The sequence below is a fragment of the Camellia sinensis genome, chromosome 3, assembly GCF_055761805.1.
Source record: "Camellia sinensis isolate YWXY chromosome 3, ASM5576180v1, whole genome shotgun sequence".
Classification (NCBI taxonomy): Eukaryota; Viridiplantae; Streptophyta; class Magnoliopsida; order Ericales; family Theaceae; genus Camellia; species Camellia sinensis.
Window position 1 is genome coordinate 104,198,054 of NC_138963.1, and position 72,089 is coordinate 104,270,142.

Below are 72,089 nucleotides of genomic sequence, written 5' to 3' on the forward strand. Positions count from 1 at the left end.
CTTCTCACCGTTTGAAACCAGTTCGAAAGTTGTGAACATCTTCTTCTCAGCACAGATATGGCGAGTGGCCCCAATGTCCACCTATCATTCCTTTAGATTGGACCCCACCATGTTCACCTTAGAGACGATAGTTGACAGATGCTTGTCATCCATATCTTGTGACAAATCCTCCTTCTCACTCATGTGAGCTTGACTTTTGTTCTATGGATGGTTCTTTTTGTAAACTTTTTCTTCTTGCGGCAATCAATCACCCGATGCCCATTACTTCCACAATTGAACCACTTTATATTGAAGCTAAAAGTAGGTTCCTGTGGCTTGTAGATTGGCCTTTTGGAGACACCACCTCTAGCCTCAGCTTTGAGCTTTTGTCTGTTGGTGGCTTCTTCTTGACCCTCGAGGACTGACGATGCTCTACCATATTTGCTTTCATAGTGGAGGTACTCTCCTTTTTCTTCCTGTTGTCCTCCTCAATGTGAAGCCTGACAACGAGCTCTTAGACTGTCATTTCCTTTTGTTTGTGCGTCAAATAATTCTTGAAGTCTTTCCAGCTATTAGGCAGCTTCTTAATCAAAGCAGCTGCTTGGAATGATTCACTCAGCAACATTTCCTCTGCACAAATCTCGTGCAGAATAACTTGGAACTCTTGGACTTGACTAATGACGGTTTTAGAGTCCACCATTTTGAAGTTCAGAAACCGACCAACGACAAATTTCTTTGCCCTAGCATCCTAGGTCTTATACTTCTTGTCCAAAGCATCCTATAGCTCCTTTACCTACTTCTTAGCATAAAACATGTTAAACAGTGTATCTGCCAAGCCATTCAGAATATAGTTCCAGCAAAGGAAGTCTGATTGCTTCCAAACATCTAGAGCCATGTAAATAATTGTAGAAATAAAATCATGCAAATAATTCTAGAAATAAACTCATACAAATAATTCTAGAAAATGATAAATCTAGAACATGTAGAACATTCAAATTATCCTACAAATCTTGGATCTAATAAACATGTGAATTAACTAGGATCTAGAAAATAATGAACATGTATATTAGACTAGAAAAGTAGAAAATAACTAGCATGTCAATTTTAACTAAACAATTTAAAACCTCATGAGCATGCAAATTATATTATAACACTATACAATAAGGAAGCATGCAAATCATGGTAGGAAATTAGGAATCATGCTCATATAATAAAATTATACTAGAAACAAATAAGCATGCAAATTATGCCAAATCTAGAAATAAAAAGCATTCTTATTAAATTGAAAAAGTAGAACATAACATTGCATATATTGATTTACTAAACTAAATATGAATTTCTAATCACGAATTCCAAGGGGTGAAACAGTGGGCTATTCAGAAACTGTTTCAATTATATTTAATATTATTAACAGACAGTGCCGTATTTTACAATAATAAACAACTAGCATGCTAATTAAACAAACTTGCACATAATACAATGAGCAGTAGACTATTTCTTTATATAAATAAATTCAAATTATTAATCCTTATACACACACAGTAATAGTGAACTATCCTAGGGAAAAACTATAAGTAATACGGTACTATTTGAAGCAAAACATAGAACTAGTGTTGTCACGCCCCAAACTTGCCCCTAAAAGTTTGGGCATGACCTACACAGAAACGGACGCATAACCTGGTATACATATCATATGGGGCCTGAACGGAAGCATTTACCAATAAAAATTAACATAAATAAAAGAACTGCATCCATTGAGCGACCACTATCATGCCAGGATCACAGACAGAACATTAGGCAAATAAACATACAGTGACGTGAACCAGAGAGTTAGTTATGTACATATATATATATACAGACCCAACCCTTAGAATTGGGCGTAAAACAACATGGACAGGCAAAGGAATTATATATACATCAACCTTAAGGAAACAATCAGAGTGTAAAATCAAAAGTTTAGCAAAAAGGCTGCCTTCACTTAAGTGCCTGGATACTCTGAGGTTGACAAAAGAGGCACGGATGCCATGGGTTAAAACTGACCTCCAGGTGGAGTGCCTACAGAAACAGACATAAGACAAAGTGAGTCAAGCTCAGTGAACAGTAGTACATAAAAAATTTAAAGATTAACTTAATTTACTTACAATGTACACATTTCTCTAATTAGATAAGTAAATGCAAAAATCCTGTGGTTAGTCTGATTCTGTACACATTTCAGAACAGTCTTCTCGGTTCATAACTTCATAGGTTGGCCCTTGGCCTGATGGGTTCACACATTCACAAATTAGCCCTTGGCTTAACTTAGATGCATAACTTCACAAATTGGCCCTCGGCCTTTGAGATTCATAGCTTCACAAGTTACAGATTCATACTTCATAAGTTGGCCCTCGGCCTCATAATTTCAGAATTCACAAGTTGGCCCTCGGCCTCATAAGTTCACAAATTCACAAAGTGGCCCTCGGCCTCATAAGTTCACAAATTCACAAAGTGGCCTTCGGCCTCCTAAGTTCACAAATTATACCTTTCATATCTTCACAAATTATATCTTTCATAAGTTCACAAGTTATTCCTTTCATATCATCACAAATTATATCTTTCATAAGTTCACAAGTTATTCCTTCCATATCTTCACAAATTATATCTTTCATAAGTTCACAAGTTATTCCTTTCATATCATCACAAATTATATCTTTCATAAGTTCACATAACCGGGTGACCCATAAAGGGACCAAATTGGCTTTAAGCCCAGTTCTTGTATGTATGGACTCAAGAGGTGGTTCGCATTGCAGCACTTAGTTTCGTACTAGGAATCAATAGTTCTTGAAGACTGAACAATTCATATTATGTCATAGCATAAACAAAGTGAATAAACATAACATAATAATGCCAGGTTCATACAAATACCGTTCACAATGATGCACATAAATTTCCCTTTATGATTCATTACATGTAGCCATAGTCATCTTACATATAACAAAGTATTAATAATAATTATTTACAGAAACACATGTGTCGTTACAGTACTATTCATGGGGATAGAACAATTCGCACCATAACGTGAGTCATATAACAATGTTATTGATATTCAATTCTTTGACGTATAAGGAAACCCATGGTTCTGTTCGATTTTCATTTCGTTAATCCATTTTAGGCAAATGTCTATGTCATAAAACATGTATCGAACTAAATAAGGCTGTAGGAGTCCAGGATAGGACGTTCAAAATATCATGTTCCCATTAAGTGGGGTTTATATTCATTATCCCTTCTTGCCAACCAGTTGCATAATATTAATAATTCTTGTGCGGAGTTATAGGTAATTTACAGGTTATTATACATTAAGGATAACCATTAACCATAACCAGAATGTAGAGTAGTTTCAGCGTCATACCGAAGTGGACATAATCTTCCAATGTTCTCACCGATCCCTAAACAACATAAATGCTTACAAAGAACAGTGCGTTAACAATAAGAATTATTTACGGTAAGTAAATGTACGATTGCAAAACTACTACTCACAGTGATCGGTTCCCGGTGGTAATAGGACGATATCCTCGTCTCGACCTACAAGTACAGTGCACAACACATAATATGAGATTATACTCGCTCATTTACTTATTCTCTTTGATCATTCAATCAATTAGCCATGGTGGTACCAAGCTCATTATTTCTTAATAAGTTATACTCCATGTCACAGAAACAGGAGAAATCAATGGAAAATGGTTTAGGTGAAGAAATGGTATAAAATTAGTTGACAGAAAGTGAACAGTCGTCACTAATTTGGGCATAACTATTTTTGTATTTAGAATTTGGGAGTGAGACCACTTCCATTGGAAACTAGATTTCCGGGGCTTGATTTTAGGCTCAAGAATCACTCAAAACGGAGCCCCGAGGCAAAAGATATGCTTATTCAAAGATGGCTGGACAAAGCTGTCTCCTGCACGTGCGGGAAACAGGGCCGCACGTGCGGCTCTGGGCAGTGTGTAGTCCGAAAATGGCTCTTTTTGCTCCAACACTTGGTTTTTCCATTTTTAAGCTTGGTTCTTAACATAAATCACTCAAAAACATGTAGAATTGCCCTATAACATGATAAACTAACATCAACCAAGTGTAATTTCATTTCAAACAATTCAATCTTTGTCTCAAAGTTCAAGATTAATGCTTAATCTTTCATGATCTTCAAGGTTCTTAAAAACACAACCCACAACCCACAAATTCACATGATTCTTGCATAATCTAAAGTTTATTTCATGATATCCATGAGCTTGAGCTCCACTCATAAACAAAATTAAAGAACTCAATTTCTAATTCCTCAAATTAGCTCAAGTAAATACATAGATAAACCTTAACCCAAAATGGGTTTAAATCTTCCAAGATCTCTATGATTTTACCAAATTGATACTTTAAACACAAGATTTCAAGATAGATTTTCATACCTAACTCAATCTTTGTCTATCTCTTAGCTCTCTTCAATTCCTCCAAGTCCCATGGGTGATCTTCTTTCTTTCCTTCAATTCTCTTCCATCATCTTCAAAGCTTCCATGGATGTTGAGAAAATTGACACTCTTCCCTCTCTCCCTTTCACGGTTTCCTCTCTCTCTCTTTAGATATTTTGTTTTTTTGACTCCAAAAGTATGAGTTCACCACTTATATAACTCATACACACCTATATATTTAATTATACAAGCTTTATCACAAATAAGGAGGGCCAAACACGCCCTTACGAATCGCGAAAAATTAAATTTCAATTAAACTTTCCAGATGACTCTAAAAATTATGATGATCATAAATATGTCCCCTATTCTGGTTTCTGAAGCCTCTAAGGCCTTCAATTTGCAGTACAAAGTTAACCACCCAAACGCACATTAACAAATTAGACAAATTAGATTTCTAATATGTTTCCCAAATAGTTCTAAAAAGTTTCATTAACACATCCAAGTCCTCAATTGTGATTTCTGAACCCGTAAAGGTCGGTAATTTCAATTTTACAGTCGTGGCTCAACAAATAATTCCTCAATTTGAACACATATCAATAAATCAAAATTCCTCAATTTGAACACATATCAATAAATCAAAATGCATTAACCCAATAGGCCGTAAAGGTAATCTCTAATACGGATTTTGGGGTCGTTACATCCTCCCCACCTTAAAAAGTTTGGTCCTCCAAACTTGATTCACCCTGCCACAAGTCCAGTTTCGTCTTGGGTACACAACATTTCTCAATTATTTAACAATTCACAATCCTATATTGTCAATTTCAATGGAGTTTGCTCCAAGAGTCACAAGTAATTCATCTTTACTAGCTAATTGGTAATCCAATTAATAAAAATACTCAATATCATCAAAACATCATCTCATTATTCATGAATCTTGTACATTTCAATTTATTACTCACAGAAATGAATTCATTCGAGTATTCGATTGCATGCAACTCATAAGCTATTAAACATAATTCAAATTCTTTAGGTTCACAACAATCCCCATTATCGTAATTCCTCAAAGGTTAAGGAGACATTTACTACATACTCACGTTTCAAAGGCATATGCTTCTTACAACAATTAAATTTAGAATAACACATATGTTCTAAATCAACGACTTCGTGACTTCTATCTTACCTGTTATAAATTATCAGTTCAAATCAAATTTCTAACAGACTCCAAAGAACAGCTCAAATCCCATATCAAGGAATTACATGTTCAGGGTAAATTATTAGTAAAATCAAATACGGCTCAAACCTTTATGGTTAACAGGCATTAATAGTTCGTATACAAATCTCAGCACTTGGTAATTCCTATAATAGAAGTCACTTAGTGATAAGCTGGTAACCCAAGCTATACATCATTTCAACAGACATGAATAAGTCGCGTAGGCATGTAGTCTCTAGCTTCACAATTGTTCTTCATATTTTCCATTTTCGAAAACACAACAAAATCATTTCGTTATATGGATTTAAAACCATATATACTAATTCGTAACAAGATCAGAATGATGGGAAGAAGAATCCCAATCAATATCGTTAATTCTTCACAGTATTACTTCTAAATACAGTAACACAAAGAGAAATCAAGTAGTTATGACTATACCAAAGTAAATAACCTATAGTGTTATAAATTCACGCAAACATACCATTGTAGACACTTGGTCATACCGTCATAAATTCAATCGAACATTAAATACAACTATAACAACCATTATTTTGAGCAAAGGGAGCCACTCAAAACAAAGTCAAAAATCAAATTCAAAATCATGCTTGATTAATCCGTCATAACCGTAAGGTCATAGATTTCCTTAAGTTTACAGTATTCACATCCATCCAGATTCCATATTGGCTTGAAATTCAACAATTTAGCGACGAAATAATTTGACCACTTAATATCAGAGTTAGAACACTTAGCCAGATCAGTTTAATAAAACAATAAATCAATTCGGAATCACGTCGCACATATTATACAAATCAATATAAGTACACCGGAGGAGGTAAATGTCCAGTACATATCGTTAACTCACCATCAATATAGAATATGCCCATGCCCACTCTTCTTCTTCTTCTTCTTCTTCTTCTTCTTCTTCTTTTTTTTTTTTTTTTTTCTAAAGTTCACAGTGTCGTGCAGAACAATTGCAATATCTAACATTTGCACATTTACGCAGAAGTATATCACAGAAATGATTTCTCAATCTTAAGTCATTAGTATACAGAGACAGAATTTTTAATTCTTACAGTAACTTATCCGTTTATCAATCATTTAGTTTGATCTCGAAGTAGTCCATAACTGTCTATCTTGTTACAAGTCTCATGTAAACAGACACGTAATGTGGGTAAGGTCCTTCATGTCGTTCAACCATTCTTTATAAGAAATCCTGATTACGGATTACAGTTTACACATAACAAAATAGATTACGGATAACAGAGTTAGCTTTCAGATTTCAACTTCAAATTTCATATTACAGATTTCAGATCGCAGGTTTCCATAAACAAATTACACAATTCTAACAGGGGTCATCATATGCCTAACTTATTCTTATAGCCAATCGTACTCAACACAATTTCAGTTAGCACACAAACACATTTTATCAAAATACTCATGTGTAGTAATTGCTCGAAATCACAGATCTAAACATTGTTGTGGCAAAGAGGACTATATCATTTTCTTTAGTCTTAGAAATATTCCATACTTAGAGTTTAATCACTTCACCTAAACAGATGGTAAGTAACTTCCAATCCACAAATAACAACCGATACCTTACATCTTATTTAATCATTGACAAATGGATTGTCTTACCGATCAGCTCGAACCCTTACCACGCTTCTGCAGTGTAATTCTGTTGATTTAATCGCATCTGCATGTCTTATCATGTTCTACATAACAATCATTCACAATATACACAAAGAATATATAATGGACATGGGTTATAATCGTTAGTGTTAACAGAGTACATTTAACGTTGCTATCAATTTTTCCATTTTCATTCAAAATGTCATGCATGATGCCTAAGTCTTTTCTAGACACCATAAGGCTCAATGGACTCGTGTATAAGATAGCAACTCGTGCTCTGATACCACTTGTCACGCCCCAAACTTGCCCCTAAAAGTTTGGGCATGACCTACACAGAAACGGACGCATAACCTGGTATACATATCATATGGGGCCTGAACGGAAGCATTTACCAATAAAAATTAACATAAATAAAAGAACTGCATCCATTGAGCGACCACTATCATGCCAGGATCACAGACAGAACAAAAGGAAAATAAACATACAATGACGTGCACCAGAGAGTTAGTTATGTACATATATATATATACAGACCCAGCCCTTAGAATTGGGCGTAAAACAACATGGACAGGCAAAGGAATTATATATACATCAACCTTAAGCAAACAATCAGAGTGTAAAATCAAAAGTTTAGCAAAAAGGCTGCCTTCACTTAAGTGCCTGGATACTCTGAGGTTGACAAAAGAGGCACAGATGCCATGGGTTAAAACTGACCTCCAGGTGGAGTGCCTACAGAAACAGACATAAGACAAAGTGAGTCAAGCTCAGTGAACAGTAGTACATAAACAATTTAAAGATTAACTTAATTTACTTACAATGTACACATTTCTCTAATTAGATAAGTAAATGCAAAAATCCTGTGGTTAGTCTGATTCTGTACACATTTCAGAACAGTCTTCTCGGTTCATAACTTCATAGGTTGGCCCTTGGCCTGATGGGTTCACACATTCACAAATTAGCCCTTGGCTTAACTTAGATGCATAACTTCACAAATTGGCCCTCGGCCTTTGAGATTCATAGTTTCACAAGTTACAGATTCATACTTCATAAGTTGGCCATCGGCCTCTTAATTTCAGAATTCACAAGTTGGCCCTCGGCCTCATAAGTTCACAAATTCACAAAGTGGCCCACGGCCTCATAAGTTCACAAATTCACAAAGTGGCCCTCGGCCTCATAAGTTCACAAATTATACCTTTCATGTCTTCACAAATTATATCTTTCATAAGTTCACAAGTTATTCCTTTCATATCATCACAAATTATATCTTTCATAAGTTCACAAGTTATTCCTTTCATATCTTCACAAATTATATCTTTCATAAGTTCACAAGTCATTCCTTTCATATCATCACAAATTATATCTTTCATAAGTTCACATAACCGGGTGACCCATAAAGGGACCAAATTGGCTTTAAGCCCAGTTCTTGTATGTATGGACTCAAGAGGTGGTTCGCATTGCAGCACTTAGTTTCGTACTAGGAATCAATAGTTCTTGAAGACTGAACAATTCATATTATGTCATAGCATAAACGAAGTGAATAAACATAACATAATAATGCCAGGTTCATACAAATACCGTTCACAATGATGCACATAAATTTCCCTTTATGATTCATTACATGTAGCCATAGTCATCTTACATATAACAAAGTATTCATAATAATTATTTACAGAAACACATGTGTCGTTACAGTACTATTCATAGGGATAGAACAATTCGCACCATAACGTGAGTCATATAACAATGTTATTGATATTCAATTCTTTGACGTATAAGGAAACCCATGGTTCTGTTCGATTTTCATTTCGTTAATCCATTTTAAGCAGATGTCTATGTCATAAAACATGTATCGAACTAAATAAGGCTGTAGGAGTCCAGGATAGGACGTTCAAAATATCATGTTCCCATTAAGCGAGGTTTATATTCATAATCCCTTCTTGCCAACCAGTTGGATAATATTAATAATTCTTGTGCGGAGTTATAGGTAATTTACAGGTTATTATACATTAAGGATAACCATTAACCATAACCAGAATGTAGAGTAGTTTCAGCGTCATACCGAAGTACACATAATCTTTCAATGTTCTCACCGATCCCTAAACAACATAAATGCTTAAAAAGAACAGTGCGTTAACAATAAGAATTATTTACGGTAAGTAAACGTACGATTGCAGAACTACTACTCACAGTGATCGGTTCCCGGTGGTAATAGGACGATATCCTCGTCTCGACCTACAAGTACAGTGCACAACACATAATATGAGATTATACTCGCTCATTTACTTATTCTCTTTGATCATTCAATCAGTTAGCCATGGTGGTACCAAGCTCATTATTTATTAATAAGTTATACTCCATGTCACAGAAACAGGAGAAATCAATGGAAAATGGTTTAGGTGAAGAAATGGTATAAAATTAGTTGACAGAAAGTGAACAGTCGTCACTAATTTGGGCATAACTATTTTTGTATTTAGAATTTGGGAGTGAGACCACTTCCATTGGAAACTAGACTTCCGGGGCTTGATTTTAGGCTCAAGAATCACTCAAAACGGAGCCCCGAGGCAAAAGATATGCTTATTCAAAGATGGCTGGACAAAGCTGTCTCCCGCACGTGCGGGAAACAGGGCCGCACGTGCGGCTCTGGGCAGTGTGTAGTCCGAAAATGGCTCTTTTTGCTCCAACACTTTGTTTTTCCATTTTTAAGCTTGGTCCTTAACATAAATCACTCAAAAACATGTAGAATTGCCCTATAACATGATAAACTAACATCAACCAAGTGTAATTTCATTTCAAACAATTCAATCTTTGTCTCAAAGTTCAAGATTAATGCTTAATCTTTCATGATCTTCAAGGTTCTTAAAAACACAACCCACAACCCACAAATTCACATGATTCTTGCATAATCTAAAGTTTATTTCATGATATCCATGAGCTTGAGCTCCACTCATAAACAAAATTAAAGAACTCAATTTCTAATTCCTCAAATTAGCTCAAGTAAATACATAGATAAACCTTAACCCAAAATGGGTTTAAATCTTCCAAGATCTCTATGATTTTACCAAATTGATACTTTAAACACAAGATTTCAAGATAGATTTTCATACCTAACTCAATCTTTGTCTATCTCTTAGCTCTCTTCAATTCCTCCAAGTCCCATGGGTGATCTTCTTTCTTCCCTTCAATTCTCTTCCATCATCTTCAAAGCCTCCATGGATGTTGAGAAAATTGACACTCTTCCCTCTCTCCCTTTCACGGTTTCCTCTCTCTCTCTTTAGATATTTTGTTTTTTTGACTCCAAAAGTATGAGTTCACCACTTATATAACTCATACACACCTATATATTTAATTATACAAGCTTTATCACAAATAAGGAGGGCCAGACACACCCTTACGAATCGCGAAAAATTAAATTTCAATTAAACTTTCCAGATGACTCTAAAAATTATGATGATCATAAATATGTCCCCTATTCTGGTTTCTGAAGCCTCTAAGGCCTTCAATTTGCGGTACAAAGTTAACCACCAAAACGCACATTAACAAATCAGACAAATTAGATTTCCAATTATGTTTCCCAAATAGTTCTAAAAAGTTTCATTAACACATCCAAGTCCTCAATTGTGATTTCTGAACCCGTAAAGGTCGGTAATTTCAATTTTACAGTCATGGCTCAACAAATAATTCCTCAATTTGAACACATATCAATAAATCAAAATGCATTAACCCAATAGGCCGTAAAGGTAATCTCTACTACGGATTTTGGGGTCGTTACAAGTGTAATACATTAATCTATTACATATTACATATGAATCTATTTAGTTTCATGAGAAACATATAATCTGTTTTAAGATTGTTGTACAAATTGTGTATTTAGATTAAAATAAACATTTTCATATTTAACAATTTAAATCACAAAATAAGAAATCATGAAACTAAATCATACTAGAGATTACAACATGATGAACATAAATATATATCAAACTAAAATATTGAAATAAGACAAGGAAGTAAACCGAAACCTATGTGATACCGCAGTCTCCTTAAAATAGATTTGTCGCCTCACTGTGGATGCTAAAGGTATGTCAGCGTCTGTTTCTCAGGATACGATGGTTTAGAATCCGCTAACACAGAATCACCTTCTGTTTAGCTCCAACAAACTGACAATGGCAACACTTTCTCACAAAGGAAGAATAATAATATAGGAGCAAATTGACTATAATATGGAGCAAAGAATTTCTGTGTAGAAAACCAAAGAGATTAGTCTCCTTTTATACACAATGGTGAAAAGATGAGGAGCCTCCCAGCCATGAAGGGCGGCAACAAATGCAGTCAAACCTGACCAATTAATACACACAATATAAACATATGTGTATGTCCATATCAGCAACCACCTAACAAGCTTAGCCCAAAAAGATTAGGTTGATGGGCTACCAATGGCCCAGCCCAAACCTAAGCCAACCCATTGCCTCAAGTCCCAAGATCTAAGACCCACGGACCCTGACCCGGACTTGGACCTGGCCTGGGTGGGCAGGCCGCGCTCCTGTGCGTGCGGCAATTTTTGCATCGCCAACTTGGACTATAATTTGGACCCAAGCCCATCTGTGAAACATACATAACTCCATTCCTTCGAAAAATTTAAATGCCGTAAAGGGCTCATGTCCTTATCAAAAACTTGTGATTTAAATATCTATCAATGATTTCCTCTACAATCAATGTGGGATAGGTAGTTATATACTATTCCCAATACCTCATTTATGATGCCAACTTTATAAGACAATTTCTCATTCAATTCCTAATGGTTTTTGTTCATTCTTTTTATGGTATAAATATTTTGTTACAAATAATCTAAACCCATTTGATTCCACATCAACCGATGGTTGGGACCTACTTTAATTTCACATTAAAGCCACCATAAAGCCATTTTTTCCAACATATTCATCCAGAAAAACTAGGAGCAAAATATATTAGCAACACATTATGTTCACATCTTTATGTACATCTCCCCTCTATCTTAGAGGAGGTGGAGTAGTAAATTGTTTAGATTGTAACAATAGCCTGGAGTATACCTCTTGTAAACTTGTATATTTCATTATTTTATTTTATGACACCCACCCAAAAAAATATATATATAGTCACATCTTCACTTTTTACTTGCTAAAATATAAAAGAAATGCTTTCTTTATTTTGTCTAATTCTTTTTTTTAATCTGTATATTCCAATGCTATTCTTTATTTTACTTATTTATAGACACAAATTGTTTAAAGTGCCTTCTAAGGCTCTTCAAATATAGCTAGTCTTGAAGAATTTTGTTAATAACTATTGTAATAACTAACTCGTTGGAGTAATTAAAATATGATGAGGCTAGCTATAATAACTAATGTGTCTCATTTAAAGAGTCCCTTAGAGATGCTCTAAGCAAGTAGTATAATAATTTTATAACAATGTAGTTCGTTTAAAACTAGGGCAAACACAATAGTTGTGTTTAGTTTCATTCGTTGGTTCTATGTATGTGGGGCTTACAACACCAACAAAACATAATCAAATACATATATATTTTGTGTTGGGTTTGACTTTTTTTTTTTTATTTTTTGATGAGAAAAATGAAACTTTATTGATGAAGAGAGCAATACATGCAAGAAACTTACATCAACAAACTAGGAAGTGCAAAAAGCATCAAACGTTGCCCTTAACAATCCCAACTAGGTTGGCACCACTAAGAAAGCACAATCATTTGCAAGAACTTGACCTAAGATTGGTGAGAAATGAATCAAGAGGAACCAAAAGAAAGATAGAAAAAAACAAAAAATAGAACAACAAAACCAACAACAGCAGAGCAACCAACCAGTAGCAACATACAACATCGGACTTGATTGCTTGTAGAAGGAAACAAAGGTGGTGATAATAGTAATGTATCCTTGTGTTGTCGACAAGGGCTTCTTCAAGTGATAATGTAGCATTATTTGCCTCATCAATCCAGTAGTAAGATACCATTATCAGCAACAATACAGTAGCATCATCTCCTTTAAACCAACACCAAACCATACAACAGTGCACCAAAACATATAGCAGCAAGATACCAAAAACCAGAGAAAGAACAAAGAAAATAAAACAACAACCAAGAACATCAAACCAGCAGCAGTGCACCAAGGCATGCCAGCAGCAAAACATACAGTAGCAAGATACCAAAAACTAGAGAAAGAACAAAGAAAACAGAACAACAACCAGAACATGAAACCAGGAGCAGTGCACCAAGACAGCACCATCAACTCCCTTGTGTCATAGTTTCTACAAACAGTAACAGACCTGCTTCAGATTAAAGATAACATCTTGCACTGAGTACTTAAACTCTTTCAAAAAATAAGAAGCCCACATAGTAACTCTAACCTTTACCAACTCATCCAAATAATTCAAATCTGGTTGTGCCTCATTAAATAAACACCCGTTCTTGATTTTCCACATTGACCACATAACTGCTAATGGGATTGTCTTCCAAATCTCCTTCACCTTTTTCTTCATGTTTGTACTTGACCACCAATGTAATAATTCCTCCACTGAACTAGGAATAACCCCACTCAAGTTCCATCAATGCACAATATTAGCCCAAATTCTCTAGACCATAGGACAGTGAAATAGAACATGGTTCAGAGACTCCATCTCAGATTTACTGACATTTGAACTCAACACACCAATCCTTTGCAAAAACTCTGAGGATTTGATCCTACCTCTCCAAGCTAACCAACTCAAAAATTGTACTTTGGGAGGAGCTAAATTATTCCAAATACTTTTAGTAACAGTAATAGCTGGCCCTTTACATGCTTCCAACCACTTCCAGATTGATGCCACAGTAAAAGCTCCAGAGGAGTGAGCTAGCCATGAGCAAGAGTCTTCAACCCCTTCATTTAGCCTAGGTGCATTCTATAATAGATCATTAAGTTTCAGCACCTGCTCCTCTTCCCAAGCAAAAAGAGGCCTTCTAAAGTCAAGATTCCAGTCACTATCCACTCCTCTTCTATGGAAAAAATAAAACAAAATGCCATCTTTTTCAACTGACAAAGTGAACAATCTAAGGAATTTCACACTCAGACTTTGATTGTTAAACCACCTGTCAACCCAGAATTGTAATCTTCTTCCATTACCAACAACTAACTTGAAATTTTGCAAAAAGAAATCATGCAAGGTAGGATTTGCTGAAGCCACTAATAATATGTCCTGCCAGAGATTAGACATCAACGCTGAACCTACTACTAGTGGGTTCCATCTGCCACCGAAACGTCCATACTTACTACAAACTGCTTGTTTGCACAAAGCTGAAACCTTTTTGTCATACCTACACCACCATTTAATTAATAGGCACTCATTAACCTGACTTAGAGTTCTCACACCTAACCTACCTTGAATTTTGCTTAGACAAACCTCCTTCCAACAGACTAAGTGCATTTTTTTCCTAATTTCAGATCCTTCCCACAGAAAATTTGCTTGAATTTTGTCTAAAGATTTTGCAATACCCACTGGCAGCTTAAAGATGGATAGGAAATAGATTTGCAAGCTTAACAAAATGGACTTTATCAGAGTTAATCTTCCTGCAAAAGACAAATACCTCCTCTTCCATGAAGCTAACTTGCTCTTGAACTTATCCACCACTGGTTTTCATGTACTCATCCTCCTTGGATTTGCTCCTAATGATAGCCCCAGATAGTTCATTGGCAACTTTTGGGTAAGGCAGTTAAGTTTTGTTGCAAAAACTTTCACTAAATCATCTTGAACACCTACCCACACATTGTACTTTTATGAAAATTTATTTTGAGACCTGACATCAACTCGAAGCATCTTAATATTCTTTTCACAACAACAATTTCCTCCCAATCACCTTCACAAAATATAATAGTATCATTAGCAAACTGCAATTGTAATAGCATCAATTCATTTGGCCCAACTTTTACTCCTCTAAGAAAGCCCTCTTATTTTCCTCTTTCCATAGGAATATTGAGATCCTCAGCTACAATATTAAAGACGAAAGGTGAAAGTAGGTCACCTTCCCTGAGGCCTTTCATGGGGGAAAACTCCGATGTAGGTGATCCATTGACTAGCACTGATATTCTAGCTGTAGATAAACAAGTCTTCATCCATCCCACCCATTTGTCACCAAAACCAAAATTGGTCATCATCGAATACAAGAACTTCTAATTTATTGAGTCGTATGCATTCTTAAAGTCTAACTTTAGGATGATTCCTTTCTTTTTTGACCTTCTCCACCAATCCACCACTTCATTGGCAATTAGGACTCCACGAAAATAAATCTTCCACTAAGAAATACTGTTTAAACTTCACTAATGATCCTGGATAAAACCTGCTGCAACCTTCTTGATAAGACTTTAGCTATTATTTTGTACATAGAGCTAATCAAACTAATTGGTCTATAATCACACAAGCCCACACGATTTTCCTTCTTAGGAATTAAGGTAATAAATGAACTATTCACTCCTTTGGCCAACTACCATTAGAGTGGAACTCATTTATCATCTGCACAATCTCCCCTTTCATGATGACCCAACATTTTTGAATGCACTACAGGAAATATGGGGTTAGGTGGCATTTTTTTAACGGCGTTTTTTAAAACACCACTGTTTCTAACATTTAACGGCGTTTTATAAACGCCTTATTTTTCTGTAATTGAAGCGGCGCCGTTTCAAAAATCAAAGACGTTTTTTAAACGCCTTGGAATGGCTTTTGTTCAACGCCCTCCTTCTCTCCTGTTTCACCTTTATTTTGAATATGATAAGCAAGTATAAGCAAAAATCTCACTCTCACTCTTGCGCTCTCACTCTCACTTTCGCGCTCTCTCTCTCTCTCTCTCTCTCTCTCTCTCTCTCTCTCTCTCTCTCTCTCTCGCCCTCTCTGCGCTGTCTAACATCTTTCAAAATCGAACTCAGAGCCATTTCAAAGTTCTCTCTCAAAATCGATTCAGATCGGTGATTCATCAGAGCCATTTTGAAGTTCTCTCTCAAAATCGAATCAGATCGGTGAGCTACTCTCTCTCTCTCTCCCCCTCTCTCTCTCTCTCTCTCTGTGTGTTGTCTAAACCCTAGTTATCTCTGTCAGTTCAGCTCTGTGATTCAAAGATTCAGCTTTGTAATTTTACTCACAATTCACTTGAATTTGTTGTTGCTTTGACAAGCTGATTTGTTGTACATTTTGCATGTATAATTTAAATGTTAATGGTTTTGTACAGTCGATCTGGCCTTTTTATCAAATTAGATATGCTTGGTCTAATCAAGTGTGTTTTCTACTTTGAAAAATTAGCAGATTGATAATTTAAATGTTAATGGTTTTGTTTATCATACATTCTCAAACGGTGGAGGCTGGCCATCACTTGCTTGTGCTTTGTGTTTTTAATTAGGATTAAGATGCTATTACGTTGGTTTGAGTTGCCTAGGATTATAACTTATAAGAGCTTGACATTGATACATAGATGGTTATTTTAAAACATAAAAAATTATTTCTACCTTGCAGCATAAAGTTCTTATGGGAAAGAATTTATCGTGGAGGACCTTGCTACTGCTTTTGTACAAAAAAAAATTGTTACAGTTTCATCATATGGTGGTAGTGATATGAAGCAATAGTCCCTCTAGGGAAAGATGTTAAAAGCTAGGGTGGGACTAATAGACTCCCTTCATAGAAAGCATGGAAATTGAGAAACTACCCCCAAAACAAATTCATATTGGTTTTTTGTAGTTCGACTCGAGGTATAATTATTCTCTTCATTCATCCTTTTTGTTAATCATATTATTTAATTTTGATGATGTCTAAAATATATTTGTTAATATACATATTATTTGACACAAATTATTATCTTTTTAAAATATATATATTTGTTAAATATTATTTAAATAAAATAATATTATCTTTTTAAAATATATATGTTAAATATTATTTTAAATATTTTCAAAAACTTTACTATTCACTTTTTGAAAAATAGGGTTAATTACTATTCATCTTTTGACAAATCGATTAATTATATTATTTTGACAAAAATGATTATTTTAAATATTTTCAAAAACTTTACTATTCACTTTTTGAAAAATAGGGTTAGTTACTATTCATCTTTTGACAAATCGATTAATTATATTATTTTGACAAAAATGATTGATTGGTTGTATTATTTTGACAAATTTGATATTTATGGGTTGTCTTATTTTGACAAAATTAATATGGAGTGGTAAAATATTTAGTATAAAATCTTTACAACATATACAATATTTTAAAAGATGACATATATTTTTAGATCCATCATAAATATTATTTATAGAGATTTTTCTGTATGCAAAATTTTGATCAGAACTTATATAACATTATATGCAGAATACATCACGTGCGCTATTAAATTTTTTACACTACATTAATTATATCATATTATAATTAAACAAGAAGAACAAGATGGAGTTATGTATATATATATATATTATAAACTAGATGGAGAAAATTATTTGTTTGTTTGAAAGTTATGAACTTTGTATTAAATTGTCTACAAAAACGGTGGCTCCATGTTTGAAAAAAACAAGAAGAAAAAATCAATCTTATTTTTATCTTTTTAATTCTTATCATTTGCTGACTATTTAAATTTAAGGAGTGTGCTTATGTAAGCAATGACATCAAGAGCCTGCTTATGTAAGCGATGACATCAGGAGCGTGCTTATGTAAGCCATGACGTCAAGAGCGTGCTTATGTAAGCCATGACGTCAGCAAGGAGTGTCCAACGGGTATATTTTTGTGTATAAATAGAGGTGTTGGATGTGGAGAAAAAATCAAGAACTTGAAGAGAAAATATTTCTGTGAGCTCCAAAATTCTGAGTATTCTGCTCTTTCACTTTCAGATCTAAGTCTAGTTTTTGTTCTTACACTTTCATATCTACTCTTTGTGAGAGAATTATTGTAAAAGTGGGTTCAATTACCACTTATTCTTATTCCTTATTTTTGTGAGAGATTTTGTAAGGGTAAGGCATTTATTGTTGAGTGAGGCTCAATAGATAAGAGTAAGCCCTGTGCCAAATCCACAAGCTTGGTGGTGTATTTATTCAATTGATAGTAAAGAAATTCTCAAGGAGGTTCCTTGGGGAGTGGACGTAGGCCTGGCGTGCCGAACCACTATAAATCGCAGTGTTTGATTTTCTCTCTCTATCTCTTCTACTTTTATATTGATAATTATTATTCTGTTTGTTTTTATTTATTCAAATTCTGAATATTGTGTTATATTTAATATTGTGAAATTTTTAATAACCCAATTCACCCCCCCTCTTGGGTTGCCTAACTGGGATAACAATTGGTATCAGAGCCTAGACTCTAGTGTTTGTGACTTAACCGTCTTAGAGTAGATCATGGCAACCCCTAGTTATTCCTTACCCGAGGGACAAGCATCTAATAGGCCACCTCTATTTAGCGGCACAAATTTTAGCTATTGGAAAACTAGGATGACCATACATATTCAATCTAATGATTATGAATGTTGGAAAATTATTTGTAATGGTCCAAAAATTCCTACCAAAACTATAGATGGACTTAGGGTACCAAAACCTGAAGATGAGTGGGATGAATCAGATACTAGAATGGCCCAAATTAATGTCAAAGCTACAAACATGTTGTACTGCGCTTTAGATGCCAACGAGTTCAATAGAATTTCCACATGTAAAACCGCTAAAGAAATTTGGGACAAGCTTATAGTGACTCATGAGGGAACCGAACAAGTTAAAGAATCTAGAGTCAGTTTGCTAGTCCATAATTATGAACTTTTTAAAATGAAGCCTGATGAAACTATTCCTCAAATGTTTACTCGTTTTACTGATATTATTAATGGTTTAACTTCTCTTGGCAAAATATATACTAATGCTGAAATTGTAAGAAAAGTGCTTAGGTCATTGCCAAAAAGTTGGGAGACAAAAGTCATTGCCATTACCGAAGCCAAGGATTTATCAAAGCTAAGTCTAGATGAGTTAATGGGATCTCTCTTAACTCATGAGCTCATAATGCAAGAAGGAAAGGAAGAGGAAGACAACAACAAGAAGAAAGGAATAGCTTTCAAATCCACTTCGAAACATCAAGAGGATAACGAAGATGATTCAGATGAGGATGAGGAAATGGCATTCATCACTAGAAAGTTCCAAAGGTTTGTGAGAAAGAAACAAGGTGTACGAAATTTTTTCAGAAAAGACTTCAACAGCAGGGATTTTCAAAGAGGAGAAAATCACAAAAAATCTGAAGTAACCTGCTATGAATGCAACAAACCTGGACACTACAAATCAGAATGTCCAGAACTTAAGAAAAAATTCAAGAAGGACAAAAAGAAAGCTATGATTGCAGCATGGGGAGAAGATAGTGATGAAAGCGACACAGAAACCGAAGTTTGCAAAAACGAGGTAGCTAACCTATGTTTAATGGCACTTGGAAATGAAAATGAGGTAAATGACGAATCCTTTACATTTGATGAATTACAATTAGCTTTTGATGAATTACATGCAGAATTTAAGAAACTTAGTTTAAAAAATAATTGTCAAAAGAAAGTAATTTCAAGTTTATCAAAAGAAAATGAATCATTGACTTCCAAGATAAATGTTTTAGAAAATGAAGCCATGAAAATGAAAAAGGAAAATGAGATTTTAACTCAAAAAGAGTCTTCAATTTCTGAAAAACATTTAGTTGTATTACAAAAAGAAAACGAGTCTTTAAAAAATGAGCAAATTATTTTGAAAGAAAATATTGAAGACTTGAAAACTACTCTTTCAAAGTTCACTCAAGGTAGAGAGACTTTAGATAAAATTCTTAAAAATCAAAACCGTACTTTTGGTAGAGCCGGAATTGGATATAAACCTTTTTCAAAAGTAAAAACTGCCAAAAATGGTTTTGTATATGCATCTTCTAATCACTCTCATCTCACATGTCATTTTTGTGGAACAAAAGGTCATATTTCACCTTCATGTCCTATTAAAAGAAATCCTTTTGCTAAAATAAAAAAGATGTGGGTTCCTAAGGATATCTCAAGGGTGTCAAATTCTAACTTTTATGGACCCAAGAAAAAATGGGTACCAATAGAGAAATCAAATTTTTGTAGGTATGTTTCAAGACAAAATCTAGTAACGATAGATGGTATCTCGACAGTGCATGTTCGAGGCACATGACTGGAAATAAAGCTATGTTCGCCACACTCCAACCAAAGGATGGCGGATATGTGACTTTTGGCGACAATAGCAAGGGTAAAATCATTGGTGTAGGAAGTATTGGTAAAAATCCCTCTCCTATTATTGAAAATGTTTTATTTGTTGAAGGTTTAAAACATAACTTGCTTAGTATTAGTCAATTATGTGATAAAGGTTATAGAGTTATTTTTGAGAAAACTCATTGCACTATTGAAAATACCTTAGAAAACAAAACTTTATTTGTAGGTTATAGACATGAGAATGTATATGTGTTTGATTTACATGATTTATCTTCTCATTTTAACATTAAATGTTTATCTGCTATAAATGATAATGGTTGGCTTTGGCATAGAAGATTAGGACATGCTCATTTTGATTTAATTTCCAAGCTTTCAAAAAATGAGTTAGTCATAGGTTTACCAAAAATTGTTTTTGAAAAAGATAAACTTTGTGATGCATGTCAATTTGGAAAACAAACTAGAATTTCTTTTAAATCCAAAAATATCGTTTCAACTACTAGACCGCTTCAACTCTTGCATATTGATCTATTCGGACCATCTAGAACATTAAGTTTAGGAGGAAAATCTTATGCCCTTGTTTGTGTTGATGATTACACTAGATATACATGGGTATTATTTTTAGCACACAAAAATGAAGCTTTTTATAATTTCTCAAAACTTTGTAAAAGAATTCAAAATGAGAAAAATCTTAATATTTGTAGTATTAGAAGTGACCATGGTAGAGAATTTGAAAATGATGATTTTATTAAGTTTTGTGATGACTTAGGAATAGATCATAATTTCTCAGCCCCTAGGACTCCTCAACAAAACGGTGTGGTTGAAAGAAAAAATAGAACTCTTGAAGAAATGGCTCGTACTATGCTTTGTGAAAATAATTTGCCTAAATATTTTTGGGCGGAAGCTGTAAACACTGCATGCTATGTTATAAACCGTGCCATGATTAGACCTATTCTTAAGAAAACTCCTTACGAACTTTGGAAAGGTAGAAAACCTAATATTAGTCACTTGCGTGCTTTTGGTTGTAAATGCTTTGTATTAAATAACAATAAAGATAATTTAGGAAAATTTGATGCTAAATCAGATGAAGCTATATTTCTTGGTTATTCTATGTCTAGTAAAGCCTATAGAGTATTTAATAAAAGAACTCTACTTGTTGAAGAATCTGTGCATGTTGTTTTTGATGAATCTAACGATATTATTTCCAAGAATCTTTTAAGTAATGATATTGTAGAAAATCAACCAAGCATGGAGAGCATTTATAAAAAGGAAAATGAAGAAAATCCATTACGCGAACATGACGAAGAAATGACAATGGAGAAACTTCAAGAAATATATGCTCTTCCAGAAAATGACTCAAATCTACCAAAAGAATGGAAGTATGCTCATGGCCACCCCAAAGACCTCATCATAGGTGATGCGGCGGAAGGTATAAAAACTCGTTCCTCTGTTAGAAATATTTGTGGTAACTTGGCATTTGTTTCACAAATTGAACCAAAATCATTTTTAGAAGCTGAAAATGATGAAAACTGGATTTTAGCAATGCAAGAAGAATTAAATCAATTTGAAAGAAATGAAGTTTGGTTTTTGACCCCTCGACCTAAGGATCATCCCGTTATTGGTACAAAATGGGTTTTTCGAAATAAAATGGACGAATCTGGAGTTGTTACTAGAAATAAAGCTAGATTAGTAGCTCAAGGCTATAATCAAGAAGAGGGAATTGATTTTGATGAAACTTTTGCACCAGTTGCTAGACTTGAAGCTATTAGAATGTTACTTGCATTTGCGTGTTTTAAAGATTTTAAATTATATCAAATGGATGTTAAAAGTGCTTTTTTAAATGGGTACATTTCGGAGGAAGTCTATGTTGAACAACCTCCCGGTTTTGAAAATCATAAATACCCGGATCATGTTTTCAAACTTTCAAAAGCCTTATATGGCTTGAAACAAGCTCCTAGAGCATGGTATGAAAGATTGAGTAATTTTCTACTTGACAAAGATTTTTGTAGAGGAAAAATTGATACAACACTTTTTATAAAAATCAAAAAGGAAGATATGCTAATCGTTCAAATTTATGTTGATGATATCATTTTTGGTGCTACTAATGAAAATTTGTGCAAAGAGTTTGCTAAAGACATGCAAGGTGAGTTTGAAATGAGTATGATGGGGGAATTAAATTACTTCCTTGGTCTACAAATTAAACAAGCTAATGATGGAATCCATTTAAATCAAACGAAATATATCAAAGATCTACTCAAAAGGTTTGAAATGGAATCATCAAAGCCTGCAGCAACTCCAATGAGCACATCGATAAAAATCGACAAAGATGAGCAAGGTAAACCCGTAGATGAGAAGAAATATCGAGGTATGATTGGTTCTTTACTTTATCTTACTGCAAGTAGGCCCGACATAATGTTTAGTGTTTGTATGTGTGCACGTTTTCAATCCGCACCGAAAGAGTCACACATCATCGCAGTCAAACGCATTTTCAGATATCTTGTCGGCACTCAAAATTTGGGATTATGGTATCCTAAGGGAACCACCTTTGAACTTTTTGGTTACTCAGATGCCGACTTTGCGGGATGTAGACTTGACCGAAAAAGCACTAGTGGCACTTGTCATTTTCTTGGACACTCACTCACCTCTTGGTTTTGCAAAAAACAAAACTCAGTGGCTTTGTCAACTGCTGAAGCAGAATACATTGCCGCCGCTGGGTGTTGTGCACAATTGCTTTGGATGAAACAACAACTTCAAGATTTTGGACTTCACTATGATCATATTCCTATAAAATGTGACAACACAAGTGCCATTAACCTTTCAAAAAATCCTATTCAGCACTCACGCACTAAACACATTGAAATAAGGCATCATTTTCTGAGAGATCATGTACTCAAAGGTGACATTGAACTCGAATTTGTGCCTACAAATTGTCAATTAGCTGACATATTTACCAAGCCTCTAAATGAAGAACAATTTTGTTATATTAGAACAGAACTTGGTATAATGAATACTCCAATATAATGTTTATATTAAAAATAATTTTTTAATAATTAAATAAAATAAATATTGTAATAATAATTATTATTATAAAAAATAATAACCATAATAATAATATACATATATTTATATATATAATTTTTCTCTCTCTCTCTTCCGTTCCGTCTCTATCTCTCACCCACTCTCTCCCTTACTCTCTCTTTTTCTCCTTCTCTTGCTGTCTCGCTCTCCCCTTCTTCCTCTACCCTTAGCCGACTCCATCTCCACCCTCACCATAGCCTACAACCAACTCCACCATCCACAAAATCATCGATCACTTTCATCACTATCACCATCCATCCAAATCCCTCACTAATCTTCCACACTCCATCACTTCTCCACCCGAAATCTGCATCACCATCTTCACCGATTCATCAAGTTCCATCACCGATCCATCAAGATCCGTGACTGATCCATCAAGATCCATTGCCGATCTACAAAAATTCGTCACCGATCTACCCAATCGTCTCAATTTCTTCCGTTCATCAAGGTTATCACCGATCAACATGTTAAAATTTTTGTTGCACTGTGTTGTATTTTTTTACTTGTTATATGTGCTCCAAATTTTCTTGGATTTAATATTGGTTGCTTCTACCTTGATTGAAGTATTTGTTTTTATTTTTATTTTCTCCTTTTTTGCTAGTGCACTTGGTGTAGTTGTTTATGGCCAGATCTTAAGGGCCTTTGGTGTCATAGATTGGTAATTTATTTCTTCAATTTTATGAAATTTCTAGTGCATTAACTCAGGGGGAGACTCATATTTTGAGATTAACAATCATTATAAATATATATATATATATATATATATATATAAAAAGGCATGTGTATATTCTGTGCATAATTTTAGGGGGAGTATATATATACATTTTTTTTTCTTATCTGCCATACTCCTTATCTGCACCAACAAACAATTTTTTTGTGCAAAGTCAAAATTTAAAAAAAAATAATAATAATAATAATAAATACATAAAGGAAGAAATGCTCACAATTTTATTTCAGAAAAAGAAAATATTACTCGATTACAGGTAAATTTTCAGAAGGTTTCACAGATTTTTTCTTTTTCACTTCTCTCAACAATTTTTCATGAGCCTCTGTTACATGCCTCTCTCTATTTTCGATTTCTGTGAGTCTTGGCATTATCACCGTTGCATAATACTGCACTGCATTCTCCAACTGTGCATTTTTTCTTTTTAGCTCTTTCTTCTCCTTACACATATTCACTACTTGTTGTTTTAACAAGCACACCTCATCTCTCCATTGCTGATTTTCTTGTACTCTTGCTTGTAATCGTCGCGCCATATTGGAAACTGCAGTCATGGCCTGTGTACTAAGAGCCATAGTGTGATTAATAGCATCGAAATCATTTCGATTGCCAAGACCACTAGAACCCTCATTTACAGGCATAGCATGTGCCTGCGTCACTGGTACTCTCTCATTTGCCTGCATTACAAGCACCTCATGCAGGTCCGACTCATTGATAGACAAGGTAAGGAATGACATGATTACAAAAGGAGCTAAAACAAATTTTTCTCTCAAACACTTGATGATTTTGTATCTTTGCCTCTGATCTGTATCACTTTTTATACACTCCATTGCTCCATTCCTCGATGCATATCTGCTATATCTGGTCAAATCTTTTGTTTGTCCATACTTCCTGCGCTCGAGATGCTCCAAAATCCCCATACTGATTCCGACAAGACAGACGGCCCATTATTTTATTTTTGGCCACCCAGATTATTATATCCACTGTGTTTGTTTCTTATCTTCATCTTTATTTTGCTGATGTCAAAGGGGGAGAAAAAATATGATTTTGAAAATTATATGTTGCAGGGTTACCATTATCAAAATTACCATTATCAAAATTATATGTCGCAGGGTTGTCAAATATTTTGTCAAATTTATTTTGTGTCAAATCCATACAAATATTGCCATCATCAAAAAGGGGGAGATTGTTAATCATATTATTTAATTTTGATGATGTCTAAAATATATTTGTTAATATACATATTATTTGACACAAATTATTATCTTTTTAAAATATATATATTTGTTAAATATTATTTAAATAAAATAATATTATCTTTTTAAAATATATATGTTAAATATTATTTTAAATATTTTCAAAAACTTTACTATTCACTTTTTGAAAAATAGGGTTAATTACTATTCATCTTTTGACAAATCGATTAATTATATTATTTTGACAAAAATGATTATTTTAAATATTTTCAAAAACTTTACTATTCACTTTTTGAAAAATAGGGTTAGTTACTATTCATCTTTTGACAAATCGATTAATTATATTATTTTGACAAAAATGATTGATTGGTTGTATTATTTTGACAAATTTGATATTTATGGGTTGTCTTATTTTGACAAAATTAATATGGAGTGGTAAAATATTTAGTATAAAATCTTTACAACATATACAATATTTTAAAAGATGACATATATTTTTAGATCCATCATAAATATTATTTATAGAGATTTTTCTGTATGCAAAATTTTGATCAGAACTTATATAACATTATATGCAGAATACATCACGTGCGCTATTAAATTTTTTACACTACATTAATTATATCATATTATAATTAAACAAGAAGAACAAGATGGAGTTATGTATATATATATATATTATAAACTAGATGGAGAAAATTATTTGTTTGTTTGAAAGTTATGAACTTTGTATTAAATTGTCTACAAAAACGGTGGCTCCATGTTTGAAAAAAACAAGAAGAAAAAATCAATCTTATTTTTATCTTTTTAATTCTTATCATTTGCTGACTATTTAAATTTAAGGAGTGTGCTTATGTAAGCAATGACATCAAGAGCCTGCTTATGTAAGCGATGACATCAGGAGCGTGCTTATGTAAGCCATGACGTCAAGAGCGTGCTTATGTAAGCCATGACGTCAGCAAGGAGTGTCCAACGGGTATATTTTTGTGTATAAATAGAGGTGTTGGATGTGGAGAAAAAATCAAGAACTTGAAGAGAAAATATTTCTGTGAGCTCCAAAATTCTGAGTATTCTGCTCTTTCACTTTCAGATCTAAGTCTAGTTTTTGTTCTTACACTTTCATATCTACTCTTTGTGAGAGAATTATTGTAAAAGTGGGTTCAATTACCACTTATTCTTATTCCTTATTTTTGTGAGAGATTTTGTAAGGGTAAGGCATTTATTGTTGAGTGAGGCTCAATAGATAAGAGTAAGCCCTGTGCCAAATCCACAAGCTTGGTGGTGTATTTATTCAATTGATAGTAAAGAAATTCTCAAGGAGGTTCCTTGGGGAGTGGACGTAGGCCTGGCGTGCCGAACCACTATAAATCGCAGTGTTTGATTTTCTCTCTCTATCTCTTCTACTTTTATATTGATAATTATTATTCTGTTTGTTTTTATTTATTCAAATTCTGAATATTGTGTTATATTTAATATTGTGAAATTTTTAATAACCCAATTCACCCCCCCTCTTGGGTTGCCTAACTGGGATAACACTTTTCATTCTTTGTCAACTATATCTGTCTATATGTGCTAAAAAGGTGTCAACAATTTGCACCATAATGAATTTATACCAGTTCTACAAAAACAGATGTTATTTGCTTAGTTGTTTATTTTATTTACTTAACTTGTTCACATATTTAATTGCTTAATTATTTAATTTTCTTATTTATCTTAAGATTTTGGTTGTCTTTCATTTATGGGAGACAAAAAAGAACAATGGGGTTCCTGCTAGTCGGTCACAAATGTGGATGGCCGCATACATGAAAGATGGGACGTCAAATAGTGATTCAGTTAATGAGGTTCTGGTATGTGATACTACTTTATCTTTGGACTTTTAATATGATTTATATTTATATTGGAGGCTAATTATTGAATTCAAACTTGCATACTCAAATGAATGAGTTAGCAGAGCACATGAAGGGATCTTCTACTGACTCTACAGCATTACAGGAGCAAATCTTCACACAAGTTATGGGCCCAGAGCGACCTAGCCGTGTTCGGACATTTGGATTGGAACCGTCACCCACTGATGTTTTTGGAGGTGGATATAGGCGGTCACAAGAGCAGAATCGTCTCTTCCAAACTCAAGTTCAGGAACAAGTTCAAGAGCAACTTTAACGGTATCAAATGCAGTTTGAGTTGAAGATGAATGAAGTAATGGAGAAACAAATTCAGGCTATACGCACAGATTTTCAATCACGAATTCAGTTTTTGGAATCTCAATTGCAAGCTGCAGGCGTGCCTGTTGATCCAGTTGTTGTACCATCAAACCCCTTGCATAGGCAACAGGTATTTTAATTATTTTTACTAGTTATTACTTTAAATTGCCTAGAGATAATATACAACTTAAGTCTCGTATTGAATGATAGGTGGTGGATTCACTTAGTAGTCATCCCACTGTTCGGCCAATGTCACATCAATAACAATCTCATGCATTTTCATCCCAAGAGGTGAGCAATCATTTAATCAAAGCTTTTTTGACATATAACATATCTTATTAATTACAATACTTGCTCTTATTAAATATAGGTTCACCTTTCAAAGAAAGAGAAGAAGAATAAGAAGAAGAAGAAGAACTAACAAGGTAAAAGTACTAATATCACTAGTTCGTGGTTTATGTTCATTTGATTTGTAAGACATTGTTGGTTCTGAAATTAGGGTTTTGGTTGTTACTATTGTGACTAGTGACTAAATTTGGGTACTTTTGGGGATGGAAAATTGACAATCTTTGTTAATGTATTCACTGTTTGATTTCCAAGCAACATTAAGAAGAAATACAAGAACTTGGAAGCTCACAAGAAGTTTGGGTTAGAAAGGTAGTTGTGATGTGAGGCTATTAATCTTTCTTTCATTTTCCATGTGTATATTGATATCTAACTGGTGTGTTAGTGTAATTTTTGCTTGAGAAGCTCCAGACATGAGAACTCTTTTTTGGTCAGTGTCTGAGTCCTATTCTATATTTATCAAAAGACCTCGTTTTCATTTTCTACATTCATCTGAGTTTCTGGTTGCTAGTGATTCTTCTAACTTTCCAAAACGATCTGAGATAGGCTTTTCCCCAAACCATTGACCCTTGTTCGGGAGGGAAACGTTGATTCATTCAATGGAGCTTTATAAGTAACCCTGAGGCTGGTGTGAGATCAGCTAGCAACTTTGTCAAGCCAACACTACTTCTTACTGATTTATATGATGTCTTGAACACTTCAGTTGCATACACAAACTGATATTTTCTACTGTCCAAGTGCGAGCTTTGGACAAATTTAGTTGTCATCCATGGTTTATGGTGGACCATCTATGTAACTTATGGTGGCTTATGCATAATCATGTGATTTTCAAATATTGACTTAGCTGTTGGCTAATCATGAGAGCTTAATCAGAGTAGTGAATGTTTGTCGTCCCCACACCAATTGAGTGTTGGAAGCCTACAACTTTTACATTAAAGGGGTGACCATTTATGAAGTCATCTTTGCATTTGAAGCTTTGAATTTGGGCTCAGAGGTTTGCTTTCATTGTTGTACTTGAAATCTCTCTTGCTATGTAATGGCTGCCAAAATGTGCACTCAGCAACATGTGCACTCTTAGAGATAGTCTTCATAACTACAGATAAATGTCATAATCATTTTAAGAAGTTGTTTGTCTTGGATTAGGTTTGAGCAGTACTATGTTTTTTTCCTTCAGTCTACAAATATTTGTCAAACCAACTCTGAATAAAGCATTAGCTTCTGATTTGAGTGTGGGAAGAATGATTTTGACTTGTGCTTTTGCTGCAGATCCAGATGATCCACTGAAGACTACTGATCAGACCAGGCATCTTGGCTTAATCGTATGTTCTCTGTAGTCATTAAAATTTGAACATAAAATTTGCAATGGAGTTCTTATCTTTAATGTACTGCAAAGATTTTTAATTTTTGTGGAAAATCCTCTTTATGAGATTTTTAAAAAAAATCTGAATTGAAAAATTCTTACATTTTTGTTTTGATTAAGTTTTAATTAGGGTAAAGAACTGGAGTATTTAGACTAACTGAAACCATGAAATACCTTGGCCGGGACATAGATAACAAGTTTTATATGTAGTAGGCTCCTTTTATAAAAGTTCAGTAGCTTGGTATGTTCAACAAGAAATTTGGTTTCATAAATGAAGCTTTGCATTGTTTCTTTTTGTTTTTTTGTTTTTTTTAAATTTTTTTTATTAAGCAGGCAACAAGTTTTGCTGCATCTTTGGGAGAGCATCAAATTATGCATGAGTCTTTAGGTTTTGATACTGCAAATTCTTTTTTCTCAACACTTAAATGGGAAACAAGGGTTATTATGGGCTTTGTATTTGTTGGAGTTTTTGAAAAGAGTTTTCTATTCTAGAAGTCACGTAAAACAGAAAATAGAATTGAAAATTTGTAGTTCATTATTCTCAAGAACTATTTTCAGGAAAAAAAAAAAAGGAGTTAAAAAAGAACCAGTTTTCAGAGAAACACCAGAATTCTGTTCTGTTTTTTTTTTTTAGCCAGAAATACTAAAGAATAAAAATACCGTCTCATAATTTTCAATTTTCAGAAAATTGAAAATTATATTAGTGAAGTTTTGGCTGTTATATAATTTTTCCGATGTTTTGATTCAAAAGGTTTGATGGAAATTGGTGGTGCATCATGTGAGGTGGATTTTATTTAAGGAGTACTGCTTCTTTTATATAAAATTGGATAAAATATCTTGGAAAGTATTCTTAGAAGTGCCATCCAAAAGTTGTATATACTTTTCCTATCCCAAAAGATGAGAAGAGAAGTTGCAATACTTTGAAGAATTCTTGGTTAAATATTTGTTGTTGGTTCTATTGCAGGTGTGTAGGGGAACTGTCGTGATGCTTGTATCAGCTACTGATGAGATTGCGAATCCTTTCATCCAGCCAGATGGGGCTTAAATCTTTGGACTTATTATGTAGCTGTGTGACACCCCTGTTCTGTATTATACTAATTGGTCCTTAATGTGTATACGATTATGTGTTTGTTATGGTTTTGTATGCCATTATGTGAAAATATGTGGTTTTGAATTTCTATCTGTTCACCGTAGGAATATCTGTTTGATTTTACCACTTCAAAAATTAAATTGGAGGCCTTATCGGCCACGGAACCCGAAATTGATTACGCCATTGTGATAGGCATAATTTTTAGAGCCTACGGTGAAATTTAATTGAAAATTGATTTGGGTTAGATTAAACCGATTAAATTGATGAATTAGAGCCCAACTATTCTATTATTATAATCTTGGCCTTAGTGGATTTTGTTGTCAAGCTTTAAACACTCAATCTCTCCCTCCCTAGTCTCATTTTGACTGATATTAAACTCAAAGAAGAGAAGAGAGGGCCGATTGTAGAGAGAGAAAGGGAGAGACTTGTGTAATTTGGGCTCAAGACTTGGGAATTTGAAGATCTAGCTCAAGATTTGGCTAGAGCTTGAGTGTTGAAGCTCTTAGGTGAGTGAATTCATGGACTCTTGTTGTAATTTGTAAGTTCAAAGTTGAAAGAATGTTAAAGAACATGGAAGGAGTTGGTTTTGATGAATTTGAAGACTATATATGCATGCATGTATGAATTTTTTTGAATTTGCATATTTGAGCTTGAATCACATGACTCATGTTGCAATTTTGGTTGAAATCCATGTATTTGACCATCTTTTCATCATATGAGATGAGGATGAAGGTTATATGTCACATGCATGTACAATCCATGGAAGTAGAAGCTTTGAATGCATGAAATGGTTACATTGGTAATGAATTGGTGGAAAATGAGCCATGCATGTAAATAAATTATGAAATTGAACTTCAATATGTTGTAATTCTATGTTTGTACCATGTTAATACATGATTATGCTAAGTTTGGACCGAAATCATGCATTTAGAGCCTTTGAATGTCAAGATGGAGCTCAAGAAATCAATCTGGAAAACCCAGATTTTCGATGTCCGCTCGAGCGGGTGAAGTGACGCTCGAGCGAAGAAATCGAGCTCCCAGCATTTTCTGCAGACATGGTTACCGCTCGAGCGGGGAAGTCGACGCTCGAGCGTGGGAGCTATTTTGACAGGCCTTCCGCTCGAGCGCCCTATTTAACGCTCGAGCGTATTTTTCATGCAACCAGTACTTTTGCAGGCCTTAAGGGTCCGCTCGAGCGGGTAAGTCCACGCTCGAGCGGGGACCCTGTTTTCTGAAATTTCGTTCATGCATTCTGTGTTTCGTTTTCCATTCTGTTTCACTTGTAATCACTCTTAGGCATGTGTTAAATGGCGTAAATGAGTTAATGAGATAAGAATAAAGCCTAAAGAGGAATACGTGAATTAAAGAATGGATTGAACTGTTAGTGACCCTCTTGTGTTCATGAAATGTGTAGGGTCAAGCTCCAGGGCAAATCCACAAGCCGATCACTGTGAGTAATATCGATATTTGAATGCTTGTGAATGTCCAATTGTTTACCCCATTTTTAAGCCTTATGAACTGCTAATTGGGATTGTGGACGTAAGTCCAATATGAATGCATAAATGGGCCAAAGGCCGTTTTGACATAAATGAATGGGCCGAAGGCCGTTTTGATATAAATGAATGGGCCGAAGGCCGTTTTGATATAAATGAATGGGCTAAAAGCCGTTTTGATGTAAATGAATGGGCCAAAGGCCGTTTTGATGTAAATGAATGGGCCAAAGGCCGTTTTGATATAAATGAATGGGCCAAAGGCCGTTTTGATGTAAATGAATGGGCTAAAGGCCGTTTTGACATAAATGGATGGGCCAAAGGCCGTTTTGACATGAATGAGTGGGCCAAAGGCCGTTTTGACGTAGATGCAAATCAGAATGGGCCAAAGGCCAACATGTTAGAACTATAGTCACTTGATCTAGACTCCGTATAATGTACATATTGTTTATATGACTTCTGTGTTTGATATTATTCACTGGGCTATCGCTCACGCTCATTCATGTGTTTGTAGGTGAGCCAAGGGAAGTCCAAACCCAGCCCCAATGAAGTCTGCTAGGAAAAATCCGAGTTTTGAGGAAGTCAGCCTTGCGTCTCACTTTTGAGACTTGCCTTGCCCTTTTGTTATGTAATTATATTTTGCCTCGCCGGCAAGGACTTTATGTATATCTGTCGGTAATTAGTCTGCCATAGGTTGGCTCGTTTTGGATGATCCTGTCTGTAATGGACTTTGTGAAACTATACTTTTGACGTGGGTTATTAACGTGACTGAATATGGTCTGTTGATGCGCATATAAGCACGGCTCTATGGACAAAGTTTTCAAATTCTGCTTCCTTTTTGGCCCCCTTTACTCTGATGTCTTAGTCTGTTTTGATTGAGGCCGTAGGTAATCTTAGGGTTACTGGCCGGTCACGTCCTTAACCCATAGGGGCAGGTTCGGGTCGTGACAAGCTGCCTTCTTAACATTTGGTTTTTTCTCATTTAAGATATTCTAGAGTTTAAATTTAGTTTCTGTTTTGTCTACTTGAATGTCATTGTCTATTAATGTGAAATAGTAGCAAATGCCATATTACATTCTGTGATTTCTTTGAACTGATCAGGTGTTTTGGTGCCCCTGCGAAGTGAATATGATTTAAATAGGCGGTCTTTCTAATTGTAATCACTTGCAGGTTATCCATGGTATGACTATACAACATTTACTGAAATTGCAAAACTGCTGGTTCCAATCAAGTGTTGACAAAAAATGCACATATGAAACAAACTGGTGATGAGCAAAATGCAGTGATGATTTGATTTACTTGGGACATTCAAATGCTCCTTTGGCTTCTTTTTTTTTTTTTTTTTTTTTTTTGCAACTTATAATTAGAAGCAGCTACCTGCATATTCCTTGATTCGAACCTTGGTACGAACTCAAACTTTGTGAAAATGTTCTGGTTTTATGTATGAGCTGGAATACAAGTTCTTCCTCAATGTTTGAGGTTTTTCAAGGCTAAATAGATCCCATTTTTTGAGGTTTACAATTACCTTTTATGGTATATCTGGTTAGGAGATGAATATAATTTATTGTGGTGGATGTATTGGTTATGTTAAAACATGATTTTTGGATTTGGATATGTTATTTTGTGGGTAATGGTGATTGGATATTAATTGAATGAGAAACTGAATTAATGCTTCATTTGTTATTTGAATGGGAGTTATTATTTTATCTGTTAGTTTTATTACAGGTATTTGAATGGGAGTTAATATTTTGTATGTTAGTTTTATTACAGGTATTTTTTTATTAATTGAATGAGAAACCAAATTCAATATTTTCTTACAGGTATTCTTTTTAATTTAATCAAATAAAACTAGCACAATCTCAAAAAAAAAAAAAAAATATGACGACGTTTCTAGAAACGCCTCCTAAACCCTCAATAGTAACAGTTATATTTTTTAAACAGATACGACGGCGTTTCAAAATATTGCTAAATATCGTTGGTGACGTCAGCGTGTGTAGAGTGGGACATTTGGCGGCGTTTTTTAAAACGCCTCCTATACTAATATCACGACGTTTTTAAAACGTCGCAAAGCTACAACGACGGCCGCAGCTTCGACGTTTGGTACTAAACGTCACAAAATGAATTAGCGGCGTTTTTGATAGATATAGCGGCGTTTTTAAAACGACACTAAAAATCCGATTTCCAGCAGTGATGCATTTTAGATTAAAGCCATTAGGCCCCGGAACTTTGTTTCCTTCGCTATCTTTAATTGCTTCCCAGGTCTAATTTTTGTTGTTTTATAGAAGAGTGGTAAACCAAATGAAAATTTCTGTAGGATGCTTTTTATTATATTAACAACAATTATTGTCATAAAGAGCCAAAAAACGAGCTAACTGCCCCTGAATATTAGGGTGATTTCACTATCATTACCTTGAAAAGAAAGAAATAGAGTCGTAGATATATTGAATGGGTGACTATCATTACCTTATATTTTGATTGATGGAGTCAGCCAGCCTAATTTAGAATTTAGAGAGAGAGAGAGAGAGAGAGAGAGAGAGAGAGAGAGAGAGAGAGGTAGTTACATGCTAATTTGTTAATCTAACAAGCTGAAAAAGGAAACTCCCTTGGAAGAGAGAAAAAGAGAGCATCTGAGATCAAGTGGGAGGATCTTTGACGCTCTCATAGATTGGCAGATTACAATGACAGGGTGTGAGGGTAAGATTATTATTTGTATTTTATTTTTTTCAAAAAATAAAAAATAAAAAAGTCGAGATCCAGATCGAGATTGAGAAAATTAAAGAGATAGAGAGAGGAAAGTTTGGATAGAGACCAGACCCCCTTTGATGCCTTCCAACATTTAGAGAAAGAGAGAGAAAGAGAGAGAAGGCAACAAAGTAGAGGGGGTGGGTTTAAGTTTTATTATAAGGGGGAGGTTGTGTTAATTTGGATAGAATAGTAAATAAATTTGAAAGCAAAGGAGGGGTCAACGATCGAATTGGTTGAATGTGGAATCAAAGGGGGAATACTGGGAATGGAAATGCAAATGGGAATGAAGTTATAGTGGCAATAGACAAGGACAAAGGCAGCCAATATGCTCTGAAATGGGCAATTGATCATCTTCTCTCAAGAGGCCAAAATGTGACTCTAATCCATGTCAAACAAAGACCCTCCTCCATCCCCACTACAAGTCTCTCTCTCTCTCTCTCTCTCTCTCTCTCTCTCTCATGCTTTGTACTATTTGTTTTTGATCCAATTGATGCCATGAAAATACCAATGATGCATGACAATTAATGTACATACATATATACACACACGAATTGCTATTATGAATCTCATTTACGCGGTTTAACAAAATTGTATTATTTTAATTGTTGTTCTTGTGTTTTCCATTCCTTCATCTCTTTCTCAACCTGTTGAGTAAAACACATTAAGTAACCTTAGTTTTTTTCTTTGGTATTGCTAAAGCATACGATTATCTTGAGACTTAGGAACAAATCCCTTCAATTAAAGCTCTCAATGCCAAATACATTTTGCATGCGTTTCTCTCTTCTTTTGACCATGATCATGATCACTATCCTTGCAACTTCTTTAAAAATTATACAAAATATAATTAAAAATGATGTGTAATGTGCCTTTGAAAATGAAAATGGAATCGTCAGTTTCTGTTGAGTTGTGTAACATAATATGTGCCATGCTATACACGTATCGTTAGGGTTTCGTAATGATGTTTGATCTTATCCATCAATCTCTACATGCATCTATGGATTATTGTTCCAAATTAATGAGTTACTTTAATGAGTTTTTCTTCTCCTCATTTATTATTTATTACTATTATTTTTTGTGCATTTAGTGGGGATTCAGGTTTCTCTCTCTGATGTACATGATGGAGTTGCAAAAGCCTTTAAAAACCAAGTTGATAATCAAGCCAAGGAGTTGTTCCTCCCTTTCCGTGCCTTCTGTACACGTAAGGATGTGAGTTTGGACTATTTTCTCCTCTTTCTTCTTCTTATTCGTCTTCTTTTCTTCTTCTTCTTCTTTTTTTTTTAAATAAATATTTTCTTCATTCATTTTTTTTTTATCGGCAAAAGAAAGCTTTATTGATGGAAAACATAACGAGTACGATAGTTACATCAATAAAGAAGAGGGTGAAAAAAGCATCACAGTGAAACATTTGGATCCCAACTAGGTTGGCACCTAAATGCACACCAAATCATCTGCTAGCACACACTCGAGGCTCCAAGATGGTGAGAAACCATCAAACAGAGCGAAACAAAACAAACAAAAACAAAAAGGCCACAGAAACACGCCAAAGCTGGGTCATAAGACAGAACACCAAAACAGTGGCTGAGCATAACAAACAATAGCAGACCAGTGGTTGCACCAGAACTGAGCATATTCATAACACAATTTTCTTTACAATCTTGCAATAAAGTAACTAACTGATAAAAGGAAAAGAAAACAAAAACAAAGCAATAAACTAGTTATTGCAACGGTACAATCAAAATTGTATGAGATCCATTTATGGCTAGTCTGACCTCAAACTAAATTAATTTTGTTGGAAGGTTTTTTGGTAAGTAATTGGTGTCACTATGTACTTCGCTTTTACTTTATTGATGCAATTCGTTTTGTACTATGTACTTGTTTATTCCATCAATAACGTTCTTCTTTTGCCGATAAAAAAAAAAAAAAAAAAATTGGTGTCACTATGTTTGGTCTCTAGCCTAAATAGGATACACTAACTTTCGGTGAAGTTTAGTAGTTCGGGTCTGGTTAAGTGTATTTTTTTTTTCTTTGCTTTCAATATATGAGAGGAAGTAACTTATTTCCAGTGCAAGAACAAACTGGACGGTCTAGTTCAATCAATGAGATCGTGCCACATCATGATTTTCCAATCTCATTGCTCAAATTTCTTACCCAAACTATAGTCATTTCTTACCCAATCTAAGCCAGCATATGGCACAATCTGATGATTGAATTGGATCTTCCATATTTATGCTTTGACCAAAGACAAACTACTTGCTTATAAAAAATGTATTAAAATTGTTTAGTGAATTGCTTCCGAATATTGTTTTTTGAAAAAATTCTAAAACCATCTCACTTTTTAATATATCTACACAAAAATGCAAGCCATTGGTGTTTTCAAACTTTACATTATTTTAATTTTCAAAATTAAGAAAAATGAAAACAATGAAAGCAAAAACACAACAAAACAAGCTATTATGTTTTCACTTTCAACTAAGAAAGTAAGATAAATGGAAACAAAATTTAATATTTTTATTTCCTTCTTTGATGATTGCATTTTGGTGCAGATAAAATGTAATGAAATCATCTTGGAAGACATGGATGTAGCCAAAGTCTTGTGTGATTATGTTAGGGTCAATTTAATTGATACTCTAGTGGTTGGCGCCCCGTCAAAGAACAGCTTTGTTAGGTAATAACCACTCGGATACTTTTCGATTTACTTTTACTATACCATCTAAGGGTTAGCAATACTCTCTCTCTCTCTCTCTCATGATGTATACAATTATGCATGCAAAATATGAAAGAACAAAAGCAAATGTTAGCTAATCAGTGATTACCTCAAGAACAAATTTTCATTTTCTTAAAATGGGGGAATAAACCTTATAGAAAAATATATGAAATACTAATATTGAGACTCAAATAGATTGATCCATGTGAGCGTGGCTTGGTATAATTGTGATGCCCCCCAAATTGGGCATCAATGATATAAAACAATCACAAGAATAGTTCTCCAAAATAACATCCTAAATTCTTCAAATCAAGCAACAACATAAATTAAAACTTAAAATTTTCCAGTTACAAACCACTTCTAAAACCAAACTTAATCATACAATTACAGTCCAAGGAAGAATATTAAGCAAAATCACAGAGTATTACGTCATAAAACAAAAGGGAAATAATGTTGATCCAACCGAGCTTCAAGTTAGTCAAGGTTTATAGGGTTGTTATTATTCAACTCCATGTCTAGTTGTCTTCATTGTCATAACCTAGCATAAATTGCTAGTAGCTACAAAGCCCAATAGATTACAGAAAAACCCGACAGACTACCCATTCATAGCTCAATGGAAATAATAACACAAGAAATGATAACAATAGCAGAATACAATCAACAATAAAAAAAACAATTCAACAATAATAACACAAGTACATTAGTAAAATGCGTAGAGTTTGTTAACTAAGTCTAAGTCCAACTAGGGTAATCGTGGAGTACCGCTCTTGCACAATCCTTTAACTGGTGTCATTTCCTTTGAAATTCCATCAAAGATGCCCACTTTCAGGGTTGCATACCCAAGTTGTGTCAGAATTTGTTAGTTCTAGCCTACCACAAGGAATCGCATATGTGCTCCACAAGGCCACCCCATTGCCAACTATAGTGCCTATGTTCCAACCTAAGCTTTGAGTACCACGACACCGCATACGCAAGATTTCCAAAGCCAAGACCCACCCTAATTAATTGGTGTTATCGTCATGCTATTTGAGTTTTTACAAGTTCAATTTTGCAAGCCCTCTTAGTCTACCCAAATCAATCCCAAGGCAGAAAAAGGTTCGACATGGTGTATACAGATGAGATAATCTGAATAGGAGTTAAGCACTTATGCGAGAGAAATCTACACTTTGGGTAATTATTCACACATTGACAACATTTTTAGCACGATGCACTTTCAAAGAAAATTGAAAAAACCGATCAAACAAAGTTTGAAAGTGTTGATTTTAGATGAGGATATCGAATTTTAAGTCAAGAAAGTAATGACATAAACCATGCGTTAAACCCATTTTCTAAAAGAAAAAAAAATCATGAAATACTACCCACTATTGTTGCACTTACATAGAATGACCAAATCTCCCTTGATACTTAATGAAATCAATTCAATTAAGGTTAATTAGAAATATAACACATAAACCAAACTTTTCGAAAGTGGCTTCACCCAAAAATATTTCTTGAGAAATAAATAGTTGCTATTTCAAATTAGATGTTGTTGTTGTGTTCTAGACAACAATGAAAAGAATGTGGGTTTTTTGGGGTTAAAACGAAACCCAATCTTCTTCTTCTTCTTCTTCTTCTTATATATATATATATATATATATATTTTTTTTTTAATAAAGAATCACATATTTAAAAACACATATAAAAGAATCCTGTAAAATCAAATTTGAAAAATAAGACCATTTGAATTTTTAATTGGATTTTTAAAGCCCCCAAAACTTAGCATAATGCTGTCAAATTTTGATAAGAAGTGTTGTCACCATAGAGGCCCCTGATGCCTACTAATAACCACATCTGAACCCCCAAATCACTAAGAGCATTTAAAAATACTAAAAAAATCCTAATACTCCAATTAAAGAAACCAATAGATCTCCTTTTTTTTTGAAACAGCCAAAGTAAATTTATTGAAAATTGTCAAGCAAAGAGACATTGATTATCAACAAAAGCAGGAGCCCAGCAAAGCTCACAAAAAACCAAACAGGGCAATAAGGTTGGAAAGTTATCAACCAAGCAGCCCACTAGACAGAAGCATCCCACCTGCACAGAGACTCAGAGACAGCAACTGACAAAACCCCAAGCAAATTGCAAGTCTGTTTAAATGGTCCTCCAACGTTGGATCATGAACCACTAGACAGAAGCATCCCACCTGAACCAATAGATCTCCTTAACCAACCACATAGAGAGATAATAGCATTCAAAATTCAAAGAGGATGAAATTTTGGATCTCAAGCGCATATCTCATGCATTTCTCTTCCTATCATGCTATTTATTATCAAGATGTGTATAGTAACAAAATTAAAATGGTAAAGGAAGATGGGTGAGGTTCAATTATCGTACCGCAGGTAAAATTAGGAAAACCCCCTCTAAGTCAGAAGCTCATTTCCTCATTATCTAGTTTTCTTCTCTCTCTTTTTCATACCCTAGGTCTCTAGTCTTACACCTAAAGATTACATCTATATATATAATACAAAAAGCAACACAAGTGTGGGAGGAAAGGGAGGGAGCAAGCACATTCAGCCACCCCCTCTCTTACACATACATATATATATATATATATATATAAAGAAGAAAGAGTGGTAAAAATATCTTTTATAAAATAATTTATATAGTGAGAGGTGTCAAATAGGTATTCTAATTGGAAATTTATAGACAAAGTTAATACACAGGATATTTATGCACAAAATATTTGATAAAATAATTTAGAAATTTATGGGTTCTCATAATAACCCTTACCAATATAACCTCTGAAAATTGTCTCCTATGGTCTCATAAAAGTATTTTCAAATTATAGCATGTCAAACCTTGTCCAAATATGACAAAGTTCTATAGTTGCCAAGATATAATGAAACTCTCTCTCCACCTCTCTCATGATGTAACCCACAAGTAATTTCCAACAAAAAAACAGTTTCCACCATTAGAACAAGATTGTCAAATTATATCATTTTAACATTGTAACGTTTAGGTTTAGACCTTACCATTTAACATTAACTTATTGTGTCATAATCAAGAACCTATAACAAACTAAAATGAGTTGGTGGAAAAGTATGGGTGTCGTATCCATAGGGACCAAAAGGTTGAGTTGTTTACACCTTGAAAATCGATTCTTAGTTTATTCGAATGAGAAGAATAGTTATTTTTCATCTAAATTAACCAAAGAAATTATTGAATTAAAAATTAAATGAAGTGAAAATCAAGTATGGAAGAGCTTAGAGTTTTGAATCCATCACAAGCCTTGTAACATGGGTTTTGTATCGATTCCAAAAATTAATTGTCATGACTATGATCTCAATGAGATCTCCCGGAGAAATCATATATTGAAAATCAAGCATGAACCATCCTCGATTGGCTCGAGATGCCTACACTAAACTAGGGTTGTAGGACATCTCATCCACTCTAAGCATGGGTTAGCTGATAATCAAAACATGATTAATATTACTATTGTGTAACCTTTGTATTTAAATCACAAAAATTCAACACAACAATTGAATCTAACATTGAAAATGAATTTTAAAAAATGAATCTCAAGGTTAAACAATCACTATGAGTAAATAATCAACCCCAAAATACATATACAAGTCATCCAATGTTACTTGACTAATGTTTATTTTGAACACTAAGGAGAGAGATTAGTTACCCATGGTTGAGGTGGAATCAACTACTTTGATGAGAACTCCATGGATGGTTCTTGGAAAGCTTGATTCTCCAACTCTTTTGACATTTTGTTGGGTTGAAGACTCTTTTTCTTGCAGTTAAAGAGATCTATTTATAAGCCTCCATCGCATTGGGTCAAATCCCAATTAAAACCGGAGTTATAAAACCTGAACTAAACTCGTGTCTTTTTCTGCATGTGAAAATCTCAATTCTGCTCTAGTGGAATTATCTAGTGAAAAGGCTGAAGAGTTCTTCAAATTTTTACTAAGTCTAGGAAGTCCGCTTGTGCCGAACTGTAGCTCTGCACGTGCGAATTTGAGCCGTAAGCACTTTTTCATTCTGTTGCTTCTAGTTTTGCAACAGTTCAAAAGCCCAAAGCTCCAATCGAATCCCTCCATATGTTCCTTTAATCCTTCAAGAGCTCCCAATTGAGATGATTTGAATACAAAATCTTGAACAACCTACAAATACCAAAAACAACATAAGAACCTCAAGTAACAAGGGATCACATGAACTCGAAAGTGCACTTTGGAGAACCTAAATGTATAAGATTTCGACACCTATTATTCACCACTAGAGATGGTCTATTAATCATCCTTGGAGCTAACAGGATGATTTTTTTAAAGTATTTATCGATTGTGTGTAATAAGAGTACATGCCATAGTTTCAGATAAATAACATGTATAAGTTTTTTGACAAAAACAAAAAAACAAACAAAAAAACATGTGTCTTGGATCAAAATAAACAAAAGTGGTTTATAATCATAATTGTGAACTAGTGTTTAGCCAACTTACAGAGACAGTAAATTACAATGAAAATGGTCATTGATAATCTTTTGTGACAGAAGATTCAAGACCTCAGATGTTCCAACCAATGTTTCCAAAGGGGCACCAGAATTTTGCAGTGTATATGTCATTGCTAAAGGAAAAATTTTATCAGTACGGTCTGCTACTATTCCAGTCCCAAACCCACCTCCCCGCCCACAACAGAACCAAAGCAATCCAATTCTCAATCTAGGGGATGCACGTTACATGCAAAACAATGGCATAAGAGGTCTGATTCTATGATTGTATTATAGTATCTTCATGTTATATATTTCTCAGCTTATTATGATCCAATTGAGCTTTCTTCATTGCTAATACAAATATTTGGATCTCATTTCAGCAACTGACAGGACACCATTTGTACCTCGCAACTTAATAGAAGACGTAGAGATCAGGTAAGTACTAATTGATTGAAAAAAAAAAAAAAAAAGATTCATGAGAAATGAGAAGATCAAATGCAAATCAATGGAATGAAAGGATGTATTATGCACCAGAACATGTCTCACTTGCAACATTTCATTGATTTGCAATTAGTTTTCTCATTTCCTCTTTATCTGATATTCCCATTAGTAAATTCTAGTAAAAGAGAAATAATTATAATAATAATAATAAGTGCCTTATCTAGTGCATTTTTTTTTTGGTAAGTAAGTCATAAAATAAAACAATGAAATATACAAGTTTATAAGAGGCATACCCAAGGCTATTCTTACAACCAAACAAATTTTCTACAGCACCCCCTAAGATAGGGGAGAAGTACTAAACAAAACTACGATCAAATGTGTTGCTAGTATTTTGTCCCTAGTTACTTATGCCATCAGTGAAGAAGACGAAGAAATTTGGAGTAATACATAAGCAATGCTAACAAAATGAAATCCTATGATAACAGTAACAAAATTTCAACACATTTACCATATATCTTTTATATTCCCAAGTTGCCCTTCCATCAAAAGATAATAGATGAGAACTTAGGGAAGATATTTGGGCAAGTATACAAACAAGAAACTACATAAAACTATTTAGTATCTAAAAGATACACCTACAGAAACAAGAGAAAACAAGCTAAAACAATCACCAAGCCTATCAAAACATGATAACTGCCTCCACATACTCCCAGTCTTAACCATGGATGAAAACATGGAGCCCAATAAACATCTCGCACCTTATAGTCGTGACTTCCATAGCCACTCAACCAAAGCCATGACAGAGGAAAAAGTCTACATCATGAAAGATCCTGATGGAGTCACATGAAACTCACATGGTTAGTTACCATAATCAACAGTCTAAGGGAGTATAGCGAACCACGAGTAACCACAACAAATATGTAATAGGTAAAGCTGCACACATCATGTGAGCACTCAACACATCCCTCAGTCCCTTCCTCAGCTAATCACAAAGCCTCAATCCTCACAGTAACGTGCCCTTCACTCCATGTCAAGAGTGGCTTAAAGACCAATACCAGGATTGGTCACATGAAGATAGAGAGGCTGTAGACACAACAAAACTCAACTAAGTTGTATACCGCCGCACAAGTGCTCAACAAAAGAACTAAACAATTTCCAAATTAGGCCACAAAAACATACCCAGTGCAGCCGCTAACACCCTGTATGACAATCAAAGCCACAAAAACCATATGAGTACTGGTCACCCAGTCCTTTCCATGGCTAGTTACAAAGACACAAGCCCTGCAGCAGTGTCCCCTTCACTCCATGCCAGAAGTGACTCAAGACTAGTACCTGGACAGGTCACATGAAGATAGAGATACTGCAAACATGATCCCCACAACTTAGGTTGTAGACAGTTGCATGGGAGCTCAACAACAAAAACACACTAGATCCAATCCCAGTGGACAGCCAAAATAAACCCACGCAGCAACAGAACACATTTGGACATGGTACACATAAAAATCACCATTAACCAGAGCAAACCAAATAATCTATACGCCTTCCAGTCTCTACCAAACTAATCATGGAGCCTCAATTCCCCATAATAGTGACTTCCTCTATTACTATCAAGCCATGATAGAAGTGGCTCGAGATATGCCCAATTAAGTTACATGAAGATGTAAGATTGATAAATTGTACTAATTTAATCAAAACAACTAAGTTAGAGCACCACCTTAGCTTGCTCCAAACAATAATTATTCGATAAACACCCACCAAAAATCATAAAAAACACGACCGAGGCCCTCACTAATGCTACCAAAGGCAACATCAGTACACGAACCTCAAAAAATATGATTCTCCCAAATACCTCGAAGAAGATGAGGCAATCTGGGAGATTCATCATGTACCTAACATCCATAAGAATATTTAAGAACATATTCTCCATGATTGCAAGCTCCAAATCAAAAACCGAGGCTGGTTAGAAAGCAATCAACACAAGATAAAAGGCCCGAGTAGACATGACCTCCAACTTTTCCATGGTTGCAAGCTAAACAGAGCAACTCATGATCCGACACCGATTGCAAGAATTAGCTAGCAACCTTGTTAGCTATTCATAAAACTCTCTCTAGAATGAACTATTATTTTGTATTGAATTTTTCTCTCTTATTATTCACATCCTTTGCCCATAGGCTTACATCCTTTTATATAGAGAAGGTTATACATAAGTTCAATGAATAAGATCCATGAACCTAAACAACATTGCAATTAACTAGGTACATGAATATAATCTAGACAATGTACTTAATAAATATAAAATACATGAATATAAAAATATATGAATACAAAGAATGTATGAACTCAATGTATCCAATGCATACAATGTATCCAATGTATCTAATGTAAATATGACATTAATTTTAACACTCCCCCTTAATGCCATATTGTGTGATACCCAACATTTCTCTAAAAAATTCAAACTTGTCCCTTGGTAGAGGTTTGGTGAAGGATCCGCAACTTGATCTTCAGTCTTGCAATACTTGATTTGAATCTCATCATCTTCTACAGCTTCTCTAATGAAATGATGTTTGATAGCAATGTGTTTGGTACGAGAATGGTAGACGGGATTCTTTGCCATAGCAATAGCAAACTTGTTATCACACATAATTAGAGTAGCTTCACTTTGCTTCTTACCAAAATCATCCAAAATTCTTCTTAGCCAAATTGCTTGTGTAGTTGCCAATGATACTGAAATATATTCGGCTTCAGCAAATGATTGTGCCACAGTTTGTTGTTTCTTGGATGACCATGAAATTACGCCCGATTCAAGAGAAAATGCATACCTAGAAGTGCTTCTCATATCATCAACACATCCGGCCCAATCACTATGACAAAATCCAAGTAACTTTGCATCAACAAATTTCTCATAAAAAATTCCATTATGAAGTGTACCTTGAATGTCTCTCAATACTCTTTTTGCAACCCCAAAATGAATTTGGCTTGGATTGTGCATGAACCGAGACAATAAACTTGTACCATACATGATGTCCGGTCTTGTAGCAGTTAAGTACAACAAACTTCTAACCAAACTTCTATAACAAGATGCTTCAGCTTCTTTGCTTTCATCTTCCTTTGACAACTTTTCATTCACAATTAAGGGAGTAACAACTGTTTTGCAATTCTTCATTTTAAATTTCTCAAGATGAAGCATCTTTGCTTTCATCTTCCTTTGATAACTTTTCATTCACAATCAAGGGAGTAGCAACTGCTTTGCAATTCTTCATTTTAAATTTCTCAATAAGTGTTTGAGCATATTTCTTTTGGCAAATAAAAACACCACCATTGTTTTGGTAGATTCAATGCCTAAAAAATGATGCAATAGCCCCAAATCACTCATTTCATATTTCTTCATCATCTCCCTTTTAAAATCTTCAATCAATTTTTCATCAGTATCGGTAAAAACCAAATCATCAACATAAAGTGAAACAATGAGAATACCGGTTGTACCTTGCCTCTTGATGTACAAAGTTGGCTCACTTTTGCTTCTTTGAAAATCCTTTTCATTGAAGTAAGCATCAATTTCACTATACCATGCCTGGGGTGCTTGCTTTAGGCCATATAAAGTCTTCTTCAACTTGTACACTTTATCTTCTTTACCTTTGACAACAAAACCTTGAGGTTGATCAATAAACACCTCTTCTTCTAATTTTCCATTCAAAAATGTTGATTTTACATCAAGTTGGTGCAAGAACCAACCCTTTTGAGCAGCCAAAGCAATGATAGCTCTAATTGTACCAAGTTGAGCCACATGAGCAAAAGTTTCTTGGAAATCAATTCCAGGTTGTTGTGAATACCCTTTTGCCACAAGTGTTGCTTTGTTTTTTTGAATAGAGCCATCCAAATTGAACTTTGTTTTGAAAATCCACTTCACACCAATTATTTCTTTTCCTTTCGGTTTCTTCAGTAGCTCCCAAGTCTTGTTCTTCTCAATCACATGAATTTCATCTTCCATAGCTTTCTTCCATGCTTCATCTCTAATTGCCTCTTCAAAATTTTCAGGTTCCACAATGCATAAATTGCATCTTGCATACACATTACTAATACTCCTTATATTTCTTGGAGTTGAACTTGGAGATGAAGAACTTGAACTTGAACTTGAACTTGGAGAAGAATGTGAACTAGCAATTGGTGACCCTCTTTGTGGAGATTCAAGAGTTGCAACATCTTCAACTTGTGGACTTCTCGATTCTTCATTGAAAGCAATGCTTTGATTTTGGACTTTCTTTTCCTTCCAATCAAAAGACGCCTTCTCATCAAAGAGAACATCTCTACAAATAATCACCTTTTTTTGATCCAAACCGAAGAGTCTATAGCCTTTGGATTTTGAGCTATAACCCACAAAGATGCATTTCTTACTATTTTCATCAAGCTTGTGCCTCACTTCTTTTAGAACATGAGCATAACAAATGCAACCAAACACCTTCAAGTGATTCGCCGATGGTTTCCTTCCACTCCAAGCTTCAAATGGAGTTTTGTCCTTAAGAGCTTTTGTAGGACATCTATTTATCAAGTAAACTGCTGTATAAACAGCCTCACCTCAAAAAGTTTTGGGCAGCCCCTTCTCATGTAGCATAAACTTGGACATCTCCTCTATGGTTCAATTCTTCCTTTCCGCCACACCATTTTGTTGTAGAGTGTACCCAATAGTCAATTGCCTTTTCATTCCAATATCTTCACAAAATTTCATAAACTCATTTGAGTTGTATTCTCCGCCTCTATCACTTCTCAATACTTTCATCAAACAACCACTTTGTCTTTCAACAAGATTTTGAAATTTCTTTAAGATAGAGAAAACTTCATTCTTTTGTCTCATGAAATACACCCAAGTGATTCTAGTAAAATCATCAATAAAGATAATGAAGTACTTGTTACCTCCATGAGTTGGTGTATCCATGGGTCCGCACACATCGGTATGGACAAGCTCCAATGGTAGTTTAGCTCTCTATGCTTTCTCCTTTGGAAATGACTCTCGGTGATACTTTCCAAGTGCACAACCTTCACAAATATGTTGCACTTCATGAATGGTTGGCAACCCAAAAACCATATTCTTTTGTTGTAGATGCTTCAAGCTTTGAAAATTCAAGTGCCCAAATCTTCTATGCTAAAGCCATGCATTATCAACCACATCTATCTTCAAAGCCGCATTTTTGCTATATCGAAAAATGAGAGGAAAACTTCTATTCTTCTCCATCTTGATTTTTGCTACAACTTGGTTTTTCCCCCCTTTGTCAAAAATTTCGCAAAAATCGTTTTCAAAGTGAACAAGATATCTATGCTCCATAAGTTGTCCGACACTTAGCAAATTTTGCTCCAAGTCTGGAACTAGGAGAACATTGGAATTGAATCTTGTACCCATCTTGGTTTCTATAGCAATAGTACATTTTCCTTTTGTTTGGATTAAGGCACCATTCCCCATTTTTACTTGAGAACTGGAGGAAGCATCCATTTTCACAAAAATGCTCTCATCTCCTGTCATGCGATTGCTACATCCGTTATCAAGAAACCATACATTCTTGTTTTGATCTGATGCCTTGTAACAAGCATAGAACATGTGCCATTCATTTTCTTGCTCCTCGGAAAAATTAGCTTGTTGAGTGCTCTTAACTTGGCAATCCTTCTTGACATGCCCAAATTTGTTGTAATTGTAATATTTTGGCTTTCCTCAAAACCAACAATCTTTATCAACACGATTGCTTCAGTTGCAAGTTCCACACTTTTGTTGAGTGGACTCTTCATTTTCCTTTCTTTGAAAATTAGACCTTCATCTTCCTCTTGCATTTCTTGCTCTTCCGGTTGCATTTCTTCTTCTTCCTTTTCCTTGGGAATTAGAGGTACTAACATTAAGCTTGGATTGAAAGGCACTTTCAATTGACTTTTCAGATTGCTTACTCAACCTTTGTTCAAATGTTTTAATTGAACCTATCAAATCTTCAATACTCAAATTAGCAAGATCTTTAGTTTCTTCAATGACAGCAACAATACGATTGTATTTCTCCGACAAACTTATCAAAATTTTCTCAACAACTCTTTCATTAGTAATACTGTCTCCATAAATTTTCATTTGGTTTACAAGTTTCATAACCCTAGAAAAATAATCCTTCAACAATTTCACATCCTTCATCTTTAAATTTTCAAAATCTCTTTTCAATGATTGAAGTTTGATGGTTCTTACCTTCAAGTTGCCTCTATACGCTTTCTAAAGAATATCCCATGCCTCTTTCGCTTTTGTTGTATTGATAATTCTTGGAAAGATTGCTTCTGAAACTCCTTGTTGAATAAAAGAGAGAGCCTTTGAATCCTTCTTCCTTTGCTCTTTTAATTGGTTCTTTTGGGGATTTGTCAAAGCTCCTTCATCTTCAGGTTTCTCGAACCCATTTTCAACAAGATCCCAAAGATCCATATAGACAAAAATAGTTCTTATTTTCAAATACCAAAAATCAAAATTTTTACCATTAAATATAGGAGTAGATACATTTTGGTTGTTGGGATTCACCATGGACGTTGGTTTGTTCTTGTTCGGGGCTTGTTTTCTCGTATCCGATCTTTACGCCCAGCTTGTTCTTGACCCAACCAAAGCTCTGATATCACTTCTGTTAGCTTTTGATAAAACTCTTTCCAGAATGAACTATTATTTTGTATTGAATTTTTCTCTCTTATTATTCATATCCTTTCCTCATAGGCTTACATCTTTTTATATAGAGAATGTTATACATAAGTTCAATGAATAAGATCCATGAACCTAAATAACCTTGCAATTAACTAGGTACATGAATATAATCTAGACAATGTACTTAATAAATATGAAATACATGAATACAAAGAATGTATGAACTCAATGTATCCAATGTACCTAATGTAAATATGACATTAATTATAACAAACCCTTCACATGGATCAATTCAAAATCAACCCAAACTCTCTCTCTCTCTCTCTCTCTCATTCAAACTGGTGCCAATGTCTGGAATCCAAATGGGAGGAAGTTCTTTCTCTCTAAATTTTAGAGATAGAAGCTTTCTTCCCGTTATCTGGTGCAGATGATTTGTACTACCTCGCTCTATTGCTGAAAGCAAAAGGCTGGGCTCTAACCGGACAAACTGGTGATTTGGAAAGTTGATTAAAAATTGATTTTTTAGTTTTTTTTTTTTTTACTTTTTTTATGTGAGATGTGATGTGATTTAAAATGAGTTAAAAATTAGTTTTTAACTTGTTCCCAAATGATCCCAAAATACAAAAATCTTGCCCATAAAAAGCATTTTGTTTGGTTTGAGTTTTTTTTTTTTTTTAATTCACTTTTGTAGAAAATTAAAATCTTATATTTTTTGGGTTTTTTTTTTATTTTTATTAATTTTTAAAATTTTTAGATACACTTAATATAAATACACTTAAAAAATATAATATTTATGAAAAAAGTTTATAAAAAGTTCACTAAATATCAAAAATATAAAAATTCAATATATTTTTTTATTCTTATGTATTTATTGATTTTTTAAAATATTTTATTTATTAGATATATTTAAGTAAGGTGTTTTTAAAAAAATAAAAAAAAATTACTTAAAATTTTAAAAATACTCACTAAAAATTAAAAAAATACAAAAAATAACAAAATTTAATTTTCAAAAAAATTAAATTAAAAAATTAAAACCAAATGATGAAGCCAAGTTGGGTACTGTTTTGGCCTACAAGATCTATAAATGGGAAGTATGAGTGGGTTTGTTTAGACCGACTAGATAAGAAGGGATTATAATCTATCAGAGTATTAATTTTGGGATATATTATTCTCGAATTATTTAATTGGATTGAATTTGTATCCTATATTTGTTTAATCATGAGATTAGACGTCTAGATTAGACTATCTATTGAATCTTATGTTTGTTTAGTCGTGGAATTAGATATTTCGATTGAATCATTCTATTAAATCCAATGTGTGTCCTATTTTATTTAATTTTTTTACTAGAACTTTTAAAACATTAAATAAATAGAATATCAATAAAAATTATATAAATTTATTTTAATTTTAGTTGAGATTTTTTAATTTGATTTTAATTTAAACTTTTAAATAAATTGAAAATTTAATTTAATTTCTAATTAAATAAATTGAACTTTTAATTTTCTAAAATTATATAGATTTTATTTTCGTTGTTATTTTAATTTTATTTCAATAAACTCACAATTGATAATCATAATCTTGAGTTTTCTATCTCACATGTTTCGGACAAAGTTGTCTCATATATGAAAGACTATTAATTCGAATGAACTCATAGTCTGCTGTAAAATTTTTAAACAAAACAATAGATTATTTTATTTACCAGACAGTGAGTTCTATCCATACTCTGATCCCTCCAAACAAATGTACTTCATGTGCTTACTGGAAGTAGTCGATGCATATAAGGCAAAATTCAAAGAAAGTGATGTATGGAAAATAATAGTATAAATAAATAAACAGTTTTGATTGAGGTGCCCAGTCTCCAACCAGGTTGGTCATTCGATCAAAAAAAAATAAAAAAAAAAGAAAGAAAAAGAAAAACAGACCAATCACAGCTCACTAGGGGGCCTGGAGTCAGGCACTTTTTCATAAATAAATAACTTGAACCAAGTTTATTATGTACGAGGAAATGGAAACTCGATGGGTATGTGATATAACTACAGAAAGTTGATAACTATTGATACAGGTCACCATTCGACAGAAGTAAAAATTCAAACAAATCATATGGGGAGCTCTCAATGTTCGATACCGACATATCGTTCGTGAGTTCTGAAAGACGAAGCACTGATCGTGTGCTCGCCTCTCCCTTTGACACTCAAGAATTGGGTGTGGGTGCAGCAGCCCCTCGACTTTCATATGGCTCAGATACGGACAACAGAAACTTTGGGTCCCCATTCTCAGCATCCAAGTCATTTGATCCAGGTTTTATGCAGGGCTACTCCTCCAGCTCAGAAAGTGCCAGTATGTCATGGTCATCATCACAAAACCTGGTATGCTCATACAATTGCTATTGCAATTTCAGGAAACAATTATAAATTAGACTGCCCAACTAACCAAAAATATACAACCATAAGTTTGATCATAATATTTGTAATAGACCACCGCGGTGACTGTCCTAGTGGTACGGGAGTTTGCTCCTCTCCTTGTTGCTAGGATCTGAATCCCGGTTACATTCAAGTGGAAGCCGGGGGTTTTAAGGTGGACCCGCTAACTTTCCACAGTTTGCTCTGGCCCACATCAGTCATAATGGCAGGTGTGGGTCAGGTTTGGGCATCAATATATATATATATATATATGTAATGGCCTGGATCAAGTGTAGAATGCTTGTACTAAATACTTACAAATTTTCTAGGATGATGTAGAAGCTGAGATGAGGAGGCTAAAGCAAGAACTCAAGCAAACGATGGACATGTACAGCTCAGCCTGTAAAGAAGCACTTACAGCAAAACAGAAGGTACTGAGCTGTGGTTAAAGTTTTGATTTTGCTATGATTTTTAATCTGGGATAAATTACATTTTACCCCTTTTTGTTAGTGACAAAACACGAGACCTTGAATTTTAAAATGTGACACTGACCCCACTGTTAAAGAGTTAATTATGCTACGACCCTGATGCAGGGAAGGTAATGGGATGAGCACTCAAACACAAAGAACAACCAAGAACAACCACGAATCGATAGAAAAAGAGATGCTCTCTCTTATATAAATTTTATTCTCCAAAATAATCTGGTTTTCCCCAAGCCTTATAGCTCCTATTTACAATAGAACAAACTCCAATTAACTTAGGAAACAAGCCATAAAAGGTAACGCTCACTAATCAAGGCCAAATCAAAGAAATTACGAAAATTGCTAAAAATAGAAAGATTTGAGTTAAGCTCAAATTTGGAAACTATAATTAAAAATACTTGTGTTGGGAAGAGCGATGGGTATTGACGAATTCATCTAGGCCAAGTAGTTGACGAATCAGTTATTTCCAAAAACGGAAAAATCAATGGATATTGGTTGTGATGGATATTGGAATTTGGCCGAAATCCATTGTACACCCTGGCAAAGCGATGGATATTGGTTGTGACATCATTTTTCATGTCCCGACCAAATTTCATATCAACAAACATGTGCCATGTCGCCTACTAGTGCCGTTTGCCTTTGCCTTATTTATTCATGACCTCCAGACTATGAAGCACGGATACTTCAAATAGGGTGACGTATCCGTATTGTATCCGTATCGGATACCGATACTCCTTGGATACTCGCGGATACGTATCGGATACTTATTAAAAGTATCAGATACTTCTTAATTATTTTTTTATTAATTTTGGAGTATCAGATACTTAATTTTGAAGTATCGGATACTGCAAGTCATGTTTACTTGTTTTATGAAATTAGAATTATAATATTTCTTGCATAGTAGTATAATATAATATAATTGCAAGTATAAATATAAGAATATTTTTCTAATACTTTGTTAAGTTCTTCAATAAGAAGAGCATAGTGAGTTAAATAATAGAATTTTATCAAATTGATGTATCTTAATTATTTCATGCATGTCTCTTATAACTACATAGAAAGTAGGAATTAACAAGAGAATATAACAATGCTAAAATTAAATATCAATAAATAAATAAGCAAATAAACTTGAATACAATATTTTTCACTAGTGTCAAAGGAAAAAGTATAGGGACAAGTTGTGAATTATTCTATTATTGTAATATAAATATATCAAACTTGATATTGAAATGAAATATTTGCAAGACCTATTAAAAATTTAAAAAGTAAATATGCTACTAGTTTAAATTAATACAAAATTCTTAAAGGTTAGTACTTTGCATTATAAAATTATATTGTAGTTTCTCATGTGTAACTCACTATTAATAATTTTAAAAAATATATTTTTCACAAACGTATCCTAACCGTACCAGTATCCTATTTTTTAAGGTTTTGTTGTATCGCCGTACCCGTATCGTGTCGTATCCGTATCTCGTACCCATATTTACGCTTCCTAGCCTCCAGAAAACTCTATACATTATTGCAGGTTATTTGGGTATGGGGTCTTGGTAATTTCTTGCAGTGTTTATAGAATCACAATATATATAGGTTATAATACATATATTACCAAAAGTAAAATAAATTCTATACATACATTTGTGAGTTGGCACATGAAGTCTTTGCAACTCAAAAACTACTGCATCAAAACAGAGAGTAGAATACACACTTACTAGGTGAAATTGAACACTGATTGGCAATGTTGGAGTAATTGGGTTTGGGGGGGGGGGGGGGGGGGTTTGTGGCTGAATTTGCTAAGATGATGGGCTTAGAGTTATATATGGAGCTAAAAGAGTTCCAATAGGTGATTGAAGGGATGTCTTGTAGGAATCCACCCAGGAGATGATCAATATGGTTTTAGTATGGTGGTTTCAGCCATGGAACATGCCACAAAGTTTTAAGAAGAGAGAAAGTGAGTGCCAAAAAGAGAGAACGTGCAAATAACTGGATGTTTCGTGGCTAAGGTGGTGGTTGTTGTGGGTAGATGTGGCTGGCTAGAGCTGAGAAAAGAAGAAAGCGGGTATGTTAAGCATTTTATTATGTGTCATTAGTTTGAATGGAGAAATTAACAGATATAGTATTTTATTTTATTTTTTTGTTGACAAAAAAGGAAATTTTATTAATGGTGACAACGAGTTAATAAAGATTAATGAGAAAGTTTCAAGGAGTGACAAGATCCCAAACAAAGCATCTGACAAAAAAAAGAAAAAAAAGAAAAGAAAAGAAAAGACAAGAATAACATGGCACATCCTAATCAATCAATCAAATCCTGCTGGATGAGCAACAAGGCAAACAATCCAACCAGGATAAGGGCAAAATCATACACAAAGTGACCAACAGTTAATGAGCCCAAATACATTCCTGGCTAAACCAAAATCCCTCTTCCATGCTTGATACCACCATTGTTGAGGCACACAACTTCAACTTCCTATGATAGAACACCTACAAGAGAAAACAAGAGACAGTACCCAAACATCCAGAACAATATTGCAACAACCTTAGCCCCAAACATTACAATTACATCTTGAAAAGTCTTCATCTCCAATAGTAGAAACCTTATTCGCAGATTCAATTCATGGCTTGAACTTTAAAAGAATGCTTTGCCACCTGCCACTTTACAACAAACGTACTACCAGTGAATCACACACCTCCGCACAACCCCTGCATTAAAGCCCCTGTAGTCGCATGTCCGTGAATGAGAATTTTAAATCTTGATCTTTTTTTACATTCCATCTAGATTAAAGACAAAGTCACTAACAATTTAATTAGCTGTGTTTGAATAAAATTTGACCAAGAAAGCCACTCTAATCTTATCTAATTCCGAAAAATCCCCAAGAAGCAGTTTCTATCAAACACAATCATTTTACGTGTTCCTTAATGTCTAGATAATTTTCCTCGATAGATCTTCCTATATAATCTTCTTCAAACTTTTGAATTTAACACCATGTACCTTCCAATCAAAAAAAATCTGCATGAAATAAGGACAAATAAAATCCATTTCCCACCGATACAAACAAGCAAGCCAGATTTCCCAAGCTTTTCTAGATCTCAACAGTAAATGATCAAAATTTTCTTCATCTTCTTCCACACACAAATATTACAAACCCGAGACATTAGAAGGTAAAACACTAAACTTTAGCATGTCACAAGTAGTAATTCTTCTATTCCAGATCGACCATCCAAAAATTGTTACTTTCAATGGAACATATCCCACATTCTCAACAATGATTAAACATTACAATCCAAAAGCAATGAGTATAAATTCTACATGGATTTTACTGTAAACACACATGAAGCTTCAGCTTTCCAGAGCAAAGAACCCTTTTGCTCATGTTTAATGGATGAAGTGGCTGTAACCGTTGCAACAACTAGTTGTGACCATCATTTTCCTGGAAAAATAAGCTCCTCCTATATTGTATCCTTTATTTGGTCCCATTATCCCCACGTCATATAAAATCAACAGTGCAACCCTCGCCGCAAGTTAGGAGAAACAACCTTGAAAATGTCAATTTTAATGATTTTTGGCCAACCTAATGATCTTCTCAATACGTAAAAAGTTTTGCCATCACCAACTTTCAAAATAAAACTTTTTTTAAAAAGGTTAAATTCCTTTTTGAAACATTTAAAATATAACAAAGAGATTTCCACTATTTTGAACATAAGGATCCCATCTAACACCCTCCAAACCATACTCATCACAAATCAATTTTTTCCCAAAACTTTAAGTCTTTACTCCCAAACATCAACCACCAGTTCAATAGTAGTGCCACATTTTTCAATTTTAGATTATAAATCCTAAGTCACCCAACCTCATGTCCATTGTGACTTCATTACAACTGTAAAAGCATCTTTGAATCTTCCAAATTTCCTTGTCCACTTTTTCTAGCATCTTAAAGAAGGATAAATAGTAGATAGGCAGATTAGAGAGGTTAGATTTGAGAAGACTCACTCTACCGTCAATGGACAAAACCTTCTCTTCCATGTAGTTAATTTTATTTATTTATTTATTTTTTGAATTAACATTTTCAGTTTCGACAGCTAGATAGGTGTTTAGTGTCACAAATCAAATGTGATGTGAGGGATGACCTGTTTTTGTGACCTAAGTATGATGGGGATAAAATGTAACGTCCTTTGATCCTCCATCATATTGAAATAATAATCTAAATTTTTTTATTTATCAAATTATAAAAAGACAATAAATGTAAGAACACTAAAATGATGTGCACTTTATATATAGAAAATCACAATCAAAATTGAAATTTTAATTTTTGGGTTTAATCATCTATATTCCAAAATATATACTAGCATGAGTTCTAAAGCACTATTATTGTTGCAGGCAATGGAGCTTCATCGTTGGAAAATGGACGAACAACAAAGACTAGACGAGGCACGACTAGCTGGGGAAGCAGCATTGGCAATTGCAGAGAAAGAGAAAGCAAAGACTAAGGCCGCCATTGAGGCAGCAGAAGCAGCTCAAAGGATTGCTGAATTGGAAGCACATAAAAGAATTAATGCAGAAATGAAAGCCCTCAAAGCAGCCGATGAGAAGAAGAAGGTACTAGATGTGCTGGCAAAAAGTGATATCAGGTACCGCAAATATGGTATAGAGGAGATTGAAGCAGCAACCGACAACTTCTCAGACTCGCGCAAAATTGGGGAAGGAGGTTATGGGCCAGTATACAAGTGTTATTTGGATCATACACCAGTTGCAATAAAAGTTCTTCGTCCAGATGCAGCTCAAGGAAGGTCACAGTTTCAACAAGAGGTGCGGAACTTTTGCAATGTAATATACCAAGATAAGTAGACCATAACTAAGACAACCAGGTAAATTCATGCAGTAAAATAGTTAATATATATATATATAACTAAGGATAGAGTGTGAGTAAGAGATATTGACTGCCGGTACTAGCACTTTTTGAATTCTACTAGTTAGACTTAGATGGAAGTCACAAGATATTTTCTCCAATTTCTATTCATAGGTTGTGTTTATCTTTGTTATGCTCTTATTTTGTTTGCTGCTCTAGTGCAGGTAGAAGTCCTGAGTTGCATACGCCACCCTAACATGGTTCTTCTCCTTGGAGCTTGCCCAGAGTATGGTTGCCTAGTCTATGAGTACATGGCTAATGGGAGTTTAGAAGATTGTCTCTTCACACGAGGGAACACACCAGTTCTTCCTTGGCAGCTAAGGTTTCGAATTGCTGCAGAAATTGGCACTGGCCTTCTTTTCCTCCATCAGGCAAAGCCAGAACCATTAGTGCACCGTGACCTAAAACCTGCAAATATTCTTCTCGATCGTAACTATGTTAGCAAGATTAGTGACGTTGGCTTAGCCAGGCTAGTCCCTCCATCCGTTGCAAACAATGTAACTCAATATCTCATGACCTCAACTGCTGGAACTTTCTGTTACATAGACCCAGAGTACCAACAAACTGGCATGCTTGGAATAAAGTCTGATATCTACTCACTTGGTATCATGCTGCTCCAATTAGTTACAGCCAAGCCCCCAATGGGTTTGACTCATCACGTTGAACGAGCAATCGAGAGGGGTTGTTTTGGTGAATATCTTGATCCTGCTATCCCTGACTGGCCAGTGGAGGAGGCCTTGAGCTTTGCCAAGCTAGCTCTTAAATGTGCAGAAATGAGGCGGAAAGATAGACCAGACCTTAAGACCGTTGTGTTACCTGAGCTTAATAGGTTAAGGGTCCTTGCTGAAGAGAATATGCCCAATAGTGTCATGATGTTGGGAAACAGAACGCCAGGAACCTCACCAAGTCAGAGTCAACTCTCCACAATATCTCAAGTGAGTTCCTAATGCTACATGGACATAGTATGCTTTTCACGCGATATATATATTGTCTCTATTTGTTCAAAATTGGTCTTTGTTAAAGTATTAATTGTTTGTTGACTTTGTGATTCAAAGCAACTTGTGTCTAGTGGAAAGCCAAATTAATTCAAAATATTTCTAGGATATCTGATTTTCTTTTTTTTGGGTAAGTAGGATATCTGATTTCATTTACCTTTAAGACTACCAAATGAGATCTTGTTGGTTCCATAGTTCACATATAACATATGCTATCTTAATGGTGCAGTGAACCTCAAACAATCTACGCAAACAGGGAATGACTGGATATCTTTTTGAAGCAGGTACATTCAAAAGTATTACAAAAGTTTAGTGGCTACTTGAAGCTCATTTTAGTTTTTTTATTTTTGCAGGCTGAAGTTTGAAGATATCTCCATGCACAATTGTTCAAGGAACATAAAGCACATTAACAATTTGAAGGAAATTCTTCAGAGAGAGTTTAAAAGAAAAAGGAAAAAAAAAAAAAAGAAAAAAAAGAAAGGATTTCAGTGAAGTTCTTAAGCATAAAAGTGGAGTTGTAAGTTGGTCTTGTCAAAAGCTCACAATTGCTATATTTGTGGATGAAAATAAGTTGCCTATAATTACAACAATGCTTATGTGACTTGTATTTGAATATTTTGACAACACGAACTCCTCTCAAGTTGTTTGCTAAGTTCATGTTGACAAAGTAAATAATAAAGAACCCGTATAGTTTGCGTTTAAAGATGCCTTGCGTTTCATAAGGAATAAGAATGAATTAAGGCATCACAAGATCAATACATGTCGTCACTTTTAAACTTGTGCGTGCCCTCTCAATTTTTAAGCAGAGAAACATTGAAAAATACAGTATGGCACACTTCCAATAAAACAACACTACGGATTATATATTTGAAAATATTGATGGATTTTCTAAAATGGCACACCTCATTCCTAGTAGAAAGAGATGTGGTCACTGCCATCAAATCTTTTTCACCTGAGGGGGAGCTTTTGAAAGAGGTGAATAGTACTCTTATTGCTTTCATACCCAAAATCCCCAACCCTAATAAAGTGAGTGATTATAGACCTATTTCTTGTTGTAACACTGGTGTACAAGTGCATTGCTAAAATTTTATCCAATAAAGTGAAAAGTGTTGTAAGCGCAATCAGCTTTGGTATAAGCACAATAGGCTTATAACTTCATATTTTACTAACCCATAAATCGAAGGGACAAACCGATGATAAATAGTCAAATAGCCTTTTATTGAAGCTCACTTAGACCCGCCATATGACCTATATGGATCTTTTAGTTTCCCACATCCTTAAGAAACTAGTCCGTCGTAACCAAAAAAAACTGGGTCAGGAGCTTAGGCACAAGATGGGAAGGTTTTATGCACCTATCTTGTCCGACACAAGGTCGACCTCTATTCATCATCTCTTTGATTCTTAGTTTTAAAATTGTTAAACATGATGCATGATGACAGGTTATACAATAACACGAAAAAGGTCAATCCAAAAGGATACATTGTTCAAAAGAGGGATTTTGTATTTATTTGAGAAAAATAATTTTAAAGTTAGGTAAAAAAATAAAATAAAATAAAAAAAGAGACCCATTTTTTTAAAAAAGACAGGAGTTCAATTCAATTATAAAAATTGGGTCAACAACTCCAATCAAACCTATTTTAACAGTTATCTCAATGATCTCCACAAAAAAACATAAAAAATAAAAAATATATCCAGAGAATGAGGGAAAGAAGAATAGGAAAACGGGAAAAGCATCTATCCACAATAAGTAAGTAAAAAATATCCATCCTCAGAAAAGAGGCTTATGGAAGAGAGGGAAAGAGGGGAGGGGGCGGGGGAAACTTACAAAAAATGTTTATATCGATGAATCAAAAATACTAAAGAAACCATAACCAATCATACTTTATGTTTGTTTAAGGGAAAAAAATAAAATAGTGTAGCTACATCAATAGTGATGCAATGATATTATTGATTCAACCCAATCTAATAGACATTATCAAATCAATGGTGATTTGATCTCGGACATTATAACAAACAGAAATTAATTGCTCAATCACACCATGATAGCAATAGCAAGTAAAGATAGAAGAAAATTAAACTAAAAGAAAATACTAACTATGCTAAGCAATTAATTGGCTACCAAATATGAACATAACAAAATAAGAACAAAATATTAAACTAAAATTAAAATCCCAACTAAGAACTTAAAATAAAATAAAAAGAAAATAGAAAAGTAATAAAACTTATTAACTTCAAAGCGAAACCACACCGGCACATGCTTTGCCACCCTTAGGAACTCCTTCAAAGAGTAACTCTTAACACGCCTTCGGATGAAAGCATCCAAGACGAACTTGTCACAAAAATTTTGAACTAAAATGGTCAAGTCTGGCACAAGAGTGTAAAACTGCCTTTTGGATTCTCTCTAGGGAAAGCTTCCTTGACTAGGAGATTGAGCGACTTCAATAATGTTCAATGTTTAGTGAAAAATAATGGAAGGAAAGAGGGGTTTATATAGGCTTTTAGGGACAGGTTTGAAGGCTAAATAGCTATGTGATCTCCCTCTGAAGGGTATCTGGTGGGCCTGACAACTCGCCCCTCCATGTCTCGTTCACAAAGCAAAGTACAATGTGAAACAAGCAAAGTCTAATTCTAATACGTCCACTAAAAATCCACTAATCAAGCAGGATGCTAAATAAAGACCAATCATGAGACATGGAGTCGCCACCTAATCTTTTTGGAAAAACTAGGAAACCCTGACTTCTACCAATATAGGCCCCTTCCCGTCACAACCAAAGGATTTGGTCCAAGTGTAGACATTCCATTTTGACTAACCCAAAGATTTGGGTGCTTGTAAGCCTCCTGATGATGCAATGGTATTATCTCCACCCTTGAAATTGTTGGAAATTGCTTAAGGTTGCTGTTATACCCTATTTTGACAAAAAATTGACTTTTGCAAAAATGGCAAAAAATACCCCTGAATTTGCTTTTTAGCCAAAGACTAACTTTTCAGCCACGAGAGAGAGGAAGAAGCCCAATTGCATATAGATTGATGGCATTTTCCAAAATTATTGACTGGTTTTTATCAAAAACATCGATCGATATTCATTCAAACAAATAAAAAATTTTTGACCGAGAGGCAATTTGGAGTTACTTGGGCCATAAGAAAGCAAAAGCCACTACAAGAAAAGCACAAATGGCGACTAAAATTCAGAATTTCGTCGCTGAAAGTTGACCAAATGGCGACTAAACTGGATGTAGTCGCCAAAAATGAAGCCTTTTGCCGACTAAAATGAATTAGTCGCCGAATACCAGGGTTTTAGCGACTAAACTATTTGTTGGTCGCCGAATGTAGCAGTTTTACCGACTAAAATAATTTAGTAGCCAAAAGTGATGATTTTGGTGACTAAAAACCATTTTAGTCGCCGATTATAGGTCTTTTGCCGACTAAAAAAAGATTAGTCGCTGAAAATGAAGGTTTTTGGCTACAAAAAAAAATTAGTAGCTAAAAACAGTGAATTGGCGACTAAATTTCAATTTAGTAGCCAAAACGGGACGTTTTTGGCGACTAAAAACAGATTTAGTCGCCAAAAGTGCTATTTTTAATTTAAACATATTTTTTTAGCGACAACAAATTAATTAGTAGCCCAAAAATCATAGAATTGGCGACTAAATAATTGATTTAGTCGCCAAAAGTGGCCTACATTTTTTTTTAATAAATAATTTATTTTTTACATAAATTATATTCAATAAAAATAATTATATTTACATATATGGCTTTGTATGAATACCGGTCAAAATAGTATATAAATAATATATATTGCATATATAGTCATGTGATGCTCAAGTGGCATAGTGGAGGGAGTATGTTGGTAAAGGTGTTGGCAGTTGGAATGGTTCACGGTTCGAATCTCAGAAAAACCAAAGAATTTGTTTTATTTTTTTATTTTTACGGAAGAACCTTTGGTGACTAAACTTTTAGTCGCCAAAAGTGTTATTTTGGACGACAAAATAGTTTAGTCGGCGATTCATGGACTATTGGCGACTAAAATATTAGTCGCTAAATGTGTGCTTTTAAAAAGTGTAATGCACCAATGGCGACTAAACAGTTGGTCGCTATAGAGCTCTTTTTTGCTGACTAAAAAAAGTTTAGTCGCCGATACCTCTCGCGACCGCGTATGCGCGACAAAAGGGGCGACTAAAAAAATTAGTCGCTGAAAGTAAAAACTCGACTTTCGGCGACTAAAAGGGGACTTTTGGCGACTAAAAATTTAGTGGCCAAAAATGATTTTTCTTGTAATGAGCCATGCAAAATCGCATCTAGCCATGTAAACCCATACCTAGACATGCAAAGTTGATACCTAGATCATTGGTTGCACTTGTGCAGCCATAGCTGGTTCGTGAGGCTGTACTTCCCTTGTGTGGCCGCACATAATATGCACGACCGCACTTCCCCTCGACAAATAAGAATGGAAATTTTGCAAGGATGGCAATGTAGCAATATTACAGGGAAGCACTAGGGAGAAAGCGATGCTTAACCCTAGAAGCCTCCTTTGGCTTCCTCCCTCAGTCAGGAGTGGTTATAAAAGCACCCTCTATCCCCTCTTTCAAAGGGTTAGCATTTTATGAACTTTTGAGAGTATTTCAGAAATTATGAGAGAAAGACTCCCCCTCTTACCCCTAATTCTAAAAATTCCTTCATCCTTAGCAACCAAAAAGCAATCAAAATCATTTGAGGACTTGGAGACTTGAACTAAACTTAGAAATCTAAGTTTAAGGGAGGCCTACAAGCAAGAAAACATAGTTTTCTTGTCTTATTCTTCGTGTGCTCTTTGGTTCTTGAAAACTAACGGGTAAACCCTCCTTTTTTATTTTTATTTATTTATTTATTTATTTTGTATTTTAGTACTCATTTTCTTTTTATTTTTAGTAGTCAATCATGTCTAGGGTCTTAGTTCATCATTCCATCATGTAGTTAGGCCATTTTGTTCACTTTTTCACCTTTTCTCGCATGTTTTGCCTATTACATTTATAACAACATGTTTAGGACAAAATAATCACATAATATTTATGCAATAAGCCTGGTTTGAATCATGTAAATATTCTATTTTCACTTGTTAAATATTATTTTGCATATGATCATCATTCTAGTGACCTATTCACTCAAAAAAAAAAAATCATTCTAGTGGCCTCAAACAGGGCCTAGGACCATTAGGACATATTTAATTTAAGCATTGCATAAAAGACGTTGAAGTGGTCATTTTAGTAAGTCTTCCTTATCTCCATAGCATTCACACTACTATAAAAACAGTTAAATATCACACTTTGATAAATGAAAATATCTCACTTTTATTAGAAGTGTGATAAAAAAAATTAGATTGATATTTTAATCACACTTAATTTGATTGAGTGTGATAATATTTATTTTTTATATCACTTTTTAATTAAGTGTGATTATATATATTTTTTAATCACACTTTTTAATTTAATGTGATTATATATATATATATATATATCTTTAATTAAGTGTGATTATATTTAGTATTTATTTATATATATATATAGTAGTATCCACAGTGGAACAAATCAAACCCCCTCTCTCCCCGTCTCCCTGTCTACCCCTTTCACCCTCTCACTACTCACTTAGCAATAGCTAGGGTTTTATTATCTTTCTCTCCCCTGTAGAAACCCTAGCGTTGAAACTCCCATCCCTAGCAACAACAATCACCATCAGTGTTGGATCTGCCATCACCGATCCGCCGCTGTTGCCCGTCGCACAGCACCTCTTTCTGCTGCAGAACCACCACCTCAGTGTCGGCGATTGCAGATCTTGAAGGACGACCAAACCCTAGAGAGCTATAGGTAATTAAACACCCTAACTATGTTTTGTATGTATTTTACAGTTCTTTAGATGAATGTAAATATTCACAGTTATTCTATCTTTTTTCATCTTCTTCTTTTTTCTGTTTTTTTTTTCTCTCTCTCTCTCTCTAGATTTTGCAGGAATAAATTCATTATAAGGTTAGAAGATCCCATTAGATTGAGTTTGATTTGATTTCATTTTGTTGTGTTTCTTGATCAATTTCATGCTAGTCTATTGAAATCTGTATGTATCTATTGATTTCTTGTTCTTGCTTGGGGTTTGTATGATTAGAAATTCGATCTTGAGAACTCAAAGCTTGTTAGGGTTTTTGGTAATTTCTCTTAGAAATACACAAATATGATCTTAGACGCCATACAGTTAATGGAAATAATTTGACAGTAAATCTGTGTAGTGTGGTTGGCAGTTTTTATTGGGAGATGAAATGGTGATGTTGTCGGATTACCTTGGAAACAAAAGAATTGACTTAATAAATTATTCAATATTTCTAAAGCAATATTTTATTTTATTCTATTTAAAGATTGACACTTTATTTTTAAAAAAAATTTTACACAAAAATAAAAGATTTCATAATTTAAACTAATAACTACTCATTTAAAACACTACTTAAATTTGCTTTAGAAACATTAAATAATTTCTAGTTTGACTTAGGAAATACTCAAAAAAGTATATGAGTAGTTTCTAACGTTGATATGGTAATGCTTCAACTAATTCTTTGAAGAGGAAACGTGGGCATTAAAGAGTGTGCATGCGCCATCGGTTGTTCTCTTTGGATCGTGCTAGAAAGTAAAATGGTAATCATTGCATATATACATATTATGGGTCCATTTGCGAAGAAAGATTTATAGCTAAAAATTTAAAAAGTAATTATAAATTATCATTTCACTATTTATTTTTTACACATTATTTTATAAAAATTTAAAATAATCAATTTCTGAATGAACCCTATATATATATGTGATGGGGATGTAAGGTGATACATATAAAGAAATACACAGTGAGTGTTTTGTATGCGGTAACATTGTGTGCAATGGGAAAGCAACACTGTATTTGTGTGTATTATCTCTGTGAGGGTATGAGATTGAGAGCAATGACAGGAAAGGGTGTGAGAAAATACTAAGGAATTATATTTGTCTCATCATTGTAATTGTTATATTTTTCAGTAGATTATTTCTCACTCATCCTAGACGTAAATATTTTTGCCAAATCACATAAAATTTTGTGTTATCTATTTTTCTTATAACTATTTTATTTTTAATTGCTTTCATTGCTATAGGTGATATTTATGGAAAATGCAACATGACAGGTGATGCTTCTATGGTTCTTGATTTGTTTGTGAGGATTCACTGATACCACACAATTGTGATTTGGTTATTGCTATAGCGATCCCGGTTTTGACCCGTCACTTATTGTATTCCGGAATAAGGTTGGTATGGTTTTGAATGGTTATTCATATCTTGTTTCCATTGTCTACCCCTTATCATGATTACCGGGTTATAGTGGTGCGTTTGGAACAGATTGATTGCTTGTTTTTCCAAACACTTTTTGCCCAGATTTTGGCTTCTCCGCTCGAGCGGGCTTCGCTGATTTTGCTCCTCTGCTCGAGCGTCCATTCTTGCGCTCAAGCGGGGCCCTTCGTCTACAAAACTTCTGGAAGTGCATATTCTACGCTCGAGCGCCACTTTTCAAGCTCAAGTAGACTTTTATGTCTGACGCTCGAGCGTCAGTTTCCACGCTCGAGCGGACCGTGCGTCTTTATAAGGTCACAGCACGCCGAAAATGTCACTTTTTGCTTTTCCTTCTCTTCTCTCTCTTCCTTTCCACCATTGTTAGGGTTTCTTGGACCTAAAAGCTTGGGTTTCATCTAGTTACACCCACTTTCTACCCTTAGTCCTATAGATCAAAACGTAGAGGGTCGTGGAGACTTCATTTTGATCTGAGTGGATCGTGTTTTCATCGCCAGCGGATTTTTGGTTTTTCTCCTCTTCGCTCCAAGACGTAGGGATTCTTGAGCTTCTTTTCAATACTTCTTTATAGATAAACTTGTGGTATTTTCATTGCATTCAAAAAAGCATAGTTGGTGGTTGACTTTGTTAAAAAGCACATGGGTGGATTTGGGTCTATAATGGTGGGTTTATGGGTTTGTGTGTACTTGGTTGTAGGTTTATGTATAATCGGTTGTGGGTTACAAATCATGTTTAGGATGTGAATTGGGAAGGTTTGGTATATCGTTTGTTACTTTGAAATGTCAAAGAGAAGTTTAATGTTTGAATAGATATGGGGTTGTGTTATGGTAGTTTATGAATAGTTGAGGTATTTGGGTTAATGTTGGTGGATGTAGCCATTGTGGTGCTTGTTGGGATGTGGGGAAGTAAGGTTTGATTTTCAAAATAAAATGAACAAGTTATTTTTATAAACCTTGAGGGTTTGTGATGAGCCGGATGGTGGGACTTTCCTATGGGCTTTTCTATTGTTTCAGATTATGTGGTTGACGTCTAGAGTTTTGTCCTCGGCCATCGGTGGAGGATGGTGTTGCTTGTTGCTAGAGATGGTCTATGAATACTATTGTAGGATGCGTTATGCGATGTAACACGTGGTGTTGTCTTTGACAAATGAACACCGTTAATAGACGATTCTATTGTTGAGCTGTGGATTATGTTGTTTAAAAGAGAATTGGAACGTTGTAAATGTTATTACAATTGAGAAACGGTTATTGACTAGTTATGCCTTGATGTTTAGTAACTAATGAGGTATTTTGGGAATGTTTGAAATTAAAGGAAAACCCGTGTGAAACCGTGGAGTATATTTTGAAAAAGGAATGGCATTAATGTAATTAATGGATTGTGACTATTATGTTGATAATTGAATTAGGTGTATGTATTACACCAGTGTAGTATTCTATTGATTTGCTTGCTATGCTCTTGATTGTGATGATGTTTGGGGGTCTGTTTCCCACCGTATCATAGTCGACAAAACGTGGCGCCTTGACAGAGGTTTCCTCGTCCCTTCCGGTTTGTGCCCGGTAAAGTGTGAAAAGGGGGTCCGTTTCTTGCCATATCTTAGCCGGCAAAGCATGGCACGTTATGATAGGTTTTGCGTTCCCTTCCGATTCGCGCCCGGTAAAGTATGAACTGGGGAGCACCTCCTTCCGGGTGAGGTCGGTAAAGTGTAATATGGTATTAGTGTTGTGGATCTGCCATTCGTACTATAGACCGGTGGAGATGGAATTGGTAGCATGTATTATTTTTGTTACCTCGTTTTATATATATATATATATATATATATATATATATATGTGGTTCTAGTGTTGTGGATCTGCCATCCGTGTTGTAGGCCGGTGGAGATGGAATTGGTAGCATGTGTTGTTCCTGTTATCTCGTTTTGTTTATATATTTATGTATTGTCGGTTACTCATATCAAGAAGATGAAATTGGGAGTATGTATTACTTCAGTTATCTTGTTTTGGATATATATATATATATATATATATGTATCTATGAGAGTTGTCGGTTGGCCTATTGTGGAAGTGAGATTGGTGGTATGTTTTACATTGAGTATCTCATTTGAAGGTGTATATATGTTAACGGTTTCATGTCGGTCTTTTATCCTTGGACCCATGGTCAGGGAAGGTTGTAGACATTTGTGTTGGGATATAAAGGAAGGTTAATGGTTATGGAATATTGAGAGATGGGATGAGAACCATGAATTGCTTGTGGAACTATATTTTTAGAACGGTTGTTTAAGTGAGATTCCTTTTCTATTAAAGTGGGAAGTTTTATCAAAGAAAGAATGAGGTTTCAAAACATTTTCTTTTAGAAATAATGATGGGAATGTAAAAGAGAATTATTGGTTTTCATGCTGAAATGTGTCAAGAGGAACATTTTGAGAAACATACAGTTATATGTGTATACTTTCTATATCAAATGTCACATTACGTATGTGGTATGACTTGATGCATTCATGATCATTTTTATCTATATGTTGTGATTGGTTAGGATCTTTGGGATCTCTACTGGGCGTAGTGCTCATCCCACGTGTTGATTAACTCTTTCAGGTGCAAGACTAGAAGGATCGTTTGTGACTTGAAGTCTCTTATTTGTTGGCCACGGGGCCCCTTTATTTGTAGGCTGAGTGTCATGTATTGTATAAAGGTAAATCCTTTTGTTTCATTTATTATTATTCAATGTAAGCCTAAGGGCATCGTACCATGTCTTATTTATATCATTATTACTGTTGTGAGAGAATGATATTATTTATTCATGCTTATCCTCAATTAAATTGAATTATTATAATGGATTTGGTAATGTTATCCGAGTAATAAAAGGTGGGCGTGACAATTGCGATGCCTAGATCTTGGATGAACCTTAGAGGTACGACCCTATTTCTTATCTCTTCTAATGTGGAAGGACTTTTATGGCCCAATAGCTTTGATATATGCACCTTAAAGATTTATTTTATTTTCATTTTTTGGCTTCTTCTTTCCATTTTTTTTTCTTTTCAAAAATCTGACTATGGAGTTGCCAATTCACACATGTCATGTTTGAATCAAGCTTGGATTCTTAAATTGCTTAAAGGATTTCCTATGGCCTATGTTTTTGGTTGAAGAGAAGTGAAAAGGGAAGGGGGAATTAAACACCCTAACTATGTTTATGTCCTATTTTTTTCTTTCCTATGTTTGTATGGTACATTGAGTTACCGAAGAGTTGGTTGGTCTTTATATCTCAAACCTTCTTGTTTTAACCTCTAACATAGCAAATAAAATTGACATGAAACAATTTTATCATGGATAGCACATGCACTATGATATTTTTTTTTTCTGGTTCTTTTCATCTTTTATATCCTTTTTCTTTGAACCAGAGTAGAGCATACAAAATAACATACTCATGTTTTGTGGGTATAGCTTTAATTTTTGTTAGAAAGCATAGTGTTTCAAGATTTTATATGGAGGAATACTTGCCAACAATTTGTCATAGCCCCTCTCTTGGTATCAGCTAAGAAGTTTATCTCCTGAGGATATGCTACTCTACTTCAAATAAGGTTATCACCTCTTGATCCAGGTATGAATTGAAGATTATCTACTCATATTTTGATGATTTCAAGTTGCTGCCCTTGATTTTTAGAATTTCCAAATATGCATTGTATTAAAATAAATAATATATTCATGGTGCAATTGTTGATACCTAATAATTTATTAAGGATCAATTTAAAATGTTACATTTGAGATTGTTAATGTTAATTTTTCATTATTGCATTCGTAGTTTTTATATTGTTTCATATATGTTTCTTTTCTAGTAAAAAAATTGATACATTTTTATTAAAAAAATTATATATATATAATTGTATTTCTTTCCGCCTTCAATTTTGACAGGAAAATTAAAGTTTGTTTTATGCATGCATCCCTTTCTTCATTGGACTTCTTGTGAAGTATGCAGTTTTTATTAGTTAATTACACATTTGTATAATAGTTAGATCTTTGCTTCTTCTTTTTTTTCTTTTTTTTTGTGGTACCATTTGTTTTGCAAGTATGACTACAAGTCGACAAGTCTTGCTCATTTTGACAGTCACATGAATTAATTTATCAATATGGAGGAGTAGAAGACCCCACTTTAGATGATGAAGAATGGTCGCAAATATCTGAAATGCACTCAAGGTATATTTGCACAATCAACATTCAATTGCATTTCTTTTGTAGAACATTAAATATTTGAGATAGATAGAGCCTTGGTTATAGTAAAATTTCTGTTGAACTTGCAATTTTTGTAGGTAAAGTGACATTTTGTTTTTACATGCTTCATGTCATACTAGAGGTAATGTTAAGACATTTGAAGGGGCGTGATCAGTCGAACTTTATCTTTTGTAAGAATAAAACAATCTCTACAAATAGTTAGTTTCTTCATAGCGGTTTCTGAATTAATTTGTGATTTCATTTTTCAGGTTAGAAGTTTTTTGTAGAGATGCAAAATATGGTCAAAGAATTCAAGAACTTAGTTTTTCAAGTTTTTTCATTTTTTAATATATGTAAGCACAGTTTAAAATTTTTTATTTAATTTCTTTGTATATACTTTTGAACATATTTAACTTTCATTTATGAAATGTATGACGTTATTCCATTCAATATGTGGTTGTGATTTAAAGTATAATATATAGTATCTATTACATTATTGAAATGCATGTACAAAAATAATATTGATTATTCTTTAAATATGTCGAATCCTTTTTTTATCACACGCATTAACTGTGATGAGAAATACATATAACGTGTGATCTTATTTCATTATTAATCAAAGGTTTTATTAGGCATTAATCACACTTAAAAGATGTGATCTAAATGCTTATTATCACAGGTTTTATTAGTTTTTAATCACACTTAAAAGATGTGATCTAAATATTTATTATCACAGGTTTTATTAGTTTTTAATCACACTTCAAAGATGTGATCTAAATGTTATTAATCACACTTAAAAGATTTGATCTTAAATGTTATTAATCACACTTAAAGAGTGTGATTAAAAATCCCAAAGATCACACTTTGACATGATTAAATAAAATAGATCAAATTAAAAAGGTGTGATCTTTATCTGTTTTTGTAGTAGTGATCACATGATTGGTGTATTGTCTTTTTAATGCAAGTTAGGTGCTTTCTATGTAAAGTTCATTGTTTTGGATGATTTTCACAAATATTATTTACCTTAGTTTATGTTTATGGCCATGTTGAAATAAAATCCCTTTTCTATCGAAAAATCCACTCTTTTTTTTTTTTTTGAAAAACATGTTTTTATTTATTTATTTATTTTGGTTTGTATGTCATACAATAAAACAATGAAATATATAAGTTTATAGGGGGCATACCTAGACTAATCCTACAATCCAAACAATTACTACCCCACCGACCCCCTTAAGATAGGGAAAGATGTACTAAAACAAAGATGTGATCATAATGTATTGCTAATAGATTTTGCCCCTAGTTACTTATGACATGAATGAAGAAGACACAGAAACTAGGAGCTATACATTGGTAACACTTAACAAAAGGCACCCTTAACAACTATGCACAAGAGTCACACTACACAAACCATCAAACAACCTAACTAATAACAACACTTTGCCCATTTATCTTTTATATCCCTTAGTTGTTCTCGCATGCCTGGGGGGTACCTGAGTGCGCTAAACAGTTTGAACCCCCGATTTCTTTGATCTAGTTTCATGAGTGCAATGTGAAATATAGATGAGAGTCCAAATCCAACAACTTTTATAGAAAATCCATGTTAGTGCAAAATCGTTGCCAGAAATGGATTGCATCACCAAATCTCAGAATCGCCACCTAATATTTTGGAAAAAAACTAGGAAACCCGTGACTCGTGCCAAGGCCACTGTTCGTCGTAATCGGAGATGTCTCAGTCCGAAACTTTAGGTATGATGGGGGACGGTAATGGCACCCCCACCCACTCGATCAAAAGATTGGCCTCTACTAAATCATGATATGAATTTTATAGACAATATATGTTCATATTTTGACTATTAATAATGCTAAAATTTACTATGTGAAGCAAACAAGTATATATTGTGTCATTCATTTTGGAACGGCTTGATTTTACGCATTTTGAAAGAATTTGGAGTTATGTACAACTCACAATGAAATTGAGCCCACATGCATAAGAAATCAACACTATTCCACATTGCGCGACACAACCTCCATCCATTGGCACTCATAGAGATATATCAACTAAGAAAATAGCTGCATGGTAAGATACTAGACATAATAAGAAAAACACATAACAATGGGATGTTAAAGCATAAACACTCACATGATATTTATTGGCGTCCTGCAGGAAATTACAAAACAAAGTTAGAAAATATGCATGATCCTAGATGCAAAATTCTAATGTAATACATACATAAACATGCGACTAAAGATTCGGCTACTAATACATGATATGTAAATCATCTCAAGACATAAGGTAGCGCACATAATCACATAATAATTGATTAACCCTACATATGCAAATTAGCTAAATCAAAATGCATGAAAGATGAATGCAAAGTATGAGTATGACGAAAAAAGAAAATATGATGCTATTTACAGAAATGGAAAGCAAGTAATGAAAGAGATTGAAGGAAATAGGAGTTGGAAGACATACATAGAAATGGGTAGAAAGAAGCGGGGGTTGGGAATTATTACAACATAAACCGAATCTAACAAATCATACGAATAAAATAAAAATAAAAATAAGTTACTATTCATTTGCTGGTTACTATTCATCCGCCGGAAATTGTTTTACCTGCTGTTGGGTGACTGCTTTGTTTTGCCCAAGAAAACACATTTGGTCGGAGCACTATTCATCCAGCGGATACTATTCACCTAGCGTATCACTATTCATCTGTCTGTCACTATTCCGGCGGTAACTATTCCAATAATAACTATCCCAACGGGGTCATATCTCTAACAAATTAGGTGGTTCAACCAACCATATAAAGCAATAAATTACAACAACTTATGTAGGTGGTGAAACATCAACCATTT

The 72,089-nt window shown here is 34.3% G+C and overlaps 2 protein-coding genes and 2 long non-coding RNA genes across 4 annotated transcripts; 3 read left to right on the forward strand and 1 right to left on the reverse strand.

Moving 5' to 3' along the window:
• Window positions 1-1,706: 1,706 nt before the first annotated feature.
• Window positions 1,707-4,838, reverse strand: LOC114279771 (uncharacterized). Its single transcript, XR_014363132.1, has 3 exons — window positions 4,410-4,838; window positions 3,493-3,537; window positions 1,707-2,034 (listed from the first exon to the last, which is right to left on the reverse strand). It is a non-coding gene; the product is annotated as an uncharacterized LOC114279771 (long non-coding RNA).
• A 12,784-nt stretch (window positions 4,839-17,622) lies between these two features.
• On the forward strand, window positions 17,623-20,935 carry LOC145821088 (uncharacterized). The gene is made up of 2 exons (XM_082917677.1): window positions 17,623-19,694; window positions 20,392-20,935. Exons 1-2 carry the CDS (start codon window positions 18,618-18,620, stop codon window positions 20,419-20,421), a joined length of 1,107 nt encoding a protein of 368 aa, XP_082773803.1. The 5' UTR covers window positions 17,623-18,617; the 3' UTR covers window positions 20,422-20,935.
• A 6,818-nt stretch (window positions 20,936-27,753) lies between these two features.
• LOC145821089 (uncharacterized) lies at window positions 27,754-30,354 on the forward strand. The gene is made up of 4 exons (XR_014363133.1): window positions 27,754-27,933; window positions 28,013-28,067; window positions 29,254-29,306; window positions 30,312-30,354. It is a non-coding gene; the product is annotated as an uncharacterized LOC145821089 (long non-coding RNA).
• Window positions 30,355-34,909: 4,555 nt separating this feature from the next.
• On the forward strand, window positions 34,910-58,076 carry LOC114279792 (U-box domain-containing protein 52). Its single transcript, XM_082918293.1, has 10 exons — window positions 34,910-35,093; window positions 35,757-35,878; window positions 37,216-37,337; window positions 41,908-42,116; window positions 42,228-42,282; window positions 50,997-51,300; window positions 51,663-51,764; window positions 56,188-56,616; window positions 56,881-57,651; window positions 58,065-58,076. Exons 1-10 carry the CDS (start codon window positions 34,910-34,912, stop codon window positions 58,074-58,076), a joined length of 2,310 nt encoding a protein of 769 aa, XP_082774419.1.
• The last annotated feature ends 14,013 nt before the right edge of the window (window positions 58,077-72,089 follow it).

What these genes read in the sequence shown, in the direction of transcription:
- LOC145821088 (XM_082917677.1), top strand. Translation starts at nt 18,618, where the DNA reads ATGGCAACCCCTAGTTATTCCTTACCCGAGGGACAAGCATCTAATAGG. An exon ending in CACTTGGAAATGAAAATGAG is followed by an intron (nt 19,695 to 20,391) that starts GTAAATGACGAA and finishes GTATCTCGACAG; the next exon opens with TGCATGTTCGAGGCACATGA.
- LOC114279792 (XM_082918293.1), top strand. Translation starts at nt 34,910, where the DNA reads ATGTGGAATCAAAGGGGGAATACTGGGAATGGAAATGCAAATGGGAAT. An exon ending in TCAAAGAACAGCTTTGTTAG is followed by an intron (nt 37,338 to 41,907) that starts GTAATAACCACT and finishes CTTTTGTGACAG; the next exon opens with AAGATTCAAGACCTCAGATG. An exon ending in GGTCATCATCACAAAACCTG is followed by an intron (nt 51,301 to 51,662) that starts GTATGCTCATAC and finishes CAAATTTTCTAG; the next exon opens with GATGATGTAGAAGCTGAGAT.